The 71,273-nt window shown below is 49.9% G+C and overlaps 2 protein-coding genes and 1 pseudogene across 4 annotated transcripts in view; 2 read left to right on the top strand and 1 right to left on the bottom strand.

Moving 5' to 3' along the window:
* The window catches only part of Per (period circadian regulator), a gene marked incomplete in the record, with an annotated part of 38,024 nt that extends 26,569 nt beyond the window's left edge, over positions 1-11,455 (top strand). The window contains 7 exon segments of the mRNA XM_077676186.1: positions 687-919; positions 1,997-2,330; positions 3,174-3,362; positions 4,744-4,970; positions 8,505-8,849; positions 9,725-10,135; positions 10,722-11,455. Of these exon segments, the coding sequence (XP_077532312.1) occupies positions 687-919; positions 1,997-2,330; positions 3,174-3,362; positions 4,744-4,970; positions 8,505-8,849; positions 9,725-10,135; positions 10,722-10,775 (1,793 nt within the window).
* A 15,279-nt stretch (positions 11,456-26,734) lies between these two features.
* On the bottom strand, positions 26,735-27,301 carry LOC144145137 (uncharacterized; annotated as a pseudogene).
* A 21,120-nt stretch (positions 27,302-48,421) lies between these two features.
* On the top strand, positions 48,422-58,529 carry LOC144144656 (uncharacterized). Of its 3 annotated transcripts, none has more exons than XM_077676184.1 (3): positions 48,422-48,613; positions 54,027-54,156; positions 57,066-58,529. In XM_077676184.1, exons 1-3 carry the CDS (start codon positions 48,503-48,505, stop codon positions 57,635-57,637), a joined length of 813 nt encoding a protein of 270 aa, XP_077532310.1. In that variant the 5' UTR covers positions 48,422-48,502; the 3' UTR covers positions 57,638-58,529. The 3 variants fall into 3 exon arrangements, with proteins under 3 accessions (XP_077532310.1, XP_077532308.1, XP_077532309.1); XM_077676182.1 differs by lacking the exon at positions 48,422-48,613 and adding an exon at positions 51,891-52,502; XM_077676183.1 differs by lacking the exon at positions 48,422-48,613 and adding an exon at positions 53,641-53,860.
* Positions 58,530-71,273: the final 12,744 nt, after the last annotated feature.

Raw genomic sequence — 71,273 nt, 5'->3', positions numbered from 1 at the left:
TCCTTCGTCTTCTGCGCTGCAGTTTGAAAGTTATGAACCAACAAGGCTAAATTTAAAAAAAAAGTTTTTATGCCATTCTACAATAAGCTGTTCAACCTTTCCAAAGTTCTGGCTTATAGCCAACACCGAGCCAGCAAAGGCGTTCATTTCTGGCTCATAAGATGTTCTTAGATTCCAGCCAAATTGTGGGCTCTTATTAGTTTTGAAACGGCGCTCACTCTTTTGCAGTTATGCTCTTTAGAGTCCAGGAACATCCTTAGTTTCTATTACTTTTTATTCGTTTTTTATTGTGCAATCTTTTCACGTCGCCCATTTGTATTTTATGTTGTGTCTTGTATCGTGCGTACTTTGCGCCCCGTCGCTGCTTCTACATGAATTCACTCTGTGCCGTTCCTTACAGTTACCGTTCACACTCATACAATTTGTCCCTTATACCGTTTATACTTGGTACAAGAGAGAAATTGTTTTATCTAGTGTCTTGTGTGCCATTCGGTGTAGTTTGTTATCCTCTCTAAGTCTCTTTATAATCGATTGAACTTTGTAATAAATACAAGAACTTCCCAACGTACGTAAGAAGGAGTAGCCGCGGCTCAAGCATGGCGTCAACCTCTCCTTTTTTATCATGTACTAAATAAAAAGCCCAAATTTCTACGGCACTCACCCACTTGGCTTATTACATTGCGCAGCTTCCCCAGAGTCATCCGAAGGCAAGTCGGCCTCGGACTTCGCGCTCAACGACAGCAACTACGGCAGCAATGGCGGGAGTGGTAGTGGCGGTTGCGGCAGTGGCGGAAGCGGCGGAAGCAAGACCGGAAGCGGTGGCGGAGGCAGTGGCGGCGGGGGTCGGAGCTCAGACTCGAAGCGCAAGCACTCTTCGGTCACGACGGGCGACTCCGGCAACGAGTCCCTGACAGTCAAGGTAAGATAACTCGTTTGCCTCAACGGTAAGCTGTAGGGGCCCAGGCGGTGGCGTCCCTAAACTCGCAGTGACAGGTTCCGTTTCCTGCTGCAGCAACTGCGGAAGTAGCATGTTGACACGTTTGCGGAAGCCCCAGTTTCGAATACATCCGTGCTACCTCCAAATTCCATCTGTCATGCGTTTGTCACCCCGACGCGGCTTTTTTCTTCTTTTTTTTTTTGATGTCATCTCTTTCAGCTGTTTTCGCTGTCGGAACCGTGCAGCTACACTCTTAGCGAAGATGCTAGTAAAAAGGTAGTACCGGGCTAGTGTATACTGTGACAGTGTACATAGGTAGTGTATACTGAGGCAGGTAACTGGTTAGTGTTCTGTTAGTAAGTGCCACGACCTTTTTTTAAGAGTGTAGTGGAAATGCATTCCAGATACCCTGTAGCTCAGAGTGTTTTTCTCACTGCTTCCTAACACTCATTTTTCATCCACCACTCCAAGGTGCATCATATATCCCCGTCGGGACTATAAAGCTGTTTGAGAAAACATCGAACCCGTACGGTCGTACTCTATACAACTCGTTTTTTCATCGCACTGCTGGGGCCTTTTTCGTTTCGTGCACTCTTAACCGGCCCGGCCCGAAATTTCGCGCGGAGACCAGCGTCTGTTCCTTTTTTCCCATACGCGACCCGTTTGCTGCCATGCAAGTGGGGATTTCTCCCATCCCCTCCAACGTTACTTACGGGCACGTGAACTCCAGCCGGCCACACTAGGCCAACCCTACGCCCCTTACGGTTCTGCATCTGTCCCTGGACAAAAAGCAACGTAAGAACTATGATGACAATGGAGAATTCTGTGTGTTTACCTTGAAAAGTTAAACAGCTAGGTTTATTTCCTACGAATGAAAGCGACAGTTGCCTGCTCCGATAAGAAACGCCTAGAGTGTCCCGCAGAGCACTTTTTTAAACTAGAGAACACACAAGTGAGGCAGTGCTCCTGGAAGGTTTGCCGTCTTCAGCGCCCTAGCGACGCTGCTGCCTGCCACCGTCCCATGGTTTAGCAGAGAGCTCACCTGCCGCTGCCTTGCAGGAGCAGCAGATGCGCGCCAGCAGCAGCGGAAGCAGCCGCAACGGCAGCGCCGGTGGTGGCAGCGCGGACGACAAGTACCCTCCGTGCCAGCCGCTCACCGAAGAAGTCCTGCTGCAGCACAACCGACTGGCCCACAAGCACATGAAGCAGCAACAGCAGCAACAACAGCAGCAGCAGCAGCAGCAGCAGCAACCCGCGGGCAACGCAGGCGCGGACGACTTCAATGGGGCCACCGGTAAAGACGGCCACCGGTTCAAGCGCAGCGGATCACCGCCCGTCAACTCCAACCTGCACAAGCACAACAAGCCCACCCGTGACAGCACGGCAGCCGATGGTCAGTACTATACGCTGTCCGAAAATTGCTTGCGCACCACGTCAGTGCGTGATCAGCGAAATCATTGGGGGTCAGCGGTGGGTCCTGGGTGACAGCCCGCGGGAAGGGAGAACATTCCCAACGGCGTAACCACAAAAAAGGGGTAGCTGCCTTAGCACCGTTTGTTCGGAAGGTGTTTGGGAAAGCAACGCTGAAAGCATTCCGATGAAGGTTTGGGTCGGAAAAATGCTCGTGTTCTGGGAGGCATATTTTAATTTGATATTTTTAAGGCCTTGTGTGCGAACCCACGTGATGATGCCACTCCTTTCCCATTTCACCCCTGCTTTCATTGCGAACTTCATCAGTAGCGCCACGAAACACTGGCCATCACGAACAGAGAAAGCGTGGTAGTGCGAGCTTATTGGTACATACTTCACTATTGAACAACAGCGCTTAAACGGGACAAGAGATTTACCGGAGAGAGCGCCGATCACTCGTTGTTGCTCGGCGCTCTGTCCGGTAAATCTCTTGTCCCGTTTAAGCGCTGTTGTTCAATAATGAGCAGTTTCGTGAACTGCAGAGACGAAGGGTTATACTCAGAATCATTACAGCCTTGAAGGCTACATAAAACCCGTCAGGACAGAGGTGCATAGAGGTACATGGATCTTTTATCGGTAGCTCGGTAGAGCTGCCGGCATTAAAAATAGGACCAACACGATGGGGCTTCGAAATTTTCAAGCTCAGCACTAATCATCTCAACTGCAGTACGTGCTGACGGCGCAAATTGGTCTGTGGAGTGCAGCATCTCGCCGGCAAGCCCATGGTCCATCCGCGACACTTTGCGTGACAGTTTTGTGCGCGCAGGCTCAGCGGCCGGAGGAGGGGCGTCGGCGTCTCCGTTCCCGCCGTTGCTGCACGCGGCCGCCTCGCTGGTCACGTCGCAGCCGGACAACGTGGCCGCCTTCGTGCCCAACCTGGCCATCCCCACCTACACCTACGTGCCCTTCGGGGGTGCGCACTCACCAGCGGGCACCGCGCCCTTCCTCATACCCGGTACGTGCTCACCAAACACGCGTAGGTTGACTGCTTTAACGATGATAGCGAATTCATCTCAAACTTCAAACGATTATTCGATGCGCTGAAGAGAACATGTGAAGCAGTGGCGACTACTCAGTCACTTTGCAGCGATTTCTCTATGACGCCGCAGAATCTTGTTTGTGTACCCGCCGCGGCGGCTAGTGGCCAAGGCGTTGTGCTGCTGAGCACGAGGACGTGGGCTCGATTCCCGGCCGCGGCGGCCGCTTCTCTGATGGAGGCGAAAAGCAAAAGCGCCCGTGTGTTCGAGATTTCGGTGCACGTTAAAGATCCCCAGGTCGTCAAAATTAATCCGGAGCCCTCCACTACGGCGCGCCTCGTTGCCTGTGAAGCGTCGGCGCATTAAACCCCATAATCAATCAAATCAATATTGTTTGTGTGATTGGCGGCCCCCGACCTGAGCCAGCGCCGAGAAACTTGACTGGGTGATTGTATAGTGGGGACTCTAGTTCCGTTTGATCGTATCATTCCTGTGCTAACTTGCCGCAGCACAATGATAGTTACATGTTTTAGTGCTGGTCCATATAACACCTGTCCTTATCATATTGCGCCACTGTAGCGCGAAATTTGAGTTTTTCATTATTTTGCGTTTCTTCATTGATTGATTATGAGCTTTAACACTCCCACGCTACACAGGCGGTGAGGCGCGCCGTAGTGGAAGGCTCCGGATTAATTTTGACGACGTGGAGATATTTAACAAAGTGCGCCGAAATCTCGAACCCACGGGTGTGTTCTCGCTTTTCGCCTCCATCAGAAAACCGGCAGCCGCGGCCGGGAATCGAAACCGCGTCCTTGGGCTCATTTTGCGTTTTCCCGGTTGCTGGTATGGAGCTGAGTGACTTACAAAGGGTAGTTCGTTCAGACAGAATGAAGTTGTGTTCGCCTTCATGGCCCACTTTAAGCATGTATGTGCTAAAATCGACTAGGCTCTATTTCTTCCCGCGCTTTCAACCCTGTACGCTTGATGCCCACGGAGACGGTGTGTGGCCGCGATTTATAGCTGCGGGATGGTCGTAGGAACCGAACGTGAACGTTTAGCTAAACAAATGAAATTACCACTAGATCGCACAATACGCGCTCTACTCAGAATGCCTCGTAGGACGATAATGACGGTGAGCACAGACAAAAAACACGGCACAGTCAGAGAGGGGACGACATGACACGAGCGCTGTGTCGTCCTCTCGCTTCCAGTGCCGTGCTTTTTTTTTTTGTCTGCGCTGACCGTGATGAGTATCTTCCAACTAGCCCAATACTTCGGTACCCTATCGTAACAGAGTGTAGCATGGCATTCTCCCGAGCCCTTCCTGTCACGAGTTGACGGCCACAGTTTCCTGCGCAGTGATGTACGTGGGCGGCGTGCCCCTCTACCCGTCACTACCCACGGGAGACGGTCCCCAGTCCAAGGGCATGTGGCAGTGCGGCGCCCTGCCGCTCATGCCGCTCTGGCAGCAGCCCCCGGTCGGCGGGGGAGGCGGCGGCCAGGAGGCCTCCAAGGCGGACACCAAGACTCCCGGAGCACCCACGGGGGCCGCCACCGACAACATCGCCGACGACACGTCCAGGAAGGTACGCGTGCTAGCTCTCTGCTTATTTGCATCCTCGATCCTTGGGCTGTGTGTAAAGTACGCTTGACATGAAGTGAATGCTACTTAAGCACGATATTTCGTGGATGGCGCCGCCAAACCATCTTTAAATTTCTGCCGACGCACCGTTGCTTCAAAAAAAAAAAAACTCCCACCTCCCCGCGCGGGAACCCTTGTGTAGATGTGACGCATAGGCGGAGCGCAGAAGGGACCGCGTTTTATAGCGGGCATAACGTTGAGGGGACTGCGTAAGCCGGTCCCAGTCGATGACGACGTTGGCGTACTTTTAAAGCGGCGTGGACTCTAGGTGTTTGAGCCAAGCGTGGATGTTGCTTCGCCGGAGAACGGCACACCGGTTATATGCGCAGCGCGCCCGAAGGAGAGGAAACCGCGGAAGAGAGAGTACTGCACATGCGCCGGCCCCAGCGCGTCTGCCGCGTCTATGACGCAACACAATCCAACACAATCCACTTTAATTCAATCCAAGCCAATCCAATCCAATCCAATCCAATGCCCCTCGCGAGAGAGTGTTCGCTATCGGAGAGGAGAGGGGGTGAGCGGCGGAGAGCGCAGCTGGCTCGGCGAGGAGAATGGGGGAGGGGTGGACAACGCCGACGACAACGACGACGACGCCGGAGGGACAAGGCGAGTGAATCAGATGCTCTGCATCTAAAATGCGTGCGGCAGCTGAGGCCACACGTTAGAAGAGTTTGCACGTGATTTCGAAATTTACCCTCTCCGCCTTTTTCCATAAAGACATTAGCTGTTGCAAATAACGGCTAGTTATTAGGTGCTCTTAATTGCAGGGCAAATATTTTTCCAGCTACTCTTTAACTTGGAGATGTTAAACTTGGCTTCGAGCTCGACCGGCTTTATAGATAGCGACCTGCCCATGCGCGCCGATTCCGCGTGCCGTATTCAGTATTGCTTTTTTTTTAGTTCTTTCCGACGCCATTGCACCAGATGGCGCTGCATTTATTGCCTATTTCTCCGTTGTATTCACATTTGCTCGGCCTGTCACGGCTGTTATTTCGTCTTTCTCCCGGTCCGTTTCGCTCAGCCTTTGTCGATTCACCCTGAAGTGCAAACCTACTCTGGGCTCCACTGTGTGCCCAAATAAGAGTTTTTTTTCGGAGCGAAATTGTTACTTAGCTGGGCCGGTGAAAGCGCGCACCCGGCCAGCGTCCACAGAACGCGCACTCACCCAGATATCGCGCGAAAAAAATTGTCCACAGCTGCTAACCCTTTGCTGACGCGTTCCGTGACATTCCAGGCGTTTTATAGCACGCTTACTTCCGAAAGGACAAAACAAAATATATTAAGCGCTTTTTATTTATAGCATGGAACAGAAAAAATGAACAGCAAGGAAGCACTTGTCGCTCACTATTTCATATAGTGCATAGAAATACAAATGGAAAACAGGAAAAAAAAAACACTCAGCGCATGGTCAATTCCCATTGGCTTACGATGCATAACACGGGTTTACCAAAAAAAAAAAAAAAAAGGGCGTGCGTCAGAACTTCCCCGCGCAGTCTTGTGTATGACCTTCAGCTTATGTGGAGGCAGTGCACATGCCGCAGCAGCATGGATTGTTATTCTTGAAAAAGTACCTGCAGTGGGTCTGATGCCGACGTTGCAGTTTCTAGTCGCTTAGGCAGGAGGCTCGGCGAAAAACCTAGCCAAAAGAAACGCTCCTGCACTATTTTTGCATTCTACGATCACTGAACGTATACCGTACGCGGTGGTTATTTGTTGTGTCCAACTGAGCCATCCCGGCAGGCGCACGGCAGAGGCCATTTGTTTTCACCAGGTTTCATTCGCTTCGGCCCAGGAGCAGTGGCTCAGAAAGATATATCCCGAACACAACTGCGGTTCTCACCGCAAGCATTGAGCGGAGAACCCAACCTCCCCATTCGTTGGGCTTTTCAGCCACCCCGACGGAGCTCCTACAAACGTGGCGGTCCAGTTATGCTGAAAACGCCGCATCCGCCGAAAAGATTGCCGTCGATTAGCGCTCGTTTCGCTGGAAAAACATTATGTTTTCCTGCAAAAATGACGGCGCTTCCGCGCACAGAAGGGTCCTGTTCGGGTGCTTATATAAACTAGGGCCCTCCCCGTGAATTTTTGCACGTGCATAGACGAGCTTCACGTCAAAAAAAAGCTCCTCAGCGTAAAACAAAAGTCGATAAAGTTTCTGCACGTTTAAATGAACGAAAATTCGCGAAAATAAGGAATGCTAGTCGAGCGGGCGGATATGGTAGCAGTACATGTGGTTTACTTGTGCTGGTGGACGTTTGCATAGCTAAGAAATGGTTCTAGGCTTTACCGTGAATTCTTGTTGTTGGCCGGTATTATAGGCAGTGATTGGTAGAATCAGCATTGAATGGTAAGATCGCTACTTTATATGCGAGCAGTCGCAGGCCCCACTGCGTGCGGAGTGAAGCTGGCGAGTTTGGGGATTAAACTTAGCCCCACCTGACGGAGCGTGCCGTCCCCATCCCTATTTTTTGGCATGCTGGCTCCCATTGTCGCCGGCTGCAATGGGCAGGTCGCTATCTATAAAGCCGGTGGAGGTTTCGAAAAGGTCGACGCTAGTAAAAAAACCTGGTGTGTTTGCCAGATTGTATGCATGTCGACTCGAATGCATGTCGACCCCCTGCATTGCACCTTCAAAAGAATAAAGACAACATACGAGTGCATTCCACGACTAAAATATATTGGTAGCGTGACCTACAGCTCGCCCTCGCTGTTGTTTTCACTAGTGCTGCTGCTGCCGTCACAGCTGCTGCGGTTCCACAGCACGTGGTCGTCCAGTGTGAGCCCAGTAATAGCAGCAAAAAAAGTATTGCGAACGAGCGTTCGGGATAAATACTGCACGCATTAGGTAGAGTCGGAAAGCAAGCGCACAGTTGAAACTACGCCGTTGCGTCCCCGATTTCTCGTTTGGCTTGTCATTGCCGGCGGTACAAGTTTAAGTTTAGAATCTAGGTCGACCCCCCAACTTCAGATATTCCAATTCGAAGAAATGGGTCTACCTACCATCGTGTCAATACGGTATCTGCACCACATCCGTCTCTCTCTGTAAGGAAATATGAAAACACTTGCGCAAAGTACTACATTTCTGCTAGTTAAACTCTCGGCTTTCTATAGGGATGATACTGGTATAGAATCAGCACTGCACAATGTCATTACAAGGAATCGAGAAAGAAATCTCGAAGCACCAGGTAGCTCATATTGTTACGCGGTGGCTGAACAAGTGAAACGAACCAGGGTTGAAGATGCGCGGTATTTCTACAAGGAGGCCATTGCAGGCCGACTAAGGCTCCTTGCCATGCACTACTTGCTCTTCCTCTTCGAAAGGGAAGTCCATAGCTATGCACGGTCCCTTCATCGTTTACTCCTAGCTATACAAATATGGTTCAGTGCGGCATTGCGCATTCATATATCACTCGTAGTTGAGTCACCGTGCCTATACACCCGTCTTCCGACAGAGGTGACAGCAAAGCGTCTTTTGCAGCCCCTGCAAGAGTCCGGAGACAAGGCGCAATGCGGAGGGGCCTCTATGTCGGCCCTCAAGGACGGCCCCGGAGGCGTCAGCGGCGGCACGCAAGTGCGCTCCGGGACGGACTCCGACAGCGGCCCTACGCGAGCCTTCAAGCAGTACGCGACCAAGTTCAGCGGTCCGGGCGGGAGCCTGGGGGCGAGTGCGAAACAGGAGTCGGACGCGAACGACCGACGACATAGCCAAAGCACCGACAAGGACACGAATCAGGACGACTCTGTGTCGCTCTCGTTCGAGTCATCCTTCTTCGAGAAGTCCGAGAACTCGGAAAGCCAGTTCTCCTCCGAGAAGTCCTCAGAGGTACGTGCTGCGGCTGCATACATTGGGGTTCTGCAGCTGCGTGTGCCGCAGCAGCTTTCTTTGGTAGCTTTGTTACGAGTTTACTCAAGCTTACTGATTAAAAAATATGTTTACCGATATCGTAAAAAAAAGCTATACCAAGAACTTGACCGGTCTCTTCTTACTGAATCCATACCCTATAGCTATATTACGTGGCGAGTTTACTCGACCATCTCTATGAATTTCTCGATGCCCTCAACGTTATGGGCTTGTGAACGAATCAACATGGACCGTGCAGAGAATAAGAACGCCTGTCAGGGTGCTAGCGTACTCTAGCTTGTATCATCACATCGCACGAGTAGACAGACTACGTTCAATTTCTGTGTAGCCTTATCTGTGCTAAGCCTTATCTGTACTCGATCCATGTCTGCGCCTTTAAAGACTATGAGCTCCTAAAGAATCGCATGCCTCCGCTAAGAAGTGTCTCGCTTGCTTCACGCCCTTTGTGTAGCCTTAGATGGCGACAGCGAACATCCCATGAAACAAACTTAGCTTACTTTTGTTCACAACCCTGCTTCCGTTTTGTCGAACATATCGGGCACAAAACGCACCTAAGAGCGGAAGTCGTGGGCGAGAACGTGGTATCAAACCACGAAAATCACAAGGTCATCTTTCATGTTCGTTTCACGTACGAAGTACAACCATAACAGGCAAAAAAAAAAAAACAGCTATGAAGGCTCTTAGCAAGCCCGGACGGTGTTGCTGATACTGTGCTGTCCCCTAAACCGTGTTGAACGCTGAACTTATATCGCAGATTACGAATCACAAAGCATGCTTTGTTTCTACAGCATTCCCGCCGGCTAAAAGTTGACGTCGTGGCTCCTGTATCCCTGCAGGACACCGACTCCGAGATGAAGGAGCGTCGCCGCAAGCACCCCGTGCGGGCTGCTCTGCGGGAGCCTCACTGGACCGAGGGCGTGTCGCTGACAGCCGACCTCGTGTACCGGTACCAGCTGCGCACCCAGGACGTGGAGGACGTGCTGCGCAGCGACCGGGACAAGCTGCAGCGGCTCCAGCAGCCGCGGCTCGTCAACGAGCAACTCTCGGTCCTGCAGCTAGAGCTCGAGGACCACGACCCCCTGGACGAGCCAGGCGACGATGAGCTCATGGCCACGGGCCGCGCCAACAAGCCGAGCTCGTCGGACGCCGCCGTGGTGCCCGGCTCTCCTGCCGCGGCGCCTCGCCTGCTCTCGGGGGACGCGCCCGGTTGCGCCATGTACGCCATGGAGGAAGACGACCTCACGCAGGTATTGTGCCTGTATTTTGCGCCTTCGTTGCATGCTTGTGGGTCGAGACAGCCGCGACGGAAAACAAGTCTGGGACTTGATTGCAGTAGATTGTAAACATGAATTGTAAACATTTCTTTTTCCAAGCTGCAAGCACATACAAGCTTCCAGAAAATCAGCTTGCCACGCGAATCCCAGAGACCACATGGCTTCGACGCCGTACAGCGTGAAAGTGGTCGGACAGATCCCAAGAGAAAATGTAGCTGGTCCCAGCTGGTTTCTGGTTAAACACCCAGCTGGTCCCAACTGGGACCAACTACGACCACTTGAGCCCATCTGGGAATTTAGCCGTAAACCAGCCGGGACCAGCTACTACTTTACCTTTGGATGCCAACCGTCCACAAACTGACCGAAGATGGTCAACGCCTAAGCAAAAACTCCCTTGCGAAAAGTTGTTGCTGAGACATGGATCGGAGAAGGTTTAGATGTTTTGTGAGAAGCGTATTTTAAATCGCAAGTTTTCGCAAGAGCAAAGCTTTTCACGTTGTCTCTTGCGATTGCTACGATGTCGGGTGGTGTCTTACGACTACTGTGCTTCCATCCGCAGGAGATGGAGGAGAAAGAGGGACGCATGCTGCTCTCCATTGATTCGGACTTCTGATTTGGCCAGCGTCGTCGATCGTTCCATCACGGCCGCTCAAACAACACCGTGAGCGCAAGAAACGAGGGACGAAGCTTGCCACCCAAAGTTCGGTGGTCACGTGATCACGCGGGAGCGGATCAGAAGACGTGGTGGTTCGCAAACAGCCCTCTTCGTCTCCACTTCTGCCTACTCTCTGTTCATCATTTGTGTACGTTTGTCCGCGTCCTTCCAGTGAATAGTTACGACCCTCCAAACGGGTCGCCAGCGCCCCCATCACTTGGGTGGCGGTAGCTGGAAACACGTTGCGGGTGTTATTCGAAAAAGCGGGGGAATCTGAGGATACGTGTTTGAAATACAGGTTGAATGGTGAGCGAAAGATTTAACGAGTAGAGGGAGTACTCTAGTGATTGCGAGTTAACCAGAGTGTGAGAGGATGAATGAGTGAGTGAAGAATGAGGGAATGACCAGTTTAATGAGCAAATACCTGAGACAACCAGCGATTGGGCAACATTTAATGGTTGCAATGTGGAAGAGAAAAGGGCGTGCTAATAATGCAGCGCATTCAGCAGGCGGGGACGGTTACTCCGAAGGCTTCTGAAAAGAAACGGTTCGAATCAACCACCTATACTTGTATGTGCTAATCTGCAAAGTGTCTGTACTTCTGACGACAGTGCTAATAAAATATATCAAATAAGCGAGCTGATGTCTTGTCTGTTTGCTTGAGTAATTTAAAATGTGTTGTAATTCACCTCTATTACCGGCAGTCTTTCGCCCTCGATATGATGATGATAAATTCTTTTATTAGGAAGGGGAAGACCGAAGGTCGCTGGAGGAGGAAGAGGGGGAGTAGGGAGGGAGGTAGACGCCCACTACATCACGCTCGCCAGGCCACTGGCAACGCCAAACTCTGCTGAGGTCACCAGGTGTTAAAGATGTTCAAGGATGTCCCTATGCAATGCTTCTATATCTAAATTTTGAAAAACACTATGGTTCAGTCTCAGCGCGCAGATGACTCAGCGCGAAATGGAACAGAAGATGATAGGTGTAACATTAAGGGACAAGAAGAGAGCGGAGTGGGTCAGGGAACAAACACGTGTTAAGGACATATTAGTAGAAATTAAGAAGACGAAATGGACGTGGGCAGGGCATGTAATGCGAAGGCAAGATAACCGCTGGTCATTAAGGGTAACAGAGTGGATCCCTAGAGAAGGCAAGCGGTGCAGGGGGCGGCAGAGGGTTAGATGGGCAGATCAGATCAAGAAGTTTGCGGGGATAAATTGGTCGCAGTTAGCACAGGACCGGGGTAATTGGAGAATAATGGGAGAGGCCTTAGCCCTGCCGTGGGCGTAGATAGGCTGGTGATGATGATGATGGTTCAGTCTATGAAGATCAAAAGAGGAGCAGTGCAGAACAAGATGGTCCATGTTTGCTTCACGCACAGTGTGACAGAAGGTACATGTGCAGGGGGCAGAGGTGCCAATGCCCTTCTTCCGGTCAGCCATTTATGGATGATATGAGGTGTAGTGGACGTGTTGGCAAGGACTTTGTTGATAAATATTTCCTGCGATCGGCTGAGGGGTAAATGCTTAAAGATTTGTGGAGGGGTAATGCTTTTTAATCTCTCGTGGTGAAGAAACCGGGGGTAGCGTCGTACTCGCGCCAGGCACTAAAGTCGCCTGGCAATTCACAAAACTGTATCGCCAGGCGGCCCTCGATATAGTTTTGTGAATTGCCAGGCGACTGTAGTGCCAGTCAGCAATGGTGGCCACTATATCTCCCGGTAACAGGGCTCCCCTGTACATACATACATCTCGCTGGAGCGGGCTCGTCCCGGTATTTGTGAACAGCGTCATCATATTTTAATAGAGCAGCACGTTGCACGGCGTCTTGCATGCGCATGCGCTGGGATGGCAGTTACCGCGCTGCATTTTCTCACTCTGTCTTTGCGATTCTTTGCTGTGAGGTGAGGTCGCATTGTCAGTTACGCTACTTTCGCCTCAAATAAACGTACGGCGGATAACGCTCATTTTATGGTGTAATGTTGCTTGCACAAATATTTCATTCAAATACGCAGAAAGTGATAGTATCTATACTTTATAATGGCAGCTTCAGTGCGTTGCAATATAATGTAATAATGTAATAGCGTTCGTAATGTAATAGCAGATGATTGACCCTAGAAGTTTATGGGACACGCGGGCGGTGATTTGAGGAACATTTCTCTTGCCGTCTTTATTGGGTGCTTGAGCGCTTCACCACTTCAGAGTAAACGCCAAGCACACGCAGAGCGGACAGTGCACTGCGACGGCCACAACTGATTAAAGGGACACTGAAGTGAATTTGTCAAGCTCCCGTTTTTGCATGCACTGCGTAGACTGGCTCAAATTAACACACTTTTCATCGTTTATCCGGATGGTAAGCCAGTAATTATTTTATAAAATGGGAAAGAAGAAAATTACCCCGCATTTCCCCGAGGGGGAGAATGTGAAAGTGCGAATGCACGGTTGTCGGCCCGCTTGCGGCGCTTGCGCTCGGCCCCCGCAGCCCACCGCCTCGCCGCCTTCTCTTCCATCTTTCCATCGGGTTTGTAGTATCACGTGTACACCACGCAGTTATCAAGCCGCTATAACGCCGCTGAGTCGCCAACGCACGCCGCTGACGACGTAGTTTGAATGCGTTAAAGATATAAAGCGCGTCTAACACTGATATCACCGTCGCGTCCGTAGCTTGGTCGGTAGAGCGTCGCGCTGCGGCCGCAAAGTCCTCGGATCGAAACCTGGCGCCTGATGCTGTTTCTTTTTCAAATACAGAGGAGCACTGCGGACGCCAACGCCGCCGCCGGCGGTGGATGGTTTGGGGTCGCTTATAAAGTGTATTCACACTTAAAAACTACCATGCGCGGTCTGCGGCAGCCGCACCAACTAAAGGCTGTGCCGACGGAGGAGATGCACCGTGATTGGATGATGCCCACGATTAGCATTCAAACAAGTATCGGTTTCGGTTCTGTAAGACAACATGCTTGACATCAGGCGTTATCGTTGGATGGGCATTCTCGATATCTCAGTAATCGTCATAGCGCGCTTCTGCCATGTTGTCGGCTGTAAAATGCCTAAGATAAGCCTCCCAGGACGGCTTGGAATCGTAGCAATCACTAGCCGAGGCCTACGCAGTGTATGAACGCCCTGCGCGCCACCGCAGACGCTCAAATGCCATACGCTTTTCCCCCATATTTGCAGCTTGTCTCACTCATGCCTGTATCGTAAAAAACGTGTTCGCACGCCAACGGTCTGCTGATTCTGGCCTGTGCCCAATGCCCGCAAGCAGTCGGTGCTTATATAAAAAACACACCAACGAGAACTCTCTAGCGCGTCATTGTCAGTCTGCGCGCGTTCTGCGAACTCGCTCGTGGAGCAGTGAACGTTACGGCCCAAAAATGGTGAACTCAGTATGGAAACATCCGCCGAAAACGAACAAAAAAAATTTCGCCATCTTCGTGTAAGCGCAAAATGAACAAGGACGAACGAAGTGAACGGGACACGGCGTATGATCCGCGTAGCCAGAAACCGATTCTGCCTTTTCAGTCGGCGCACTCAAAGCTGACCAAACGTGGGATCGCTAGGCATTGTTTTACCAACGCGCTGATGAAATCCTGTTCCCATGTCGTTTCACCAACATAGACAATTGTTGTGCAAAGTGTAGGCTGCCCGGAGTACTTGGAAACTGATTAGATTTTGTTTTGTTTTTTCTGGCAGCGCTGTTACCACTAGTCGCTGCGAGCTGATATGTGGTTTTATAATAAATTCTCTTCTCGCGTGGAAGATAGTTTCAGAAAACAGACAATACGTCTAACGTCTGCCGGGTACCCTCCATTTCTTCTGGTGTCGATCGCCGATAAGATGCTTATAAAGGCTTAGGAACAAGCAAGACGTGGAACCCAGGGAGAAAGAAAGAGAAAAGTTGAAGTGCACTGTCGTGCCGTACCTACATGGTATTTCGCACAATCTCAAAAAAAAAAAAAATAGGAAAGCGCGTCAACGTTAACGTTGTCTTCTCTGCTCCCAACAAATTGTCGGAGCTAATGAACAGAGTCAATGGAAAAGAAAAAAAGAAAAGCAAGTGCGCAATGCAGCATCGCGTCCGGTTCGTGAATTGCTCAGAAGGCACAGTTTATTCCATTCCTCACCGTGTGACAGGCAGTACGTCGGACAGTCAGGTCGTTGCTTAAACGATCGGCTTAGAGAACATAGGAATAATGTAGATAAGACGATTAAAGGACATCTGGGCATACACTGCAGAGACTGCAGAGATTGTGAGTGTAGGCCACTTTTTGATAAGACTAGGATTGTAGCTCGACACGAGGATCAGTTGACACGAGAGATCATCGAGGCCTACAAGATAGTTTCCTTAATTTAAAAGACAACTGCGTTAGCACAGCTTCTTTAGCATTGACAAAGAAAGAACTGCAATTCTTATCCAATCATTAGATTTTACCGCACAAAAGTGCCTTTGTAACGCGACCATTTGAAATGTCATCCTTCACTTTTTTGTTTTTTTGTACTTGCTTGTGCTCCTCCCCCTTTCCTCCTTTCTTTCATTAGCTGTGTATCTTCCCGTATAAAATCGGACATCACAGTGAAAATAAAACGAGTTGATAGTAGCGCCGTGTCCCGTTCACTTCGTTCGTCCTTGTTCATTTTGCGCTTACTTACATGATGAATGACCAACTCGCCCAAGAAACCACTCACCATCTTCCCGTAGGGGAACCCTGAGTAGTATGCGAAGCAGCCATGGGGTCGACTCAAGCATTAGTTTTCAATTCGTCGTTTCCGTTAAGTTGAGGTTGTAGCTACCGTTATATTTACCGTTTGGTTTCCATGGTAACCACCAAACTTTTCACTTACCGGAACTACGAAATGGGAACTTGCGTTGACCCCGTGGCTGCTTCGCATACTACTCAGGGTTCCCCTACGGGAAGATGATCTGCTTGCTGGCGTTGACGTGCGGCTTCAGCGCGTCAACGGCTTCAGCGCGGCGCGTCAAGCCCACCCGCTACGTCAGCGGGACGGCGGTACGTAGATTACAGCCACATAAAGCCCACCCCGCCGGTACCCACGCTAAGCCTAGCGTTCCTAGTTCTAGCTAAGCCAACGCCGTCAGGGCTTCGGCCCGGCTCCAACTCCATCGCCATGGCATCGACGCAAGACCCCAACGCTACCATGGACTCCGATCCCAACAGCGGCAGAGCCATCCCAGCTCCAGGACCATGGCAGCAAATACTACGAGACCGCCATGCCCGCAAGCAGCCGCCAACAATGCCGGCAGCCGCACGTCGGACACCCCCGCGTAGCGTCCCACGACCACAGCTCCCGGACTCCGACTACAAGATAATCTACAGACCGCAAGCCGGGTTTCGCGTAGCTTCGTGGAGCGATCACCAAGTTTCCCAGGGCATCCAGCAGGCAAGCAACATACCCGAAGCTGCATTCTACGCTCGTGTCACTATCCAAACCAAAGCTGCCCAAAACCTAATCATTGCGAGCACCCCCGACGAAGCCTCCGCCCTTGCACTGAACGAGATTACCTCTATACAACTTGGGGCAACAACACAAGAAGTACTGCCGTACCTGAAACCACTACCCGGCACGTCTCGAGGGGTAATAACGGGGCTCGATCCCAACACCACCAACGAGCAGCTCCCCTACATCCTATCAGCAAATGGCCCACGTATACTCCACGCCCGAATGCTCGGAACATCCACGTCAGCTCTAGTCACATTTGAGGGCGTTCACGTCCCATTCTACATCAAGGCGTATGGCCTATTAACCCGTTGTCGCCCTTACCGCCAGACCATACAGTGCTGTACACTCTGCGGTGAACTTGGACACCGACGAGATGTCTGCCCCAATCCCGACGTCGCCATCTGCCAGCGATGCCACGCGCCTGACCCCCAACCAGACCATGACTGCAAACCCATGTGTCAGCTCTGCGGACTAGATCACCTCACGGCCAGCAGAGAGTGCAAAAAGAAACTACGACCGCCGCCACCCACCGCCCAACTACGGCACAAATTCCCCAACCAGAACAGCCATCGACCTGCACCTACTTACGATGCCAGCCAGCACCAAAGGCAGACTGCCAACCAAACGAACACCACTCCCCAAGTAAGCTGGTCGGCCATTGTTGCACCACCACTCACTGCTCGTGCATCTTTCCCCCCCTCCCCACACCCGCTGCGCCTGCCGCACCCACTATCACACCACCTCCCGACACCCTTATCAAGACGCTTCAAGCAGAAAATGCACTGCTGAAACAACAGCTCGAACAGACAGCACAACGCACCGCAACCCTTGAAAACCGCATCGAGCAGCTCCTAGCTCAAATGCAACAAATCACTCGGCAGCAATCACTAAGCACCCCAACTCCCCCAGCCGACACAAACCCAGAAACAGGATCCTTGACCTCAGGCGCCTTAGTCGCTAGCACAAGCTTAGAGCCCTTGTCCGCCATCCCCCACGCTGCTGCACCCGCATCAGTCGATCTCAGCCACTTAGAGCGCCTCATACGCGGCATTGGCGAACGCCTCGACGAACGCCTTAATAACCTGGATCACAGGCTAGACTTGCTGGAGGAAACTAAGAAGGCCAAAAAAGCACGCAAGAAGCCCATGAGGCGGCATTTACCCCCCGAACTGGGCGACACATCATCGACCCTCCAATCCGACCATGACATGTAACAGAAAAGGCAAACCCCCATCCACGATCACCCTGTGGCAATGGAACTGTCGGTCCTACCGCAACAAGCAGTCTACACTTACCCACTACACGCAACAGCACAAACCCGACGTCATCGCATTGCAAGAAACAGATTCTGACACTGTTACTCTGCGCGGCTACAACACTGAGAACCAGTTGGGCTTGTTGGTACATAGTTAAAATGGTTTCAGCGCAGAAATGACGACGGACGAGTAAGGAACAGACGGGACGAGCTGTTCCTTACTCGTCCGAGCTGTTCCTTACTCGTCTGTTCCTTACTCGTCCGTCGTCATTTCTGCGCTGAAACCATTTTAATCGGCTACAACACACATGTCACCGGCCTTGGCTCACGCACCGCTATCCTGGTACATGCAGTCAACCCAAACGGCCCAATCTCACACTTTGCCAACTGAGATCGACTATGCATTTGTAGAAATTATTCCACGCAAGAAAAGTCAAGCCAGTCTATTTTTACTTAACGTATACAGCCCCCCAAACAAACCCCTTACCGGCATCGACAAACTCTTTAAAACCGTCCGGCAGCGCACGCGCGGACAAAAATTAATCGTCCTTGGCGACTTCAATGCCCAACATACGGCGTGGGGATACCTAAAAGATACCAAGAAAGGCAAAACACTATATGATGCAACACTTCAGAACCTTCTGCATCTGTGCAACACTCCAGATCTCCCGACAAGAATTGGCAACAGCATCTCCCGAGACACCACCCCTGACCTCACCTTCACATATAATATCAAGAGCGCCACGTGGACGCGACTTGACGAAACACTCGGCAGCGATCACCATATTATAAAACTGGAAATTGCGCACGCAAGACCCGCTAATCAACGCATCGGCACCGCCAGACTCACTAACTGGAAATACTTTCGAGACGACACCCCTGCGGACTCCATCACTAATCTAGATGACTGGGTCCAACGGTTACTTGATACGGCCAAGAAGCACACAAAAGAAATTGCTCTAACCGAAGAAACCCCAGCCACTGACGCACACCTGCTCCATCTTTGGGATGCCCGACAAGGCCTGCTTCGAAGGTGGAAAAGGAACAGAACAAATAAGAAACTTCGCATCCGCATCGCTCAAATCACAGCAGAGGCAGATGCGTACGCTAAACAACTTAGCCAACAAAACTGGGCTGAGTTCTGCAACCAACTTCAAGGCACGCTCGGCACCCGCCGCACCTGGCACTTACTCCGATCTTTATTAGGCAGCAAGGAATCCAAATCCACCACCCAACATCATCTGAAGCGCCTGATACATAATTACCAGGGTACAGAATCCGATTTATTGCGAGAGCTTGAGCAACCGCTTCAAGCACCCATTACCGCTACTACTCTGACACTTCCGTCATACACGGGAAAACCCAATCCAGATATGGACGCACCTTTTACTACGGCGGAAATTGAAGCAGCCATTCACCATCTAACCCGCAACACAGCCTCAGGAAAAGACCGGATTCCTAACAAGCTCCTCCGCAACCTTGATTACATTGCCCTTGAAAAGCTTTTGGACTTTATCAACTCCCATTGGCAGGCTTGAACCCTCCCCCCACAGTGGAAGCACGCCGAAATCACCCTCATACCCAAGCCCAACAAACCACTCATTACAAAGAACCTCCGTCCCATCTCTCTCACTTCATGTGTCGGAAAACTGTTTGAGCACATGGTGCACAACAGACTATCACCCCACATCGAAGAGAACGGGTACTTCCCACATACAATGTACGGCTTCCGCCCCCACTTATCGGCCCAGGACATCCTACTTCAAATTAAAGACGACGTTCTAGACACCCTGAACAATCAGAGCAAAAAATCAATCCTAGCCCTAGATATCAAAGGGGCATTTGATAACGTAACGCATCATGCTATCTTGCAAGGTCTTGCCTCGACCAACTGCGGCGAACGTACATTTTCCTACATCGCTTGCTTTCTGACCAACCGCACGGCAACGATAGGCATTGGGCATCTCCGTTCCGACCCATTTGCAATGGCGCCCAAGGGAACCCCACAAGGATCCGTCGTTTCACCATTGCTATTCAACTTAGCTATGAAAGATTTGCCGCCGCTCCTCGCAGCAATCCCCAATTTACGCGATGCACTTTACGCTGACGACCTCACCTTGTGGGTTCCCGCCGGCTGCACCGGCGCCCAACAAGACGCACTTCAGGAAGCAATACACGTCACTCAAACATACCTCCGAGCTCGTGGACTGGAATGCGCCCCAGAGAAGTCCGCCCTCCTCACGCTCTGTGCCCGCACTTACAAAAAACGAACGGACCCAATCCCCGATCCGGAATTAACGATCAACAACCTCGCAGTACCTACAGTTCCCCACCTTCGCATACTCGGTCTCAACATACCCAAAAACGGAAGCGGCTCTCAAACCTTACCTGCATTAAAACGCACCCTCACACAACTAACGCACCTCGTACGACGCATCGCCCACCGCCGCTACGGCCTTCAGGAGAAGGACACTCTGAGAATAACTCAAGCAATATTGATCAGTCGTCTGAATTACGGCACACCATACCTGGCTCTCAAATCCGTCGAAAAAGAAAAACTCAACACTTTTATCCGCCAAGCCTACAAACTCGCCCTTGGCCTGCCCCCCTCAACATCCACGCGAAAGTTGCTCCAACTAGGGGTACACAACACTTTGGAAGAATTGCACGAGGCTCATCGCTGTTCCCAAATCACCCGTCTCAAGCTGACACCTACCGGAAGAGACACCCTTACACGCCTTGGATACCCGGTACCGCCCAAAGAAGACCAGCCCCAACGTGTCCCCCTCCACATCCGTCAACACATTCGTGTAGCTCCCGTGCCGCGAAATATGCACCCCCTTTACAACAAAGCACGCCGCAAAGCACGGGTCGATGCAGTTACGAAGAAGCACGCCGGGAACCCTACTACACGCTACACGGACGCTGCACGCTACACCCGCAAACCCCCACACGCAGTCACGGTTATAGACCACCAGGGAACCGAGGTAACAGCCGCCACAATATCCACCACCTCTACAAACGCCGCTGAGGAAATCGCCATCGCCCTAGCAGCCACAACACATAGCGAATACGTTACAGTCATTACGGACTCGCAAGTAGCATGCCGCAACTACCAGCTCGGCCGCATATCACCCTTCGCCCTCAAGATCCTGAATGCCATCCCGCAGCTACCCGACATTCATATCGTTTGGGCCCCTGGACACGAGTCTCTTGACGGAAATGAGGCGGCACACGCCGCTGCCCGCGTACACACCCTCCGGGCCATTTCCGAAGAGAGCCAAGACACGGAGAAGGCCCCCCACACACTGAATGGCTACGCGGACATTCTCGCTCACTTCAGACACGAGCGCCAGCAGTTCCCTCCACCCAACTCCCACCTTTCCAGAGCCGAAGCGACCACACTCCGCCGGCTACAGACCAACTCCTACCCGCACTGTACCCTCCTCCACCATATCTACCCCACCCAGTATTATAGTACCTGCAACTTTTGCCCCCAACCAGGCACCCTGTACCATCTGGTCTGGGAGTGCCAACAATCCCCATCCCTCACACCCAATCCCCGTCCCACGTACGAGCAGTGGGTGGACCGGCTGTCCAGCTCGGACCTCTCGACCCAGCGCATGCTGATAGAGAGGGCACGAGCAGCCAGCAAGGACCAGGGCATCCCGGACTAGCGGACGCCCCCCACCGGTGATGCTCTCACCATCCTGCACCATTAAGCTCCAAATTAAAGATGTTTATCCTCTCTCTCTCTCTCTCTCTCTCTCTCTCTCTCTCTCTCTCTCTCTCTCTCTCTCTCTCTCTCTCTCTCTCTCTCTCTCTCTCTCTTTGGTTGGCCAATCCCTAGGGGCATCCTGCCACAATCATCATCAGCGGTGCCTGGCCAGGCATGCGCAGTGGGAGAGTGTACGCCGCACAGTGGCGCCCACATAACGGCGGGGGGAACAGGCGCGACCATAAGCTGCTTCGCATCTAAAAAAAATGTACCCTAGGGGATTCGAACTTGTCACTTGCACAATTATAAACCTAGCGCTCCAGAACACTCGGCCACAGGCCAGCTTTGCCAGCGTTGGAAATATAAGCTATATTATTTATTATTTTTTTTATTTATTCAATACTGCAGGCCTGACAGCCCAAGCAGGAGTGGACAAGAAACGTACAAAATACAAGAATACTTGAGTCACAATTGTACGGAACAATAGAAGGTATAAAGATAAAACAAATGCATTTAACAAGGTTGACGCATCAGCTCAGCGCAGTGGCATTTGGGCTAAAATAAGCTTCGAGGGATTCAACAGTAGAAAGTGCAGAAACGGGTAACGAATTCCATTCTTCAATAGTTCGGGGGAAAAATGAAAATTTGAAAATGTTAGTCCTAGCAAAAAATGGGGTTAGAGATTTGTCATCGGTGTGACGGGATCTGGTTGAGAGAGGATTCACATACAAACTACTATCTAATCCCAGCTTTTTATTATCCAGTTGGTGCAGAAACTTCAAGCGAACAAATTTGCGCCTTAGTTCAAGAGTTTGGATGTTATTTGTGTTCATTAGTTGAGATACGGAATCAAGGCGGCTATATTTGGAATAGATGAAACGTACAGCTCTTCTTCGGATTTTCTCGAGATTTTTATTGTCGAGGGCGGCGGAGTTCTAGTTCATAGCGCCTGCAGCTCGTGCTGAGAACAAAGTTTACATGTTCCAAGAGTTTTTCACAAATACAATTATTAATTGATAAGGGTTAGAGAAGGGAATGCCTTGGTTCTCTCTTATGCTTCCTAGGAAAGAAGAAATCTCAAGATTGGATGGAATTCGAAAACGTTTATTAAGAAATCTCAAGAAATATAATTATTATAGCTGGCTGACCAACGAAAAATGTATTTTATGAAAGCGGCAACTATTATGGGCAGACGGGGTGGTTGTTAAGACGTATTTAATTGTGGCGCATGCAGACACTTTATATGCAGATGTCAGTAAAATGATATCCATTGAAGTATAAAGCTGAAATGTTGTCTTGAACGGAATGGTTCGCACGCACTTTTTGTCCGGGAATTAAGAACATCCCGAGCTTTATTCTTTGTGTTCATAGAGTTCCATACTGAAATACGTATATTAGTACCAAACTATATATTGGTGTACACGCTCTACAGAAGATACATAGGTGGGCACGCGGTAAGTGGTAAAGCACAAAATAACCTTTATATTAAAGTACATAGGGGATCATTTGATTTGTTTCTCTACTTGTCGGCAAGCCTGATGCGCATGTCTCGAGGAAGCTGCTACAAGGCTGTCTGCCCCGGCTGGTGCTAACACGCTGCGACAGGGGATGAAGAAACGTCGGGGGCGCTGCCGCCCCTCACTGTTGTACGGAACGGCGTTCAGTTCCTTTTGGGAAGAACGGAGGTACGCTACCGTTCCACTAAGGGCCGGTGGGACAGTAATGGTAACTCGTTAGGCTTACGAAGCAACAGCGAGGGAACAACGGCGTTCCTTCTGTAAACGTACCATACCTATAGGATTTGGCTGCTTTTGACGCCAAGGCTTTAGGGTGCTGAAGCTAGTACAAAAAGCCGCAGACCGCTGCTGTGTTTCTCTTCCTACAGGCTGCCAAATTTTTCCGCCCTTCCGCGGAACGCGCTTCTTCAAAGGTCAGAGGCAGAAGAATAACACCAGCGGGCCGCACCTGTCGGCAGGCTGCACCTGGTGCGACCGGCCTTGTCGCAACGGCGGGTGGAGACGCCAATGAGACACGCGCGTTGGTGCACCTTTAAATCGCGCCATAGGAATCTATGTGAAAAACTAATGCCGGATAGCGGCTAGGAAAGACTGCGGTGAGTTCAGGACTGCCTGCGGTCTTGGCAATCGAAGGTTAGTTACCTAGAAAATGACCTGGGCAGAAACAGTTAAAAAAGGTCGCTATTGCATCCAGTGCATATTGAGCAATTGAGTATGTTGTGTTTTGCGAAATCAAATCGAATCAATATGAAAGGCCCGGATGTCCTCCTCTGTCATTATTTACTTAAAGGGACACTGAAGTGAATTTGTCAAGCTCCCGTTTTTGCTTGCACTGCGTAGACTGGCTCAAATTAGCACACTTTTCATCGCTTTTACGATTGACAAATCGGTAATTATTTTACAAAGCGCGAAAGAAGAAAAACTACCATGCGCGGTTTGCGGCGGCCACACCAACTAAAGCTGTGACGTTAGGAGGAGCGGGCACCGTGATTGGACGACGCCAAAGGTGAGCAACCAAACAAGTTTCGGTTTCGGTTTCGGTTCTGTAAAACACAACCGTTGGCGTTGTTGAATGGGCATTCTCAATAACTCAGTAATCATCGTACCGCGCTTCTGCCATGTTTTCAGCTGTAAAAATGCATAAAGATAAGCCTCCTAGGACGGCTTGGAATCGTAGCATTCACTAGCCGAAACCTACGCAGTGCATGAACGCCCTCCGCGTACCCGCAGACGCCCAAATGTCATGCGCTTTTCCCCCATATTTGGAGCTTGCCTCCCTCATGCCTGTATCGTAAGAAGCGTGTCCGCACCAGGCCAAGGGTCTGTTCATTCTGGCCTGTGCCCACTGCCTGCAAGCAGTGGGTGCTTATGGCAACAGCACGCCAACGAGAACTCGCTAGCGCGCCAGTGCCAGCCTGCGCGCGTTTTGTGAACTAGTTCGTGGAGCCATGAACGTTGCGGCCCAAAAAAAGGTGAACTCAATATAGAAAACATCGGCGGAAAACGAAAAAGTTAACTTACAGAAAAAAAAAGCACGTAACCGCGGGGATTCGAACTCCTGACTTGCAAAATACTTGCGGTGCATATCTAGCGCCCCAAACCACTCGGCCACGGAGTGGGTTCCGCTGGCCGTGGTAATATAGGGTATATATTGTACAACCAGTTTACACTTTTATTTAGTTTTGGCATTTCAAGCCGCTTAGGTGACTATTTGTTGTATTGCGCTCGTGCAGTAAGCGTCGCCCGAGTTTCCACAATAGCTCACGTCTAGCAATTGCATTTCGTAGACGGAAAAGCGTTCGCAGATGCGTAGTCGTGCTGCTGACAGCTGTGCTTGTTCGCCTAGCGCAAAAAAGTGCTTCCCGCACCCTAGTTTTACGCTATACGGTAAAAATATCAGTTGATTTTATTTACTTAGTACCTATATTGACTTCGCTGACTCTTCTCCCGCCTTCAAGAGGCCTTATATTTTCCTACTGGCGTACCAGTCAGCGAAGCGTCGCATGTGCGCTTGTGCAGCGCTTGTTAGAAGCGACCTTGACTTGGAGCTAGATACAGTGTACAAACTAACCAAGTAAAGAAAGGCAGATTCTACCATTCACAAACGTGTCCTGGCTTCGTTTCAACTGAGCGAACGAATTGCGACGACCCGTCGGCGGCCGGCGGACGAAACGCTGGGACGACTGACTGTCTGAAGGCAGGGGAGCCGTGCAGTAGCGCAGCCAATTGCGAGCTCGGCTCCTCTCGACGTCACACGAAAACGCCGCAGAAAATGGGCGAGCGTAAAGAGAGGAGGACAGCATTTTCGAATTAATTTTTCTACTAAATAAAATCGCGTAAACGCGTCCGGGGTGGTCGAAACATGGTCTGGGGACTCCGGACTACAATTTGCGCAAGTAATCCCGCAATGTTTACATATCACTTCAGTGTCCCTTTAAGAACGCGTCGGCACGCGACACTTTATTGCCAAGGCGCGGTGCGAAAGTATTGGACAGGTGCGTACGACCACTTCGTCGGCATGTTCATCTGCGCGTCTCGGATTTACAAGCCGCGAAGCGCGCGCCGCACACGGCATTGAAGGGGCACGCACGTAGTACGCAGCGCGTAATATACAGTTAGGATTGGCGACCACTTGAGGCGCACAAAACTACTACCGCTTTCCTGTCACCTGACTATAGTGCGTTTTTTTTTTCGTGAGTTCTCTGTTATATTTTTTATGACTAGGCGACACAGCAGGGAGCTGGGTAGGCTTCAAGCTTGTCCAAAGACGGTCCCTCCTGTAGTTTCCTTCCCCCATTCCCCCATGCCGGCTTGCCGCATAGGAAGTTGCACTTAGACATGTCTGGAGTATGTCGGGTGCTCCCTCAAAAAATTCGTGTGGGAGCGTTGATTTTAGTTCTTTTGATCGCCAGATAATCTGCTTCCGGCGGTGTTCATATTAGTATAATATACGTAGTTAGATGTGAGTTTTGAATTGCTCACTTTATTTCGCCGCGGGATTATCCCGCACTATATTTTAATAAAGAAAATTCAAATGTACCGTTAATGAAGCGACGAGTTTCAATGTTGGAAGTATAACTGGAACGCGTTCCTTTCGCAATGAGCTTGCAACGGGAACTCGTTTCTAACTGTGGAAGGAACGAGGAACGAGCTTTCGTTCCTGTTTGAGAGGAAGGTGTACGACCATTACGGTCTGGGAGGTAATGGTACGACACTGCCGCCCCTCCCCTTTTATCGGGCGCCGACTGGCAGGTGCGGCGTCCTTTGCTCCTTTGTTACATTCCGGGTCGCCTATGTAGTGTTCCGTACGGCCGATGTTCTCGTTTTAATTTGTATTTCGCACTATAATTTTTTACTGTGAAATGCCTGGCTAGGCTGGACGTAGCTCAAATCATTCGGTTGAAGTTACGTCGAATGTGACATGTGACTTTAATTGGCAATTTTGGGTTCCGTCGAACGTAACTGTAGACACTGTCTAGAAGTTCCTTAGGAAAAAACTTTCGTTGTCAATTTCGGGATCCCTCGGAGGTAATTCCAGACACTGCGTAGAAAAAAAGTGAAAGAACAAATAGAGCTTGCTCGTCAGCTGTTGTGGCCTCGCAAGACACGAATAAGGCGACGCTCATAAATTATCTACAAACACACAGAAGAAAACGACCAAGTACGCATGTACACAGTTGTTATCGTTTCTCGTTGCCTTACCGTTAAACGAATTGCTCAGAATATTTAATCATACTTCAAATCTGCATAGTATGCCCACATTTTGTTATCAATGCTAATGATGCATTCAAAAACTCGTTCCTGCAATCACCGTTGTCTCCTGGTGGCATATAATTGCCTCTTGTGGCGCCAGTGCTGATGTTCATCGTGAGCAAGTTGTCGAGAAACGCATTCTTTGAGTTTGAAACGCTTTAATTAGATCAGTTGGTTATTAATAACACAAATATGAAAAATACTATACACTACGGCACTCAGAGCACTTTTCCTTCTTTCGAAAAAGAAAACTGTTATATAATGTCATCAAAGTTTGTTTTTACAGTTTCTTCTTTTTCCACACTCAGCAGAGCAACATAAGAAAGTCTGTCGTGGGCCCTTGTGGCCCGCAAATAGGAAAGAATTAGTTTTAGCTTACTGAAAGACTTTTCACAGCCAGTGATATGGAAACGGCTATGGCTAATTTTATCTGAATCGCGACGCGAACGTTGGGAAATACGTTGTCTTCCCCATACTGTATGATAAATTTCAGATATTCTTCAGGTTTTGACAATCTCCGGTCAACACGCCGTGAAAACAGTAGTGGGCAATCTAAAGTCTCTTCATAGAGGTCCTGCGCGCTACCGTCGGAACGATAAAACTCTTAAAGGGTGTAACAATGTTCTTAGTTCGTTCTCGTCGTCACCGTAGCACAGCTTGTTTGTGTCCAGGAGAAAGCCAAACTTGGCATCGGTATCCTGCAGGCGAGTAAACCTCTCGTCCATTTCAGAATGAAGACGGTCGAATGCGGATTTCACGACCCTTTGCATTTTCTGCTTAGCAGTTTACGCCTCTCCTTTCCACTTTTTACCAGCCATCTGTTTTTTTTTTTTCTCGTCTGGAACGCCTTTCAACATTGACATCTCACGACTCACAGACACCAAGCCCTTCATCGAGTGACTCACTCACCAGCGTTTCCCTTTCGTCACGAAACTGTTCTCGAAAAGCGTTCATATCTAAAGCAGCCTCGTAAAAGTTCATTGTTGAGTCTTGCAGCCTTTAAACACGACCTATTCGAACCAGTATCTTGTTCCAAAAGCCTATCAAAATAAGAACATCATAACTCAACGTCCGCTGGTGTAATAGCTGGTGTGCGATCACTTCTCGTTTCACTCGTGTCGTTATTTGCCATAACTTGGAAAACTTCAAGTATGTCTTCAAGGTACCTACTGACTGGCTTTACCGCTTTGACCCTTGCACTCCGTCTCCGACTCATACTTGACAACAATAGGCACCGCGACTTTTAAATACCAGGATCTCTACAATTCCCTAAACTTTGTTCACCTCGCCTTGTAAGAATACCTGCAAAGGGCTAATCGAAATATGAGGGCGCAAATTTTAAGCACCCCCTCGCCCCTCCTCTCGCCGCTGCTGGAATACAAACGAGAACACGTGAAAACACATGCGAACAGCACGCACGCAAGCACACTGGATATCGTCCCGTGTTGCCTCTCGAACTCCCTCATCCTCATCCGGGCGTGGCGTACCTAAGTATTCATACATGTGTGCGGCGCTTCCCGACAAGGAGAACAGTTTAACTGCTTGAACAGCGGCATTGTAACACAAGGGTAGCTCTGCGGAAGGTGAGGACGAAGAGACAGGCACACTCCCGGGGCGCTTTGCGGGGGGCGCTAGCGCCTCGTGTGCGTCCCTTCTCATCGTCCTCGTCTTCCGCAGGGCTATCCTTGTGTTACGATGCCGTACCAATACCCCAAGCAAGAATTCTTTCCAACAGTTACTTCTGCAACTGCACCGCCCTGCTATTGAAAGATAGCCCCGCTGCCATTTTCCCCCCTCAGCCACAAGTTGGGCAGACTCGGCTCGGCGCCCCCTCCCAAGTGGCGCCCAGGGCACTTGTACCCCCCTCCCCCCCCCCTTAGTTACGCCACTGCCTCAAAGTGAATTCGTGTAAAAGGCCCAATTATAAAAAGAAACTGGGAACTTGATCGAGTCTTTGAACTGGAGCTGAAATGCGAATATATGCATTAGCGTGAACTGTCCCCTATGACAATAAAGCGCCCCGCGGCTTAAAGGCTCGAAGAGTGCTCGAGCCAAGTCTAATACCCCGGCTACACTAGGGTCCGAATGTCATTTGAACCAAATGTAATTTGACTCAAATGGGGTGCTTTGAATGGCATTCAGAATCCGCCGTGCTACACTAAAATTTCGATGGCATTTGAAATCTTTCACGATTGTTCGCCGTGCTGTAGTGGCCCTGTTGTCTCCCCACTCCGTTTTCGTTCAATAATACAGCAATCAAATTTAGGAACCGTCTAAGGCAGTAAAATGATATCAAATTAGAAGAGATACAAGTTTTGACTCTAATTTGGTTGCTGTTTGCATAGTTTTACTTTTTTTTTTTTTGCAACTGACCCACTGGTTTTAAGAGTATGAAAATAAATATGTTGATTTCATATTTTAAGTAAATGGACAGTGAACGAAGTTCCACAATCAAAAATATTTTGTTTGTTTTACGTACGGAAGTATTATATTTTTTATTGACGATCGAAGACGCTGCGCGCGAGAGTGCTAGAAATGGCATTTGAAATCCCAAATGTCTCTCTCGGTGCTAATTTCGCTCGAATGTCATTTGAGCCGAATGGCATTTCAAAACACAACTTGGCATTTGAGTCAAATGAAATTTGGTTCAAATGACATTCGGACGGTAGTGTAGCAGGCATATAAGCCGCAAAATTTGCTCTGGCTACTTTGCTGGAATAGTTGTCAATGTTAATGGCTTTGAGTACTTGATTTTCAGAATCAGTAATCATTTTCTTTTAATGGCCATGCGAGACGCTCGACACTTTGGTTTAGTGAATTTAGTTGCGTAAGTGACTTCTTAGGGTAAGGAAATATTTCAGAATACCAGAAAAAGTTGTCGCAAGGGATAACTTCTAATTTTTTCTACCCAGTCTGTTCTTTTATGTTTCATTATAAAGACGTTGCTCATAAACGTTGCGCGCAGCAGGTCGTTTCCTGTTTCGCTGTTCCAGTGACCGCAAAGAGCATTTATCTTGCATTCGAGAACGCTGAAGGCAGCGCACATGACAGGCACGAGCTCGGCACGTGCTAGTAGAAAAACGCTGGAGCTGCTGGCGCGCGGAAAGGTTAGCCGTGTATCATTAGCCGTTTCCTAACACAGGCGCGCGAGCACACGTAATGACCGGGAAATGGAATACAACACGCAAACATGCGGATAACTGACTGGGCGGCAAGTAGGCTTCCGTATGCATCATTACCAAGGCCGCTATCATGTGACACTTCGCCGACTGGGTGATTGACAGTGAGCTTGCGTTCCAAGAAAATTATCCCCCCTTTTCTCGTTATCTCTGTAAGTCCACTAATACCAACTATAATAGTGTCACTGGCTAAGCTATAAGGGTATCGCCACTCGTGCACGCTAGTCAGCAACGGCGGCTTTTCGAGTGTTTATCAGTGTTGCCAGATCACCGCATCTACTTCCTCGCCGCTAATTGCGACCAGGGCGCTTGTTGACAACACTACCGAAGATGCCACCGCAGAGCCGGGAGGTCAAGCTAAGAGTGCCATAGTTGATCGACTAAAACGCACAAACAACAAAATGGCGGCGCCCATGTACCATCGCCGTGTAAGCAAATGTCACGTGATGCCAACTGGCCAATGAGCTTGGCGGCTGAACGGAACAACGGAACAATAGAATAAAAGAGTGCCGATACTCTGCAACCTTATCTAGTGACACTAATACCAACGTAAGATCGTTGGTATCTTTTTCACGTGTGTCTGATTTGCAGACTAAATTCCTTATTCTGCAATAACCCATCGCGGAAAACTAAAGCTCTGCTACGCTTCTTACGAGACTCTGAACTGGAATAATCTATTTAGATCGTAATCAGTGCAAATGTCTCCAAATATGTGCTCTTTCGCGCTGTGGTGCTCATCTATTTCTTTCTCTTGGGTTTGTGTTCTTCCTATTCTTTGCACCGTTTACTTTGTATTTTGATTGAGAGTTCGCCTTAACGACTTAATTTTCCAATTTAATTTTTCTCTGAACTTTGCTGGCAGCATTTCGTTGATTCTTGTTTTTAACGTTTCTTGTTTGCCTTCTCATCACCCATAAGAGTAATCATCCCCCACCTGGAGTATCAAGCCCTATCACTGGAAGGGTTGACTTCACCAGTTCCCATTAAAGAGCCCTCCCTCCCTCCCTCCCTCCCTCCCTCCCTCCCTCCCTATCTATCTATCTATCTATCTATCTATCTATCTATCTATCTATCTATCTATCTATCTATCTATCTATCTATCTATCTATCTATCTATCTATCTATCTATCTATCTATCTATCTATCTATCTGTCTGTCTGTCTGTCTGTCTGTCTGTCTGTCTGTCTGTCTGTCTGTCTGTCTGTCTACCTATCTCTGTCCAAGAGTTGCAAAGCCAGCAGTGTCGATCGTGATCGTGACCCTTGAGCAGCCGCCGGCGATGTACTATGGGGAGCATAGGCTCCAAAAAACGTGCGACTGCCGTTCAGAAGACGGGCTGGGCGCCGTGCCGATCGAAGGCAACACAGTTCCCGGAAGCCAGGAGAAATCTCCGTCAGCCAAGCATCATGTTTAGGGCACGCACGAACGTGCCGTCTGCAAGCGCGGTGCAGGCGTTCCTCACGCACGAGTGGGCCCGGTGCGCTTGGCGACGTAGCCGATACGCGGGAAGCGGCGAATCTTGAAGGGCCACTCTCGGCAGCAACCGATCGAGCATAGCACGCACTGAGAAGACACCAACCGCGCTTGCTTTCGGCCGGTCGGAATCGGCTTCAGCCCTCGTGGGAACGCTGCGAGGCAATCAAGTACGCCATGCGACTTGGCGCGGCCTCGTGTCGTGGCGAAGGACGTGCGCCCCAGGCTCCGGCACCGAAAGGAACGGATGCGTGTGACGTGGCGGTGGCGCCGACATGGCGTTGCAAAGGCGTACGAACACACCCTTACAGCAAATAAAACTCCGATATCAGCTGGTATTGCCGCATGTCCAAAAGGTCAATGTCGAGCTCCGTGTCTGCAGGACGCGAAACATGTGGTGACGTCTGTCGGTGCCAGCTAGAATGTCATGCCCCTATTAGGTAAAATCTATTCTTGACCTTCTTACTTTTCACGAAAACAAGCACTTACTATAAGAGGCAGTGTAATTCAGGCGCATCGGCATATCCCAGCCAATATTAGTGAGTTGCTCGTCTCCGTCTGCGTACCTTAGTGAGTCCCGGTAGGTTTGCTTGTTTCGATTTCCTGACGTCACTTTCTTGAAGCCGATATCAATGCACCGTAGACATAGTTGTAAAAAACACCTCCACAACAGACCAATGAACAACCAGCACACAGATTTCCTCGTTATATGGCTAAGAGGTCCATGCTTGTCAATATGTTATGACGCCAAGAAAACCTTGGACGCATTTGAGACAAAGCTTAATAATGCCTAAGAAATGTTATCAGAGTTGTGTTTCTTAAAAAAACTACAGATTGCATTTGCAAAGCAACTATTATTCACACAAAAAATTCAACGCTGCAGTTTCAGCACCGACTTTCAAGGAGGGCGTTCCAAACGGCGCCACTCGAGAAGATGCCAACTAACTTGGTCATACACTCGTTCCCTTCGTTGGCTTCACTTTTAAAGCCAGGCACAGAGAACCGTATACATTTACGTGCAAGCCGGAAGGAGTAAATATAGCGAATGGCGCTGAAGTGCCGGCGGCCTTGCAGCTGTAAAAATAATAGCGTCGCTATCCAGTTGCGAAGGGCGGCTGTAACTCCCGTTTTCATGCGTCTGTTCTAAAACATGTTGCTTCCCGCTGGTTGTCGTCAGAAATGTTCCGGAAACGTGCGTAAGCACTCTTCCACTACTTGTCCCCGAAATCAATCAATCAATCAATCAATCAATCAATCAATCAATCAATCAATCAATCAATCAGCCTGCCTGCCTGTCTCTGTCCGTCCGTCCGTTCTTAACGCATGACACGGTGGGCTTCATAGATATACATGGGCCATATGCGTTATTAGAAGGAAATACTTTAATAAAAAATGGCCCTAAATTTATTTTATCTTAAAATTATTTTATTTTATATTTTAAAATTTATGAGTTTTACAAAACGATGACATCCGAATTTGAATTATTTTTTCAAGCCCTTTAGAAAATACCGGCAATATTGACACGGGCCGATAGTTTGGCACACATCTCCTGTTTTGAAGAGGGCGGACACTTTTGCCTTTTGCATTTCGGTGGGAAAAACACCTGAATTAAGGCAGAGGTTAAAGATGTCTGTAAGTATTGGGGTTAATATATCAAGGACGTATTTTACCGGCTTTATCTGGACGTCACCTGCATCGTGGCTTTGAGAATTTTTCATGTCCATTAAAGCAGAATAAACTTCAAAGCATGTCACTGGGTTCATAAACATGCAATTACTGTTATAAAAATATGAATTTTCATTTGGCGGTGTAGCACATTCAGTCCTTCGGCTAACAAGATAATCACTAAAGGCATCACACATGTATTTGCCTGCCCGCGATGCTAGCTCCATCAACAGCTAATCTCAACGGGAGCTATGACATTGTTCGAATGCCGCCGTATTTATTTTGTTCGATACAGTAGCATTGTTCGAATGCTACTGTATTTATTTGTGTCCATATTTTTTCACGTCATCATGAAATGATTCAAGCAGTGCGTAATAGTACGCATCTCTTGCCTGTTTTAATTCTTTGTTGAGTTTATTTTTCTATAGTTTTACTATATAAAAACTGTGAAAATAGTTCTAGATTACACTGTTCAACAAATTTCTTGTACATTTGATTTTTCTACCGAATTTTTTTCAGTGAGCTCGATGTAATCCACCCTTTTTTTGCTTTTTTAGCTGGGAAACAAGCGCGGGTTGGAAAATAAGTATTGTAGATTTCTGCAAATTTTCCAAAAAAAAAAACACAGTTTATATGTTAAGCTGAACAGCACACATTATTTTTATTCGTTTCCCAATTTAAATCTTCTGGATTATGAACCCCCCATACATGAAGGGATTTACACGTTTTAAACGACTCCCGTAGAGGTAATAATGTATTGCGAAGGCATTCTTAGTTTTGTGTGTTATCCTTGTGAATATTGCGTTATAACAGTTAATTGTAGCGCAGAAGTTGCGTATTGTTTGCAATGCAGAATTCAAAGTAATTTTATCATTCCCAGGGGGTATTTCAGGATAAATTAAGGTTAATCAAATAGATCAACCCAAACAGGCAAACCATGAGATTTTTTGTCAATATTATCTGCAAGATCAATGACATAGTTCCAATATAAAACAGTACCAGAAACGCTACCTTGACGCACTTAGTAATTACCCCCAACTTAACCTCCAAATTTCTAGACTTCACCTCCTTAACCCAAGTCCATTTCTTTTTCTTAACCCGAACTATGATATCATATATCCGAGTTTGTTCCCTAATCCAGGTAGCTCGTTTTCTGTCTTTAAGCGTTACTCCTAACATTATTCTCTCCACGGCACGTTGAGCGGACCTAAGCTTGCTTTCTAATTGTTTAGTAAGTCGCCATATTTCCGCTCCTTGTGTCATCACCGGCAGGACGCATTGTTTGAGTACCTTTCCTTTTAGGGATAGAGGCACCTTACTTTTCATTATTTGCGAGTGCTTGCCGAATGCACCCCATCCCAGTCCTATTCTGCGCCTGATTTCTTTCTCGAGGTTTGAGTCCGCACTGACCATCTGGCCAAGCCATGTGGTACGACGAACGGACAGCAGGTGGACCACAAGGACAACAGAGTGGACACCGAGAGATGTTGGTAGAAGAAGAGGAAGGCCATTAACTCGATGGAGAGACGAAACAAGAAAATTCGGAGGCGAGGAATGGACTCGGGCAGCAGAGGGCCGAAACGGGGGGAGGTCAGTGGGGGAGGCCTTCGTCCTGCAGTGGACACAAATAGGCTGTTGATGATGATGATGATGACTTCCTTAACCCCTCCACATATTGTGAACTGCGCATGAAGTAGCATTGGATCTAGTTAACAAGGTTCACATTAACTCCCAAGTGGGCAAGTTTCACTAGACGTTCGGTGCCAAGGGCGAGATCAAATGTGTTTGATCAATCGAGGCAACCTGCGTCTTCTTGACCTGATTAATTTTGCGCTAGCAAAATTATGGATAGTCTCGAATAGCTTTGTTATTGTTGATTACAATCAAGTTCTTTTATGCCCAGGAAGCTTCCACTGAAATACGCCACACATAAAAAACAGGAATTTTCACGCTTTCTAGCTGTTCCTCCCTCGTTGTCACTCATGGCACATCCACGTGACAGCCACATGGTTTTTGAGGAGAGCAAATTATTGCACAAGTGTTTGGGGTTACCTAAAATGATTTAGCCTTTAGCCTAAAATGCTTTAGCCTAAAATGCGAAGCCTTTTGTGACCTAAGTGGAGCAAGCAGTGTTGCACAGTGCACGATAACGCGACGCTATGGTGGCACGGGTTTGCGGTGCTTTCAAGTCATTGATATTACGATATTACTAAAGTTTACCGTAACTGGGCTCTTGGAGGTAAGTTCAACATGCCACTCCCTTACACGGCATGAGCAGCGGTTTACTTGGGGGATTAATTTGAATGGGCTGCTATATTTCGCCACTTTGTTCAGAAGCATGCGCACGATTGCTTCCTCTCGCAGATGACTTCAACATAGAATTACCACTTCCAGCCACCTGCACTTTTTCCGGTCGCACATCACTCCAGTTAGAGGTAGCTCCACGAGACCGCAGCCATTGTCTGCCACGACAGACAGGATGTCACGACGGAACGGAAAAGCCATCCGAGATGTCAGCTTCCATTGCGGGCCCATAGAACAGGCACTATTCTCGGCAAGATGTCACCTTCGCGTTATTAACAAGCCACTATGCTGCGTCGTCATTGGCAGCTCTGTAAGTAATTTTGACCGAAAGATCTATTTTTTAGGATATCAGTGCTTCAGCCGTTTATTGAATAATTCAATCGGGATACTGCGGTTGAAATACTTAAGGGCACGGTAGCCAAGAGGGTCAGTCGCTTGCCGGGAAAGCCAGCGGGCAAAGAAAGAACGCCAAGGGCCTCGTTGACGATCCGAGGTGATTGACGGGGGCGTCGTATGCACATGACGACTCAGCGGCTCAGTGCCAGAGAGTCACACGGCGTCCTTCGTACCTCGGTTCGTCTTGCATCGACCGGTTCCCACATGCGTCTCGTGCATTGTGTCTTCACAGAAGCCGACGGGCAGCCGTCTTCTGTTACGCCGATCACGCGCTGTGAGGGATATTTATGCGCAGCCGGTATACGGGCCGACCGTATGGAGTGGCAGGTTGCTTTGGCGGGCAAACTTACGAAAGTGCCGTTTATGACAACATAAGTGCAGGCCAAACAGCTCTCAAATGTGACGCAACCGTAGCCCCTTAGTGAGGTAGAGGTTCCTTCCGGCCTCCCCAAAACTGATAAAAGGCGGTTAGGTGAGCCGCGAAAGGGAAATTTCGCAGTTTATTGACTCAAATTATTATTATTTCTCACCGTCCATACCACCACTTCGCAATTCCTGTAATACTGCGTTGAAAGAAGCCTTATCTTCTCCCTTTCATCTCTTTTTTTAAGGCGAAGTTTTAGTGTTCTCACCGACGGCGTATGTAATGAGAAAACGCCGCGGGGTGAAGCTTGGGTTATGACTCCGGCGTCTATGGACCTCTCCCGGGGTACGTCACGCGGCGGCCGTGACGTCACGGAAATCGCACGTGCTGGGTGTGGCCGGGAGGGTGGTTGGCAAAACATTCGGACCGGCGCGCGGCGCGTATGCAGTGAGGCTGCATTAGGCGCGCGCAAAAGTGGAATTTTAAAGACGATAGTCTTTCTTGGGCTCCTTAAACCCAGAAATTTTGGTCTGTCTGTATGTCTGTATGTCTGTCCGTCTGTCTGTCTGTGACTCGATTCAGCCACCCGGCCAAAGCAAAACAATGCCTGCCCATTAGTCTTATATAGTCACAGCTAAATCTACCCGTCTATGTCCGGTGTAAGGTTCATACTTGTCGACATTGTTGAAGAAGAACAAGACATTACGCAAATACGAGACAGCAAATCAATACAGAAGTGATATTTGCAGTGTTCCTTTATAAAAAAATCAAACATGCTTGCTTTTGCGAAATTAAATACTTCATCAACTGCAGAAAAAGAATTCACTTCGCCGTCGCCTACTGTCGCCCGCGCCACTATAGCTTCTTGCGCCATTTTAAGAAATCAACCGGCAACAGTTACGCAAGGTTCCACTAGATAGGTTCCACGTTCTGCTTGCAACGCACGTGGAGTAGGGAAACGCGGTTCTATAAACGTTGAAGTAGGGAGCCTCGATTAACGCGCGTCTCCGCCGTACAGCAGCGTTCGCATTGAGACACCCGGTTTGGAGCAGTGGAACGCGGGAAATTTAAAATGATTTAAGCAAACCTTTGGCGTCTTTGCCTTGGGAGGAGCGCGACGCAAGAGGAACAACATGAGAGGTGAGCGGCAAAGCGAAGGGAGGTATTTACTTCGCAATAGCCGATAAAGACTATCGTCTTTTGACGACATTTGCAACGAAAGGAGCAGATACGCGGCCAATTTTTTTGTTTACGTGTTGGCTTTTCTGATGCCGGTGGGCTGCTGTGCTCTCGGCTACCCAAATTTTGCGAGCAAAATCAGCGGCATCAGACTTTTCGGAGTCCCCACAGCGGTAAATTCGGCGTGTATTGTGGATGCGCGCAATGTGCCGAAGAAGCTGGCAGCCAAAGCAGCGACATAGTCTGCTCTTACTCGAAGCAACATTTCGCATTCTCGAACTTCAGCTGTTCTCCAAAGCGCAGTCATACCGTCTACATTGTCAGTCCGCGCTGATTCGTGCAATGAAATGATACTGTTTATCAACCATCTGCTATCATGCAGCACCAGCAGAAATTTGCCCAAGTGAAATAGGGGGAGGGGGGGAGCGGGAGGAGGGGGCAGACGAAAATTTTCTTGCTGCGAAATATTGTCATGTTTTGAGGAGGTAGAGCACTGTATTAAAAACACAATGAATGCCTAACCTGCTTAGGCGACGCGAAATAAATGTTTCGACGAGGCGATAGCCGCCAGCTGCCTGATCGACAACGACAAGTTTGGTCTTTCGTTATGGGGGGATCTGTTCAAGACGAACGAAATTCATTGCTTCTAAGTACAATAAATTTTTACCTTGATCAATTATATTCTGCCTTGAGGATGCCGGAAAACTGAGATGTTTGCCGTGCTCATGTAGCATCGTGCCTTCGGGGCGAGATGGGCCACTCACGCGACTCGAAAAATGTGTTTGCCTTAAGCGAACAGACTCAGTGAATGTATTCATTTGTTGCGGCCTCCCGACGCTGGCGTATGCAGCGGGCGTACATGGACACTAACTTTAACTATCATGAAATAATGACTACCGAAAATATTTCAGTGCACTGTCGCAAGGTATACGCACTAACCATATGTGGCTGCTATGTTACTCTCATAATGACGATGAACCATTGCGAGATTTCACTGGGGTAAAGGTAAGAAAACAATCGGTCAATCTCGTAGAGAACGACATCATCGCGATATTTTTAATGGAATAATTTTTGCCTTTTGCTCTTCATATTTTTGTTTCGTTGCTGCTTATTTTACTATTTAATCCTTTCATGCTTTACCTTTCCTTTTCCCCCCGTGAAATCGTGTGTACGCCACTGAATCCGGGCGACGCAAAGGGACCAAGAACATGGAGCGTTTAGCTGCCTGAGGCCCCGCGCTTAGCTTAAGCGGACCTCGAAAGCAACAATAAATTAGTTTTCCTTGGTATGTGTCCGAACACAAAGAATCTTAAAAAAAACATTTTGGGATGCGTCGCAACAGCACCAACCATTAAGAATGACTCGTTTAGGCTGTTCTGCCGCGCACTGATTATCCGAAAGCGTCGCCGTTCAGTTGACCGTACGGTAAACGAAAGTGTTCATTTCATTTCATTTATTGTACCTTCAAGGCCCGAAGGCGTTACAGAAGGGAGTGGAGTTGATACATAATGCAAACACAGGAAAGGGTATCAAAAACAGGAAAAATCGAAGAAAAAGAAAACAACAAAAACGCGGATTAGCTAAAGTGTTTTTCTATAGCATTTTTAAATGCAGACAAATCGGTTATGCTAGCAATTGAGCCGGGGAGGTGGTTCCATGCAGTGGTGGTTTTTGGGATAAATGAGTAGAAAAATAAATTAGAGCGGAGGTTGTAGATGCGGAAAGCTACATGGAGGTGCGACGGCCACAGCTAGGATAGCTAGACCCCCACCTGCAATGTGGGAAGCCAGTGACGGCCCGAACCAACGGCACATCGTTCCTTTCGGGCGACACGCGGCCAGGCCGTGCCGTCGGCGCAGGCGCTTCCTGCCAACCGCCACCTCACTTCGCGGCCGCCAGCAGGCGCCACCCGTCGCGCACGTGTGCTTAGTGACGTCACGTTGTTTACATACAGGGAGAGGTCCATCCGATTGCTCCATTTCGAAATTTTAGCTGTGAAGTTGTTTAGAAAATCCCAATTTTTTCTGTCCGCAGTTAAAAATACCAATAAATTGCCGAGCGCGCGCCCGTGAGCGCGGCCCTCGCGGCGACCGCCTATAGCGTCCCCTGCGCGCGTATGTCAAGCCACGCACACCCACTTAGGGAGATTACCCAAGATTGGCCAAAAAAATCCGGCATTCACCGTAATCGTGGCAACACTTGCTCGGAAAGAGAGAAACACGTCATACCGTACGCCCATCCAAGGTGATGTCCAATGATTATCACTTAAAAAAATGAAGGAAGCTCACACTTATAGCAACAATGACAGAGTAAAGGTCGTTGCGGCAGCGAAGAAGCAAATCGGCTGAAATCACGGACTTAAACCTTCGTGATGGTCTTGAAGGTTGCAGCGTACAGCTTCGCCAGCTTCAAGACTTACGCGTTATTGTGATCTCCCTCCATTCTTTTATTGCATGGGAGAATACGCTCAGGTGTGATAGTACGAGGACACTACATAATCAAGCAAACAAAAGAATAGACTAAAGTTAGGCAAGTACAAATACATCCAAATTTTGAAAAACACACACAAGCGTTCAAAAGAGGCAACCAGTCAGGTGGTTGGTCAAACAAATTATACACGCTATGTGTACAAACGCCACAGTTTATCGGCAATATGACTTTGTTAATCTTCGTGGCTGAGCACGCCTATCACATAAGCGGCATCGCCACAGGTTCTACAAACCAATCAGAACAAACATGTGAAAGGGTGGCTCACCAGGATATTGAAAAAATAGGATTCAGAAAGGCATGATATCCGTACATTTTCTGAGTGTTCATTGCAAAATATCAAAAAATTACACCATCTTCCCACGTGGGAACCCTGAGGAGATGCAAAGCCGTGCAAACTCGAGATGCTTTGTATGTCCTCAGGGTTCCCACGTGGGAAGATGGTGTAATTTTTTTTGCTTTTCGCATTCATCAGAAAAGCGGCCGCCGCGGCCGGGAATGGAACCCGCGACCTTGTGCTCAGCAGCTCAAAACCTTAGCCACTGCGCCACCACGGCGGGTCACTGCCAGAATAGTTGGCGTACATTGTCAGCTCATCGGACGGCGCTGACCGAAGCAGCAACTGAAAGGAGTAACGGCGCGGACCTGGTTTAACTGAAGTGGCGAGGAGGAGAGGAGAGGAGGAGGAGCGCGCACAGCTGTTGGGGTGAGGAGAGAGTGACGTTATATAGAGCAGATGGGGTGGAGAGGGGGAGAGGAGGAGCAGCGCGCGCGCTATTGTACAGCTGGTTGGGAGAGGGGGAGAGGTGCGGACAACGGACGGACGCAGGACATAGCCCCGAGCAAGAGATGCTTTGCATCTAAAAAAAAATGTCAGCATTTCTGCAATCTACAAAACAGTGATCAATTCCCTCTGACCGAGAACAGAGGCGGCAATCTGTCGACCAAGCTATAAACAGACGCCAGTCTTTCATGAAAGTTTTAAATGGGAGCGTGTCAGTGTGTAATTTAAAGAAAAATGTTTTAACACCTGGCGGAACACACATTTTACACACTCTGTTGGGGACGTCCTGGCATGGACACTGGAGGTGCGGAACACGAATAATGGCATGAAAATAGCCCAGAAACCAGGGCATCGGAAATAGACTCGCGCGAAGCAATAAATATGTACTCAAGGCTAAACCGAGCCTGTCAGAAGCGAAACGTGTCAACCACTCCTTTGAGAAAAGCCCGCGGACTTCGGACTACTTCCGCAGGCACCGAATACAACAATATCAGGGAGAAAATGTGCAAGGCGTGTTTTCAGCATAGGTTTAAACGGGTGCTGAACATCTCGAAAGTACAATAAGCGAAGAACAAGCCGTCAAACAAAAAGATGAACAAGCCTAAGTCCCCTTCTCACCACCGGAAAAAAAAGGTTATCGCGGCGCATTGAATCACTACGCGAACACCAAATGAAGGCTGCGAAAATCCGGTGAACAGCCTGTATCTTGAGAGAGAGAATAAACGTTTATTTAAATCAACAGGGGGGGATTGTACTGAAGCTTGAAGGAGGCGTCCTCAGTCCAGGATGCCTTGAGCGCGGGCAGCATCGACAGCCCTTTGAGCCAGCCGAAGCTGGTCGTCCAGGCTGGTGCTCGCCAAGGCGCTCTCCCAAAGCTCGACAGTGGAAAGTTGCAGGTTGGGAGGAATCAGTGGAGATTGGTCACATCCTCCGACCATATGGCGTAGCGTTCCGGGTTCTCCGCAAAATCGGCAAAGCGGGGACTTCTGTCGGTCGAAAAGGTGAAGCCGGATAGGATGGGGGAATGTATTAGTCTGGAGAGCACGTAAATGACGTTCGTGCTCTCGGGGTAGAGATTTATGTGGGGGAGCGAGTGTCTGACGCGACAGCCTGTAGTGCTGCGTGATCTCTGCGTAAGATGTCAAGGGCTGCATGCGCTCGGGTTCGGCAACGCTGCTCTCGGCGCCCGCTCGGTGGGTCAATTCTCGAGCGATGGCGTCCGCCGCCTCGTTTCCAGGGATGCCGTGATGTGCGGGAGCCCATACAATCCTGATTAGCCTCTTCAGGGGCTGCTGCTGAATGATGCGCAGAGTTGTTGTGTGAAGGCGTCCCCTAGCGAAATTCCGACAAGCCTGCTGCGAGTCGGTGACAATGACCGCTGCATTAGTTTGTACGACGGCGAGGGCGATTGCTACTTCCTCTGCTTGTATAGTATTGTCGCCGGCAAGCGAGAGGCTGCTACGGGGCTTGTTTTCGACGACTACGGTGGAAACCGCGGCGGACCTACCCGGATAAGACGCCGCGTCCGTATACGCTGTTGTTGGTTGATTGCCATAGATCTTGTATATGGCTTTTGCTCTGGCTTCCCTCCTGGCGACGTGGTACACGGGGTGCATATTACGGGGCAGGGGGTTTACCGTGATGTTCTTACGGACTTCGTGCGGTAGGTTTCCCGTGAGTGCAGGCGGGTGGTCGAGTGGAGCCGAGAGCCTCAGGCGTGAGAGGATCGCCCTCCCCGTTTCCGTAACCCCCAGCCTCGCTCTTTGGTTGGTTAGATGAGCCTCAATTAGCTCCTCGGCAGTGTTGTGAATGCCGAGCCGAAGAAGTCTTTCGGTGGAGGTGGAGACCGGAAGTCCTAGTGCTTGTTTATAGGCCTTGCGGATCATCGTGTTGACCTTCTGTGTCTCGGTGATGTTGAGCAGAGCGTATGGCAACACGTATATCATCCTCGACACGACAAAGGCCTGGACGAGCCGAAGCAGGTCCACCTCTCCCATGCCACGGGTTTTCGTGGCAATCCGGCGTATCATGTGAGTCACCTGATCGGTCATTGTCTTGAGTTTGGCAATGAGTAATGAGTTGGTCTTGTTTGCTTGAAAGGTCATTCCGAGAATCTTTATATGCTGAGATGGAGTGATGGTGTGGCCATCCAACTTGAGGCAGATGGTGGGTGTGCCTGGGACATGTTTCTGGCGTGGCGAAACGACTAGCAACTCCGATTTTTGCGGAGCGCAGCAGAGGCCGCAAGACTTCGCATATTCGCTTACCACATCCGCTGCTTCTTGCAAGCGATCCTGCATTGCCCCAATTGACCCCGTGGACGTCCAGATGGTAATGTCATCCGCGTATAGGCCATGCCTGATCCCCGGGATGTTGTTGAGGAGAGGCGGAAGCCCAACGAGGGCAACGTTAAACAGCAGGGGAGAGAGCACTGCTCCCTGAGGCGTACCGCGACCTCCCAGGAGGAATGGTTTTGTGGAGGTATCACCAATTTTTATGATAGCTTTCCTGCCGGAAAGGAAGTCCCTCACGTATCTGTATGTGCGCCCGCCGCATCCAAGTGCGTTGAGGTTCTGCAGGATCTTTGTGTGCCGCACATTGTCGAAAGCACCCTTGAGGTCAAGTCCCAGGATGGCCGTTGGGGCATTGCGGGTAGCTGGTATCATGACTTCTTCCTTAAGCTGGAGGAGGATATCTTGGGCTGAGAGGTGAGGACGGAACCCCACCATCGTTGTTGGTAATAGGCCCGAGTCCTCAAGATAGGGTTGCAAGCGGTTAAGAATTACATGCTCGAGTACCTTGCCGACGCACGACGTGAGGGATATCGGCCTTAAATTCTCAGTAGATAGTTGTTTCCCCGGTTTTGGTATAAAGCGAACCTCCGCAGTTTTCCATTCCTCTGGTAGTATACCTTCCCGCCACACGTTGTTGAGGTATGCTGTAAGTTCAATTATTGAATTGTCATCGAGGTTAATGAGCGCCTTGTTGGTAACCTGGTCAATGCCAGGGGCAGTGTGGCGCCTCAGAGCGTGAATGGCCGCGGTTACCTCGTGAATATGGATGTCTTGATCTAGCAACTCGTTGGGTTCGCCGGTGTAAGGTGGAAGTGCTTCGTTGGGTTGATCGGGGAAATACCGGGTCTTTAAGGCAGCAAGGAGTTGCTTGTCTCCACCGGGGAATGTGTAAATTATTCTAGCCATGTTCTTGAGGGACTCCGTCTTACAGGCCACCGGATTAATGAGGTATCGAAGCAATTTCCATGTCTTGGAAGTGCTGAGCGTGCCCCTTAACCCGTCGCAAAGCGTTAGCCAGTTCTCGCGACTTAACTTGCTGGCGTATTCAGCAGCTTGTTTTGTGAGCTCTGCTATGCGTTTCTTGAGTTTCTTATTGAGACGTTGGCGCTTCCATCGTTTCAAGAGGCTTCGCCGGGCTTCCCACATGTGCAGGAGGCGCGCGTCCACGCTGGGAGTCGAGGAAGTGGTACGAATGTTTTGGGTGTGTAATTTAACGTCCTGGTTCAGTTGCTGGGTCCATTCTTGCACTGTCAAAATGGTATTCTCAGATCTCTGTCGGCGTTCTTCTCGAAATTTGGACCAATCCGTGAGCTTTGCAGCGCCAGTAGTAGTTTTGTAATCTGTGCCTTCGATGGTGGTTGCCAGGATTGCGTGGTCACTTCCGTGATGTTCCTGTAAGTTGGTCCAGGAGGCCAGTGGGATATTTCTGGTAAAGGTGAGGTCAGGGTTGGTATCCCTCGCGGTGCTCGTACCCAATCTGGTAGAGCCTCTGGGGTTCGTGAGGATCGTAAGCTCGAGGTCCTCTATGAGTTTATACAGCGCGTTGCCTCGAGGATTGGAGTAGACGTAGCCCCACAGCTGATGGGCCGCGTTGAAGTCACCGGTGATGAGAAGAGGGTTAGCAGCCGCTTTTGAGGCAACCTGCTCCATAACCTGTTTGAGGGTTGCTTGAGGACATCTTGGCCGGCAGTAGATATTCAGATGAAATAGAGGTCGTTGTCTTTTCCGCTTGGGGCCTCTTGGTATGATTTCAAGCAGAATACCAATCGGTTCTGCTTGTTGGAGAGGGTGCTGTATGGCAGTAAGTTTTTTGTCTACGAGAGTATGGAGGCTCATGCCCACGTCAGTGCTGTAGGTGGTGTAACCTGGGAGGTGCGCCCTTGTGTTTGTTTCTTGCATTGCTACAATGTCAGGTGGGTCGGTGGATGAGGCAATACTTTGTGCAAGGGAACCGTACTTGAGTTTGAACCCACGACAATTCCATTGCCAAATTGTGATCGTCGGGTTGTCCGGGTGGCGAGTGTTACAATGCTGAAGTTGGAAAGCCATCTTGGTTACCGTCATTGTAAGGAGGTAGATCTTGCAACACGTAGGGCACTGGATCCTCGGTGTGGACGACTGCTGTCGTCTTGGTGCTTTTGCGCTGCTTAGCCTCGAGCGCAGTTAGTCTTGCCTCTATTTTAACCCATTGATCGGCAAAATTCGCCGAAAACTGATGCTGCTGACTATTAGCCTGTGTAGAAAACTGCCCTTGCTCGAGCGCAGTTAGCCTTGCCTCTAGTGTAACGCAGTGATCTGCAAACTGCTGATGTTGACTATTAGCTTGTGCAGCAAACTGCCCTTGCTGGGATTCTATACGGGCAACGAATTGCTCGAATTGCCGCTGCACTTGGGCTTGCATGGCCTCAAATTGTTGCTGCATAGACTGTTGGAGCGTTTGAATTGCGGTCTTGAAAGTGTCTTCTACCTGTTGCATGGTAGCGTACTGCGTGGGGTGAGCGCTTTGTTCGGATTTAGATATGGTTGTTGCAGCCGCGCCATTCAGTGCAGGGTCAGTCGTGGATGCATCTGGTCTTTTCCTTTTGATCACAGGTGGCGTTTCTGCGCTTGTATTAGGTGTCTGTCCTGCTTTTCGCACTTCTTCTTTGAATGATGTGAGGTCAGCCCTAATGCGAGTAATTTCTGCCATGAGAGAGGCATTTTCCCCTCTAATCGCGGCCAGTTCGTTCTCGGCGCGTAACCTAAGCGCACGCTCTTGTGCTAATTGAGGGGATACGGGGGGGTTCCGAGCTCCGGGAGAGACCACCTCGGCCCAGCGCACCTGCGGAGTTCCATCCTTGATGCCGCGCCTGGCTGCTGGGGATCGCGCTCTGACTGGTGTACCGCTTCGCGAGGTCGAACTCCGACGCCTGGACCCAGACCGGTTTCTGGAACTGCTCCGGCCTCTGGACAAGCTTCTCTTCCTCTCCGACGACCGTGATTGGTGGCCATCTGAGTGCTGTCCACGTGAACCGGAAAGTTGGGACCTGGCTGTTCCAGTCGAATCAGCAGTTAGTGACTGCTTGCGTCGGTTGACAGGCGGCAGAAATCTCTTAGGGCACGGCTTAGCGGCCGTTGGGTGCTCGCCAGCGCAGAGCGCGCAGCGTGGCCTACATTCGTGCTCTTCCGATGTTAGAGAAACGCCGCATGCCCGGCACTTGGGTGTGTCTGGAGGTTGGGGACATACATCCTCCCTGTGCCCCGTCTGGTTACACTTTCGGCAGTGCGGTACGGTACGTTTGTAGAGGTAGCATCGAAGAGTCTGCCCGTATGCATTGACGAAGAATGGGACACGCTTGCCGCAAAAGGTGATCACCATTGCTTGTGATTCTCCAAGGCGCCTGCAAGCCAAGACCTCGTAGCCCGGGGCTACAATTTCATTCAGAAGCTCTTCTGGAGTGGTGTCATGTCCTATTCCATAGAGTACCCCTTTGCATGAATTATCGGGTGCGACCCCGTATGATGCGATGCCATAAGCTGTTGCATTTAGTGTAATTTTGGACATCTTGCTGTCGAGAGCTATGTAACACCTGTAGGACATAAAGAAGGACGGTCACAAGAAACGTGTCACACGCCCGAGCAACGATAAAAGGTGGACAGCTGCCGTCCACGCCAATCGTTCACTTGGCGCTGCACCTTCACAGCCTGCTCCGACCAATGAGAGGTCAGCACTGCGAAACTGTGAGACGGGGAGTTCTAAATACGTTAGGTCAGCTATTCAAATTAATTTTGGTGAAGCGATCGGATGTCGTCCCCATTCTCCCAACCAAGCAAAAGCCACAGCTTTTTTCGAAGTTCAGGGCATCACCTGAAGCCTTTTACACGCCTTCGTGTATTTCCCATACGAGCTCTTGAGGGCGCGCACAATAGATCTCTCCGTTTTCGCTGCGCTGCATGGACGGGATGATATTGCAGCGGCTTCTTCAGCGTTTTTTTTTTTTTTAAGTGCAGCGCACTTTATGGGCTCGCCTTGTCGTCGTAGTTCGCAAACGGTCGATGTCAAACGACTGCCGGAATCAGGCGGCGCAGCGAGATAACGGACCTAAGTAAAGCCTGGTGTACCGTGTACCAGGAAGTCACGCTGAGGCTTCGAAAACCACGCGGTTTAAATAGTCATAACCGCTCGAACCTTGTGAACCGCTGGCTCTTGTCATACATCTCCCCGTTGTTCGGCGCAAAGAAAACTGTAGGTACATTTCAGGCCAAATCTGTGTATATAACAGGCAGCCCCCGAGTTCATTCAGTTAGGAACGCTCGTTGGGAACAAGAAGCACGTGGCGGAGATCAAGTGAAGCCTAACGATCACGCGCCGAGATAAACAGCGCGGGGTGCCACAGTTGGAACGCAATGGCAACGCAGGTGTCGTTAAATTTGTCAGCTAGGCGTGGCCGCATTGGCCTACTTTCTTTGGGACGGGAGGGTATCGGAGAGGCTCTAATGCTGCGTCCCTTGCACAAATGAGACGCGCCCCACGTGAAAGTCATCAAAAGTCATGTGCTCCTGGTGAACCTCTTCACAGACTCCTTTATCGCATAAAGAAGCACTACGCAGAAAAATTCAACAGAAGCGTTTGGGTCAGCGTTTGCGGCATCCCCGGCACACTTCTTATCGCGCGCGGGAAGACCCCCTTCGCGCGCACTTAAAGGCGGTGACGTCGAGCGCCCTATCGTGACTTCTGGGCATTCGCTGGCGGCTCGTCCGGACGCAATAACAGAGCCCTCTTGACGGAAAAAAACACGGGCGTTTGACGCCGAGACGGAGCAAGCCACGAGGTAATTTGTCGAGTCATTCAGCCAGAGAGGGCGAGGCGCTGATAAGCGCCTGATAGCGGGTCTGCCCGCTATACGCGTCGCGTGCCCTTTGAGGTCAGACCAACCGCTGACGGGTACCGCATCCTCTATATACGTGAGTGATAAGAACGCCTCGCGTTCTCCTCAACTTCCCCGTTTCGAAATGCAAAGCAATGTCGCTCAGTGGCGAAGCGACAGGGGATAGTCTTCCACCAACACCAACTAGGTGAGAAGGCCCTAGCAGACGGTTGCTATGCTCAGGCGATTCTGTCGATGTGTGTGATAAAGTTTGAAAAAACATCAGCTTTCACGGCCGAAATGAAGCATTTCTGTGCCATCCCTTGTCGGCGATAGGGTAGTCGCAGGTAGCGTATATGGTTGGTGTTGTCATCAAGCCAGACTACTTATCTCTCGCCCCCTTCACTACAAAAGAGGTTGGAATAACGCTAGCTAGAAAAAGCACCACCCCTCACATTGCTTTTCTTGGTAGTAATACAATTACCTACAGTCCGGCCAGGGCTAATTGTACGAATTAATCTAGCCAGTATACTCGCTTTAGAAGTCTAAGGGGGCGGGTGTTTTATCAAGAGGGTGTTGATACACGTCACGGACTCCTACGCGCAAGCGACCGCACGAGATAATGACTACGAGTCAAGAGAATTCGCTTCGTCACTGAGAGAGAGAGCTTGATATCACCGAACTCTTCTCGAGGTTGAGATTTTAGACGTAAGCTCTTCTCCCTCTCACAAATTTTTCGACCTTTTTTTTTTTTCTTTAACACGCTGCCTTCAGGCTTGGGCAGAAGGTAGACACTGCGGCGCATCTCACTGAGTGGAGAGGGGTGTGCGTTCAGCCTGTGAATCGCCAATCAGGTGCCTTGAACGCCGTTCTACTGGGCGGGTATCTCGGACTGTTCTGTTTACACACGCGCGCCGTATAAAAAGTCCAGCCGTCTGGAGACTTAGCGTTTGTTGAACATCCTTGACACAGTGCACGTGCGGAAGTTCACACGGCGATCTAGAGTACCTCACGATGCCCCAACATGAGTCGAACGAGTTAAGAGACAACTGGCTACGCGGGTGCTTGTCCAACTCTTCCTCCGAGACACTCGGCTGTTGCGAGGATTTATGCGACGACACTGAGGTATTCACCAAACTCCCTCCTTTGTTATTTCGGTGCAGGTTACTGTGCGCATTAAAAAAAGAAACCTGAAATGATTTGTTCTGTATGGGGCATCATACCTCAGCTTCTCGATTTCGTCAAGTGAAAACGGTGTGTTGAGGTAAACTGTGGCTGCTTGCTTTCTCTTTCACTTGCGCTATCCATGACAACAGCGGTGTAATTGAGCACATTTATTCACATTTACTAGTTTTTTCTAATCCCTGGCTCCGTCACTTAGAATCCGCTCCATTAATGCCAGTTCGAATGCGTTTCAACTGCGAACACTTTTCCTGTTTTTAAAATCTATCTTGGTGTTGATGTTGCTGGTGTTACTGGAAATAATTTTATAAGTGCGAATGCCCTACAGAAACTCTACTCCTCTTATCTTTCAACATTTTGATGCCGTCCCCAAGACAACGTCAGGATATCCATCTTAACTCCTTATCGTCTAGCGTCTTTTTCTATTAGAAATATTAGCAAAAACATGTAGAAGCATATACGTTTTATAGAGGGACAAAACAGTTTCGGAAGAACCCAGACGAATAACGCGGGTGGGCGTATGCGCTCATTCTGTCTCCTTCGTGTCTTCGTCCTCGTTTTTCACGCTGTTTTATTTTTTAGTCAGCTTATGCATAGTTTTATCAGGCAAAAACATGAACAAGCGGTTATTGTTTATACCTGTGCACACGTAACCGCTTTGGAATGGGAACAAGGAATGCCAGGTGGCACCGTCGAGTACTGATTAACCGACATCTATCCCAACGGCAGTGTAATTCACAGTGACTCTAACCGCATGGAAGCGTTTAGATTTATTTGGAAGGCTGCTGCGACTGTGTGTAATTGTTTTTACGGACCAGGTTTGCTCGAAATACATCCATAAAGGTGTTCGCAGGTAAACTATTTTTTAGCCGCTGACATGGTGCCCAAACGAGGCGACAACGATGTTCTGACTGAGCATAGAAAGTTGGGGACCACACCCGGGCTCGTTTTGCTCCTTCACGCGTAACTACTGTGTCTGCGTTCCTGTCATGAAGCGACCTGTGCCGTTAAGACTACGCAAGACCCACTTATCGAGAGGCTTGCGTTCGGGCTAGTTGGTATTCCATAACGTCCATCTTAAGCGCACAAAAAAACACATGGACACAGAAGACAAGGACAAGTGCTTGTCCTTGTCTTCTGTATCCGTGTTTTTTTTTTTTTTGTGCGCTTAAGATGAACGTTATGAACCCCTCTTATCGTTTTTCTTCTCTCGTTTAAATGGAGGGTGTACGTCAGTCTTCGTTTCCTGCAAAATATTAACAAGTGGTAGTAGCTTTATGCGGTTTTCGGGCGTGCCAAGGTCAACGAAAAGGTCCGCCGCTATTGAAACTGACGTGGCGTATAAGCGCGATGAAGCGTTGGAGCAAATTTCCTACGCGTGCTTTGGGAATGCTTCGTTATAACCGGTGAAACGCGAATCCGGCATTCGATATTCTTCTGCTACACTGTCCACAATCTCGTAGCAAGGGCGCACGCATACGGGAAGCCTGTTCCCGATGGCTCTTCATATCGGACGCTGCAGGGCTAGGTACTTTTGAAACAGCAAGAACACGGATACGCTCAAATGCTGGCGTGTACACTCGGAACGCTCCCCGGTGCTACTGTATACGGTGCTACACCACCACCTGAGCCGCGTATATACGGTATAGTACTTCCGTATAATTCATACATTATCGTGTGTACGAATGGGTAAAAAATGTGACCATTTCTGACTCAACGACAACCACTTTCATGTAGCCTTAAGCGGTTAATTATTACCTGCCTATCCTCCGTTTGACAACCTTTCGAGCTAACTAATCAATTATCTAAATAATTACTAAATACATGCAAAGTCGCCGCTCTTCGGCAAGGATCAAGGCGGTCGTATCAATATTAAAAATGCCACCCTTTTTCACTTCTCTACGCATGCTAAACCACCTTGATATTCAAAGTATTAAGGGAAGATGAAAAAGTAATCGTCTCCAGTTTTCCGAACACGAAATTTACGAGCGCACGCACGCACGCGCGCGCACACACCCACCCACGCACGCATAAAAATCAAAGCAAACGTCAACAAACATACAGAGCAGCAAAACAGCCATGATTTTTGAAGGTTTCGTGTTCTGCTGGTTAAGGCCGCGGCAGATACACAAATGCCATAGCCGAAACAGCTGCGATCAAAGCGCCTGGTTTTTTTCCTCCAGCTGTTGTAGACTGCCTCAAGAGAAATTTCTGCAAAGCATCTCTCTTGGATGCGTTCAATGCACTAACGGCTTATGAGGTTGGGACAAAGGTGCCTCAGGCTTTTGCTGCAATGAGCAGCCTGTTATGCTCACAGGGTAACCCGTTGAAACCACACCGCTGTAGTACGCATGAAATACCCGGGCTTGGAGCTTCAAGGAGGGATAATGATTTACGGCCGGCACCCGCGGGCCATTTCAATATAACCCTTAGTTCAGCAGTTCCAGTAGCTTGGATATATGGATCTTATTATTGTTTTTGTCCAGTAATGGCAGCGACACGTGCACTCAGATTCCACGCGACTAAGTGCCGCAGCAGTTCAACGGAAGTACGAATCTATACTGTCATTTATGCACGCTGCACGCTTTCCCACAATAAGTTAGCGTTGATGCTCACTCACTGCTCAGAATTACCTGGCGTTTTGCAGCGCTGGCGGCCGGCACAACGCGTTAGCCACGTGGCGAAGCGCAACAAAAGTACCGTGTAGCCGCGAAGGGAAATTACGGTGTTCTTTGAAAGGAAAACGCAGTGTTGCTCGAAAGTATGTAGCGTTTTCTTTTTCTCGTTTTTTGAACCTGTCAACAATTGCGTCTTCGAACGCAGCAGTGCGTATCCGTAGAAATTTCTGAAGCGTGTACAAACGCGCACTCCCGTTTGGTGACGCCACGCGGGCGGAATGCATGCACTTCCCTCGCATGCCCTCTCCGGAACCGTCTGGCCGCAGCCCTTCGCATAACCGCTCCGAGGAGGTGCGCAATCCGAGCGAGAGGGGGCAGAGAGAGCGAGGCAGGGAAGAGAGAGAGTTCTGCAGCAGATAGATGATCTAGTTGTTCTCTTTTTGTTCCTCCTCCCGTCCAATCAGCCTGGAGCGTCTCGTCGGGCCTCCGCGCCTCCATTGGTCGGAGCGGCAAAGTGTTCACGTGAAACAGCCGTGCTAGCGGCGTGCTACGCCGCGTCACCCGTCGACGAGGAACAGAGGTTATAAAAAGGCCGACGCGCGACGTCCACGTCGCAGTTTAGTCGCTTCGGCAGGGAGGAACGCCACGATATCGCCCGAATTTTTTTTCCTCCACTTTCCCCGACTTCTCCGACTTCTTAGACAAATACCAACTCCGACGCGCCGCACAGAAATAGCGCGCACCTTTCAGCCCCCGAACAAATTTTTTTCCTCCCCTCTTTTACAAGCACCCTCGTTCTACCCGAGGACAGCGCCAACCTCGATCGCCTAGGGACGCCAGGAGCGGCAACCGTGCTCCGGATTTGTCCTGCTCCTCCGTGTGGCACCGAGTCGCTACAGCGCCGCCGACTTCACCGCAAATCAGCCCGGCGTTCGATGGAAACAGGAGTGTACCGCTACAGCAGCGTGTCGGCATGCGACGGACCCAACATAGCTCTGCGCTTTCTCGGTAACGACGCCGCCGACCCACCGATCAGCTGCGACGCCGACGACGCGCACGAGGACTGCTGGCAGCAACTCGAGGCCTTCTGGGGAGCCGAGAAGCACCGCTGCGCCCACGAGTCGCCGGCCTTCGAGAGCAGCACCGAGAGCCAGCTCGAGAGCAGGGACTTCCTCAGCGAGCCGCCCAAGCTACCCGAAGAGCAGCCGGCTAGGGTTGGTAGCACTCTGCTGCCTCCTGGGATCGGGGAGAATTTCAGCGAATCGGCGCCGTCGGTTCGCCTGGATCATCAACCCGACCTTTGCTTCTCTGCACCTTCACCCCCCCCCCCCCCCACCTCCTTTAACTAACACCTCAACTCCCACCTGTCCCCCTCCTCCTCCTCCTTACCGAATCATTTTTTTTTAGCCTGAGATGAGGTTGCACACGGACCAGAATGCGGCGGAGTTCATGGCAAGGCGACGCCATGCCCTCACGTATACACGACCACGTGGCTTTTAAAAAACCCTTGGTGGGGCTTTGCGTTCTGTTCATAAATTGAACGAACCTACGTCAGTAAACTACTATGTGTAAGTTCGATACGGCAAAGCGCTTGGAAGTTTTTTTTTTTCTTTTGTGTATTTTCCGCGCCACATGCTAGGCTCGTACGGTCCCAACAAGTCGCTCGTTACACTCGAGCGCTCCTGAAGAGAAGGAAAAGCGCGTAGTTGACGTAAATTAGGAAGGCTGCTGCCTTTAGTCAAACAGCATACGATTAAATGACGGCGCAGTCACCCTCTTGTCGGAGCGTCCGGTCCCCAAACATTATCCAAACGGGAGTTCTTGAGTCGTTCGTACAGGACAGCCCCTTTGCATTAGGCCCATACAGCTGCGCTGCAAACTTCGTGGAGAGCCACGCCTTAGGTGGAGGCCGGCGAGCCACCTAACACTTGCACATTGCGGAGATCGGTGCGGCAGTTCGCATGAGTCAACGGCGCGCGTTGCGCAGCTGCCCCGTTCCACAGCTGCGGTTAAGGCGAAGGGCGGCGCTTTTCTCCTGCTTTTCTTTTTCGGTTATTTGTGGAGCAGCAACGTTCCGTTATTTTTACACAAAAGGCGCAGCCGCTCTCTCCGTGACTCCTCTCCTCTCTTTTTTTTTTTTTTAAGTGGGAGAGAGAGCGGTGTTTCTAAAGATGGCTTCTGGCAGTTCCGCTCTTCCTTTTCCCGGTCGGGCTAGAGCAAAAGGGTTGAGGTGGGCGGGTTCCATCGTGTTTAGATTAACAGCTATCTATTTTTACTGTCCCTATACTACTCTCTGCCAACTTAGAGCTGGCCTCTGCCAAGCAGCTTTTGCTACAAGGTAAGCCGGGCACGTTAGAAACACAAAACAAGTGCAGAGGCAGTGCGGGGTGGCAAATGCGCACCAGGGTAACGACGCAGCAGCGCTCCTGGACATCCCTCGTGAGCGCGTATGGCCGTTATCCCGGGCTTTCCTGCAACTCAAACGCGACGGAATCGCAAGGCGGTTGAACCGCGTCCGCTTCCCTTCAACTGCCGAGCTGACACGACTTTCGAAAGCACTCTTCCGCTAGCCGTAAGAGTTAACGTGGTATTTTGTGTATTGTAGTTGGGTATGGCGTTTAACCACAGTTCATTTCTATTTGGTGGAAACCGTTTCCGAAATTATGCTTTTTTTTTTTCTCGCGTGCAATTTGTTTGGGAGTACGCTCAAGGTTGCGTATCATTTTTTCTCTCTGCAGAAGGCGACCAAGCCAAGCCCGGCGTCTCCGGCGAACGACTTCCTGTACATCGTCCGCGGCGAGGACGTCAACGATGTGCCGACCAGTTACGTGGTTAATGGCATCAAGCCGCACGAATTCCCCGTCATCGGTGAGTTGTAACTTCCTGGAGCGCGAAAAATAGATGCGTGTTCCGGTCATGTGGCGCGCGAATTTATAAAACCTCTCGGAGTGATAGCAAGGGTACGCGGCCGACCTTGGGATATTAAGAGGCTTTATATTGTTCGGCGGGAACAGTGAGTGAGTGGTCAGTCAAATTGAGAATCACGCGATCGGACTGCACCTACTTCGCGCCATGGGCTGGGAATAACAACGTTGGTCAGTGAACAAAAAAAAATTCATCAGTAAAGTTGCTTACGCCCACCGCTAGCTAAACTGTTTGTAAACGACACTGTCGCTTTCTTGGTGTCTCATGTGCGCCGGCGAACTGAGAAATAACACTTGCGTAAGCGCGCGCGCGTTCTGTGATACTGGTTACTAAGTCTGAGTGCAGTTATTCGTGTCGACGACCTCGACACCCGTTCAGTTAGTAGAAATGACAGTTAGGTTAGTCGGTTCTTGTGCATCGTTAAACAGCGCTTGAAGATGAGGACGACAGAAGAGGGAATCGAAGTAGCGCCGACGTTTGGCCCCCCTTCGACGGCCCTCGTCTTTAAGCGCTGTTTAATCGATGTGCTCGTCCCATTCCCCACTTCGATCAGCTTCTACATAAGCACCTTGAGCATATATTGTCGGTAACATTGGCATGCGAAACCGCCCTGGCTGTGCTTGCGGTAAAATATATATATTGAAAGGCGGCAATCAAGACACCGTAAGCGTGGGTTCAATGCATTTTATTAGTGTAGAGTGAAATCCAGCTCTTTTCATGTTTACAGCCCTTTTTGTTCCCGCCAGAAATGTTTCGTCCGGTGTGTTGTATACATCTTGAAATCTTAAACTGCGTTTTTTATTCACATTCGTTGCGTTAAGCCCTTTTCCCTTTTGCGTGTTTCATTAGCTTGTTTTTTTTTTGTTTTACATATATACGCTTTAGTTTTGTTTGGGTCGCCGAATATATATGAGCACCCCCCCCCCCCCCCCTTTTCCCCGTTCGACTCCGAAGTAAGCGCCTGTAATAGAAACACGATGCCTGCACCGCGCCCTTGCGATACAACACTCGGCAACTCGCTGGCGTGGCGAGAAAGCTCGCAGAGGCACAAAGGATGAAAGGCAGGATGGGTGCCCAGTTAGTCAGAGTAATGAGTCTCCTCAGTGAGCAGTGTCATACGTCAGCTCTCGCGGTGTGTTGCACACAAGTCAAGGCCATAGGTTCGTCAGCATCCCCTTCTTCCAGCGGTAGTTCTGTTCTTTCTTGGTCTACGCCTGAGCAAATTCTTTCCTCGCCTGTCTCTCATTCTTACTTGTTTCCCTTATTTTCCTACATTTTCTTCCCCCCTCACGCTATTTTTAGTGTTTTCTTTACATGCTTACAGTTTCCTGATACTTCCATTTTTGTTTTGCGTGAGTGTATACTCCCTTTTCTGCTGCCATGCAACTTGTTTTTCGAAAGTGCGGGGAAGTGCCGCTCTTGCAAGCAACTGAGGCATATGTGACGGTCGTGTAACCACTGCGCATATCCCTAGGTGGCAGCAGTTACGCACTTAAGACGGGGTTGCGCAATGGGCCAGAAAGAACTTGTAGGTTAAAGATATGCGACTTTGGTGTAAACGCATTCATTCATTCTGAATTAACGGAGCAGATTCGGCAATGGAACTGCCTTATCATGGTTATGTACAGTGGCCGCGACAATCTTGTATGTATCTAAGATTGCCTGCGAGATCAGCTTTTCCCTTCGTGTGCGAAAGAAAAAATCTTGACGGGGGAAAAAAAAGAGTGCAAACACTCACAGAAGTGAAAAAGAAAGCAACCAGGGGTTCTAACAATGTGACAAAAACGGTGACATAAAGCGCGACAAAGGAAAGAAAATGTACCAAACTAACTGAAACGGTAAAAGAAGTGAAACCGGCAAAACAGGTATTTGCTCAACTGCGTAGACCAAGGGGAAACAGAAACACGGCCGCAATGGAGGACCTGACCGTATACAGTCTCGGCTTTCAAATTTCTGTTGGCACTTTATGCTTCGAAGATATTCACCGCCTATCTTTGCATTCTAGCGCTTACTGCGACAAAGAGCGCCCAAATTGCGACACATAAATGGCAACCGAACGAGTGACTAGGCAGAAGCCAGATTGCTGGTTTTGAATCATATCCGCCTCTGCCTCCCATTACCGAATGTAAACGTGTGCCCTGAAACACTTCAGTACATACTAATCAGGAAATAGTAGCTCCTCATTTATTCCAAGCTCTTGGCACAGATTGGCCACTTTGGCGGAGGTAAAGTCGCTACTGTCTGGTTGAAAGCTCACGAAAACAGCACTTAATTTTATAAAACTGGAGGGAAGCGGAAGGGTAGCCCTCTGTGTTGATAACATGTTCTGTGTGTGTGTCCCCGTTATGACACCCCGCGGCTAACCTGGAAGACAACTTTGGGACTGCGTGCTGATGCACCATTGAAGCTTTGTGACGCCATTGGTCCTTGGCACTCAACTGCCGCGGCAGCACGGAGTACACGGGCTTTGGTGTCATTTCTCCGTGACTCCGGCCTGAACGAAACTCTGTGAATGTGTGCCTTAACTTCACTTCTGTTTGTGCGCCGTGTGCGTGATCCTGCATTTGTCAGTTTGTGTGCTTATTTGCTTTTCTAGTGTCTGTGTGAGTTTTTGTGTTTTCGTTTCCCTTCACTTTCGCACATCTCACGTTCATGTGGAGTAGCAAGCCAAGCTCGCTGCCAGGCTGACTTCTCTTCATTCATTAAAGGCATTCCTCCTCCTCCTCCGTTGTCTTTCTGCACGCGTAATCCTGCCGGAGGCGTATAGGCTACGTCTGGATAGACGAAACTACGCGGTTTACAAAGGTTAACGTTTATGCGTTGCTAACTGATGCTGTTCCCCTGTTGCGCAGGTACCTACGTGGACAAGCGGGTCGTGCCGGGCTTCCGGTACGTGGTGCGCGTGAACCGCACCACGCGCTTCCTGTTCGGGGGCCGCGCACTGCGCCTGGACAGCGTGGGCCGCGGCTACGGCAAGCGCATCACCTTCGAGGCGCCGCCCGGAGGCCTGAACGAGAACGACAACTACTTCTACTCGGACACCATCGCCCAGGGGTACGGCTTCGCGCCCATCGCCGTCCAGGTCGGGGACCGCTTCAGGGTCGAGGACTCCCAGGGCGACGTCTGCGGAGACCTGCTCCTCGACGAGCTCATCGGCGAGCAGAGCGAACTCTCCGGCGGCGTCGCGGAGGACGGCGCAGTCGTCAAGGAAATCGCGGTCGACTTCTACGCGAGGTTCCTGTGCGTGAACAACAAGCTTCTGGACCGCCAGCTGGTTTGGAACAGGGTCAGGCTGTCGGCTGTGGCGTCGCTGGTGAAGCCACGGCGAGCAGCCGAGGCACGCCTGGAGAAGCTTCGCCTGCAGGACTGTCCGCTCGCTGGTTACGAGCTGGTGCCGTTCTCGAGGAAGGCGGCCGAAGAGTAGCCTTGCCGGAGGTCGAGGCGGGTGTGCAGCGCTGGCCCACGGAGTGACTCGCCGGGCTCGTGACCGGTGCGCCGCAAGCAAAGTGAAAACGAACGAGCGTTGAGAAGGTTCGCGGTGACGGACTGACTGCAGTCGTTGAGAAGGCGACGCGGGACCGATTTTGGCCTGTCTGCTGGGCTGCATAGACGGCGGTGCAAGATTAAACTGCCACCTTCGTTCTAGCGTAGACGTCAGTGGACTTTCATTGAGATTTTTCCAGATCGCAAAGCGAAAGAACAAAACGCAAGGAAGCCACCGGCTAGAAGGCTACGGAGAGAAAAGAGACGGTTTTTGTAATTTGTGCATGGTATGAAGAAGGGTGCATTTTTCGGTGCAGTTGGACTCGGCTATTACCGTGCCCCGGTAGAGTGTTAAGGCGTGGTTATTGAAGGAGGTGAACGGAAGAGTGCAACGCCCCGGTCAGCTGGCTGGCCGCGCCCTGGGGTGATGTCTGCTCTGTGAACTGCCCCCGTTCTCGCTTCCCTAAGTCTTTCAAGGAGCCCTGCGTGTTAGCCTTTCTCCCCACGCCTCCTAAGAATTTTGTGGAGGAGGTGTTTGAGGAGGTGGTTCCATACACCACCACCTCCGTCTGTACACGCTGGCGCCGCAAAGAAACTTTTGTTCATTGCTAATCTCCCTTGTGAAAGCGCGTGTATATTTTTATAGTATACCGTCATTTTTTTTACTCCTGTTGTTACCCCCGTGCCGACGTTTTTAGCACCCCGCCAAGTGGTGCAAACTGTGCGCATTTATTTAAGCTAACTGCCTTCTGTATAAGGAATGCACCCAGACTCCATGCTGCATTTGTTTCGCGCAGTTTCTGTATTATCAAATAAAGTATTGCGAAAATTTATGCCAGTGTCGTTGCGATATATTTTTACTAAATGACAAAAAAGGAGTGATTGGCGCCATGTATATTATTACTTGTTTCCGTGTCAATTACGAAGGCGGTGAGTACTTAACAATTACACATAAAATACAGTGATGTACACAAAAACTATAAACAAAGCTAACTTCCTTCAGAGTTTACACAGGCTCAGCCTTACGGTTACGTAACGGTAACCTTGATATAGGCCTCGCAGAGGCCATCGGCCAAGTCTCTAATGGCTAAAGAGAAGAAAACGAACAGCAAAAGGAAAAGGACACATTCGGGCTCTAATATTTGTGTTCTCTATGTACAAGGAGTGCATCATCATCAACAACAACAACAGCCTGCTTATACCCACTGCAGGGCGAAGGCCCATTGACTTCCAATCGCTCCTGTCTTGCGCCGCTCGAGTCCATGGTTGGCCACCGAATTTTCCGATTTCATCCATCCATTGCTTTATTGGCCACTCCCTTCTTCTAGACCAGTTTCTTGGCATCTACTGTTACCCTAATTGCCCACCGGTAGTCGGTTCCTCTCTCTCTACATGGCCAGCCCAAGTACATCTCTTTTTCTTTATTTGAACTATGATATCTTCAACTCTAGTTTGTTCTCTGTTCCAGGCAGCTCATTTCTTGTCCCTAAGTGTTATACCTAACATTCAGAACGAACTATACCTAACGTTCAGAAGCATGAATTCGTTTCGAAGAGTTTTTTTTTTTAAATTCTTGCGATCTGGCTCTGACTGACTCCATGCGGGGCTTAGTTATCAAGAGTTTCGTTCTTTCTCATTTGAGATTCAGCCTTAGCTTGCATCTAACCATGCTATGATCGCTGCTCCGAATCTTGCCTAGCACCTCCACGTCCTGCACAATACCTTGGTTGTCACTTAAAATGAAGTCAATTTTGTTTTTTGTAGTACCATCGGGTCTTTTACACGTACATTTCCTATTCTTTATTTTGCAAAGGAATGGGTTCATCAACCTCAGTTTATTTCTTTCCGCATTTTCTACCGGTGTATCTCCTCGGCTGTTGCGATTGTCTATTCCCAAGTTTCCCACTGACCTTGCTCCCATTTGCTTCTTACGTAATCAACCTTTGCGTTATAAGCCTCCCATCAGAATAGTGAAGTGTGTTGAAGCAGGCAGTAGGCACCACTACCTTCACTAGTGAAGTCCTAGCGATAACACCCTTCTGAGATACATGTGTTTACTAACTGACCATGCATAACATAGTCATCAGCACGACCTTAATCTAGTGTGTGCTACTCCTTACACCCCGTTAATTTCCTAACCATGTAGGGAGAAACTCTTTATTAAAGAGGAAAATGCAGAGAGGTTTCCCAACCTCAGTTCGCCGGCATGCTATTCTGCAGGGAAAGGAGGAGAGGGAAAAACGTAGTAGGTGTAGTGAAGGAGAGGAGAGTAGTAATAAGGGAAAAAAAATAAAATACGGCCCTTCTCTAGGGTATTGAGTCAAAGTTTCTTGAAATTAAGGGGCGTCTAGAATTCTTTTGACAAACCAGTGTCCTGCAGTGATTCGAATAGCGCGGACAGGGTTTTGCACTGAGCGGAGGGGGAGTGCCATGGTCCAAGTACCAACCTCAGTGCCAATGGTCCAGGGTAAATGCAATCAATTTTATGTTGTAAACGGCACCTTGAGTCGGCATAGCCAGAACACTCCAGTAATATATGTTCAACAGTTTCACCACAAATATCGCAATATGGGCTTGATGTCTTGCCGATCCGATGTAGATGGGAATTTGTAAGTGCTGCATTAAGACGAAGCCTATGGAACAACGTCTCCAAGTGGCGGGGTAGACGTACTGGCAGCCGCATTCTGACATATGGGTCTATGGAATAAAAAAACCGTAATGATACTGCGGCAAGGACCATAAACGGTTCCTTTCCGACAGAGCTAGTGCCTTTGTCATTGTGGCGGCATTATGATTCGTTAAGAAAATCTTTCTTTCTTCTTATTTGTAGGCCCCTGGGGGCAGCCTCGTCCGCTTTCTCGTTTCCCATGATGCCGCTGTGGCCTGGAAGCCACATGAAGGTAACGCGATGTCCAGCGACGTCTGTGAGATGGTGCAAATACTTTACGTCGCGCTGAACATGTTCGTGAAAGGTGAAACAGCTAGCGCGTTGTCAACATTGAAGTGCTGCCCTTGAATCAGAGAAAACGGTCCAACATGTCGGCGGCTGGCGTAGAATCCACCTACCCCGTATAGCTCTGCCGACGCAGGCGAAGTCGGTCAGGTCACTCAAGTCGATATGACAATGCTTTTTCACTTGATGGAATAAATATTCCCGAGGAGCTGCATTCAGGTGTTGCCGATCCATCGGTATAAATGTGAGTATTTTGCAGAGTAAAATCTGTTAATACGTGCAAGCGTCATCTGCAGCAGGCCAATTTGAGGTATGTGTTTGTTTTAAATCAATTCCAGGTATGAATGATTTTATCCGGAGAGGCGTCAGATTCCAGGGCGGAAAGTTCCGTGGCATGGTCGGCGGTGCTTGAGTTGAGTTGGAATTGAGGCATTAATACTTTTTATTGTCTGTCTAAAGCTAAAATTCGGATTTTGAACAGCAATACGGGACAGGAAATGGGTTTTTGCATGTAGCGCATACCTCAAATGAACACGGAGCGTTTCTTGGAGCCGTAGCACGTCCAAGGGGAGGCAACCGGCTTCAGCAGTTGTCCCAGAACACGACGAGCCTTTAGGGAGTCCGAGGCATTTTCTGAGGCAGTTATTAGATGCGACGCTCAGAGCATCTCTTGTCGGCGGCCCTGTCCTTCCTGCTTGCGTCCGAGAGCCACTCTCCCGCTCTCCTCTCCGATAGCGAACACTCGCTCGCGAGGGGCATTGGATTGGATTGGATTGGCTTGGCTTGGATTGAATTGGATTTGGATTGGATTGGATTAAAGTGGATTGTGTTGGATTGTGTTGCGTCATAGCCGTGTCAGACGCACTGGCGCCGGCGCGTGCCCAGGTGAGAGCGTGTGCGGCCCAGCGCGCTCTCACTCCGCCGGTGGGCGGCGCTGCGCGCGGTGCTGCGCATGTGCAGTACTCTCTCCGCGGTTTCCTCTCCTTCGGGCGCGCTGCGCATATATAGTGCCTAGAATATAACCGGTGTGCCGCTGTCCGGCGGCCTTTCGGTCGACGGTTGCTCTCCGCTTGCGCTTGAACCCCCTCAGCGTCGCATCACACCAGGGTTCCCGCGAGGGGAGGTGGGCGTAATTTTTTCCTCGCCGCTTCCAGCTGTCTTTTGCTTGTAGGTGTCAGTTGCTGCAGGACGGGAAGACTACAGCGCAGCACGCCATCCACGTACGCCTTGAACAGCAAAACCATGGAGCGGCAATCGCTGCCCCAGTGGCTGCCAGCGAGATACCCAATAATTTGCGATGCTGTTGAGATTTACTTCCGTAGCCTCTGCACTTCAGGGTCCCAGGAGAGGTTTCTGTCTAAGAGAATACCAAGATATGTTTGGGGCCTTCCGCAATCCAGAGGCCGGCCGCTCAGGATTACAGGATATCTTTCCATGCATTTGCGAGTGAATGCCATGACGACGCCTTTTTCTGAGGAAAGAATGTAGTACTTCTACAGACGATACAAGGGCAATGATGTTGTCAATAGCCGATCTGTTTTGCGGAAATCCGTTTATTTGAGGTGCATAAAGTTTTTTGGATTTCATACCAAGTGACCCTGTTAAAAATCATCTTTTCCATTAATTTCCCAACGCAACTGAGCAAGGCTATCGGTCGAAAGGAGTTGTAGCTTGTCGGTGGTTTTCCAGGTATTAAGACAGCGGTGATTTTCGCCAGTTTCCAACCAGGGGAGACGATGCCATGTAGACATGCTCTATTATAATATTCTAGAAGACGTAGACGGGAGTGCTGAGATAGATGAGAATTTGCGTCGTAGGTAATTTCGTCATAACCAGGAGAGGAGCATTTTCTGACATCGGAAATCGCTGCGTTGAGTTCCTCTATTGTAATGGAAGATCCAAGGCGGGTGCAGCAGCTGGCGGAGGAACGATATCGTTGAACTGTGAGCCCATCTGCGTCGACGAGCTTGCTGACAGGAGCTTGCGGTACTGTTCAGTTGCTTCCATCTGGGAAATGTTTTCGTGCAGCGATAGCGCACTGAATGGGTGTAGCTGCGAGATATTGTTGCCCATGCCCTTTACAACGCGCCAGATGTGCGACTAAGGTTTGCGAATATCTGGTTTTGCGGCTTCTACTTCCGGAATACGTTCGTAGGAGGGGTTGGCACGCAGCAGAGCCCTTATGGCCGCAAAAAGCACGGGGATCAAGATGCCAGTCATGTCGGCCTGTGTGTCCTGACGTGCCATCCGCCCACATTCCGTGCGGGAACGTCGACTTGCTGGTGGGAAACTTGCACCCTGTGAGAGCACGTCACGTGTGACCTGAGTATACTCTGGACAACGTTGTCTGGGGCGCGATCGCGGTGGTTTAGCACAAACCTTCTCATTCTATTTTGCATGTAAATAAACAACGCACGCTGCGGATGTGCACCTTCTTGCACGCAGCCATAACGAGCAGCCAATTTGTTAAGGAAATGTACGCCATACAGCCTGAAGAAAATATCCACGCGATCTTTGTAAGCCTCCCAAACATCCCCAAACCTATAGACGTTTGTGAAGGTGAAAAAGAAAGTGTGCGTTGGGCACAGAAAATAAAGCATTAATCTGATACAAGTTAACAACGAAAGAAATAGAAGACAGCCGCATTATTTTCTGCCGAGCGATGCGCGTGTATGGTCCCACTGCTTGGTACGTAGCATTAGACGTGCATTAGACTGTTGAGTCTTCGTAAGAGCATCTCAAAAATACCGCATACAGCCCACGCATTTTGAGTACTTATCGAGGAGCTCTGAGCGCTTAATCTCGCAAATAAGCTAGAAAAGGCGAGTTACACACGATCTTCTGACCGATGCTCTGAACAAAGTTGTTCTCTCTCTCTCTCCTCATGTGTTGCAAACTTGGAGATACAGCTTTAAATTATTCGGATGTGTCAGAAGCTGGCAAAAATAACTAAATGACTAAAATGCGCTTGTTAATGCACTAAAGCATCAAAGCGGGTAATTTCTAGCACAGGCACTGCTGCCCCTCAAGCGCAGTGTAGCAGACGACAGCGGCGCGAGTCCCTAAGCTGACGTCAGAGCCAGGGTCCGCCACTCAAGCATCTCCCCGCCAATAGGTCCAATCAACGAAGCTACGACTGGACGCTTTCATTTCCCTTACCTCCGAGGCTCAATATTCTGGCCGCCTTTGCCGTATTTTCAGTGTTCCCTTTATATGTTTGGCTGCGCTAAGGTACAGCGCTAGCTTCCATGTGCGCATGTCGTGCGATTCCAACGGGTGTAAACAGTTGGCAGCGTGTCAGGCGAGCCGCGTAGCGCGGCATAAACTGTGTAAGGGTGGCACGGATGCGAAGCTGGGACGGAGAGGCAAAGGAATGCTAGTGAAGGGGGTGAGGTAATCACTAATCACACAACGTACTATGCAAGCGAACCGCACACAATATCTCGAATAATTAGTCACTTGGAATCAAACGCAATAAAATGCGTGGAGACGGTAAAGTGTAGCCTCTTCTTATATTGGCGCAATTCCAGCACGCATTGTTTGGGCACAGCCACTAAGCAAATATGCCTGACATCGTGCCGTCCAGCAGCTGCTCTCAATAGATGCGTTCGCAGTGAGTACTACATGCAAGTCGATACCAATCTGGCGCTCTGGCAAGCGAAACCGTTCATAGCACATTGTAGAGAAGTAACGGGGGTTTAGACCGAAGAACATCAAAGGAAAAATATGAAGAAACCAAGCACCGTACAGCAACCAGTCCACACTCTAGGTCGGGAATGCCTACACGTACACTGTTGTTTGCCCGACCGAACATGGCTCGGCAGGCGCTACGGGGTCACCTCAATCCGTCCTCTATTTCTATGATTCGTGTAAGCTGTACGTTCGGAACGGTGCAACCTAACAGGGCCGCCTCCGCGTCGAAATCCAAGTCGTACACAGCGGCGCACCTTGAGTCGGGATAAGTGGACGTGGCGGCGTACTGCGCCTGAATTGAGGCCGCCGACAAGAATCCGTAGTAGTCGGCTACTTCCGTTAAGGCGGGCACGACTACGCCGCTGGGAAGCGTCGTCTCGTCGATGGTCGTATTTACAATCCGCTTCTCGATGCCGCTACAGCTGGACGGGTTGGAGTACGCACTCCACTGGCCGTACGGTGGCACAGCTGCCTGCGACCGGAGGGAGCAGAACTCGTACACGGCCACCTTCCACGGTAACTGGCTGACGCTCGCCAAGGGCACGAAGTTCGGCACCACGGTGGGAACAGCTCCGACGGAATACGCCCGCGACGTAGGCACACCTGCCGTGAACGATACGCACAGCCTGGTCACGACACCTGGCGCCACCGGGGGGATCGCTGCCATGACTTGGATTAGCGTCACTGACTCGGCCGTGGCTGACATGCACATGCTCACGACGTCTGTCTGGTGCAGCAGATGCGTCTCGTAGATGACGAAGGTAGCTGCGTACCGGACGGCCGCGCGCGTTACTTGGTCGGCAAGCGGTAGGTGGGCAGGCACGATGACGCCTGTGGCGTATTGGCCCTCGTTGATGTTGCGCAGTTTGTTGATGGCCCCCAGCAGGCCCGCCACTGTAGCGACGTCTTTGGGCGAGCCGCAAGCGCCTCCCATGTCCACCCAGTGAATCACGGCGCCCCCGAACTTGTGCTTGGCGCTGAAGCGCATCAGGGTGGCGGCAAACACCGCGAAGAGCTCGCCGTAGCGGGCGAACCTGGAGAAGTGCGCGCTGTCCTCGGCGTGGCCTCCCACGGCGACGAGGAGCTTGGGCAGCGAGCCGCTTTGGGCGAGCAGTGGCACCAGCTTGTGCAGCTGCCAGACCCCGTGGTGCATGTCGAACTCGGGCACCCGGTTGTGGACGCGGCCCTCGGTGAAGGCGACGGACCAGTAGAGCAGGCTGTTGCACAGCGGCAGCGGCATCGTCTGCGGCACGTAGTCGTACTGGGACTGGGCCTTGCGAAAGCGACTGTTGTTGAACAGGCAGATCAGGTCTCCCGGGTGCTGCCTGGGCGGAAGCTGCTGCGACGGACTGCGCACGCGCAGGTGTTTGATGACGTCGTTGAGCTTGACCTCCCGCAGGCACTGCGGTGACACGTTGGTCCAGGGGTAGGGCGTGCTCGGTGGCGTGTATGGCTGAGCGGTGCTAAGCCTCTCGGATGCGGGAATGATAAAAGGCGCGATGACCAGGCCGGCGGGGACGGAGATGGCGGCCAGTGTGAGCAGGCAGATGAACCACATTTGCGCGAAGCTGTCGCGGATGCGGCCGAGCTCTGTGCGCCTCTTGCGGCGCTCGTGGAGCCGCAGGTCGAGAGCGGAGCGGCGCGGAGGAGGCTCGTAGCCCAGGAGGCGGCGCATGTCTTCAATGGGCGCCCGGACAATGGGATAGTCGGCGGGGAAGATCGCCGCGGGGCCCGAAATGGACGAATGCAACAGCGTGCCCGGCCCGATCGACGGCTTCGGTGGGCGGACTTCCCTGACGCGCTCGACCTGCTTTGGGCCTTTGCTGGGCAAGGAGGCAGTCGCAGTGCTGCTTTCGGAAGAGTCCGAGCTGGAGCTCGAACTGCTGCTGGAGTCGGGAGAAGGCGCTCGGACGCGGGCCTTGAACATCGTTAGCGGTGACCTCGGGTCCAGCTCAGGTGCCCAAGTTCTTACCCGGTGGGGGGAGAGGTGCCGGTGGGCGAAGAGCAGCGTGCCGATGCAGGCAAGCACGATCACGTCCTGTTTCTGCTTCTTCTTCTTCTTCTTCTGCGTGTTGTGGCACGTGCCCACGCGTGGCTAATGCAAGGTCTTTCTGATTAATTCGCACCTGCACGCGTGATTGGACCAGATGTATACATTTAAGTAAGCTTCCCAACAGTACATTTAGTTGTAGGCGCCCTCACTTTCGCTTGGATCAGATGAATGCAGTGATTACGGGTAAAAGGAGTAAACTGCATTTGGGCTAAAGGTTAGTTCATTTGTGGACCCATGGCGATGGGAGGTCTTGTTAGTCCAAAAGGCCCTGGGCGGTCGCTGCCTGGCGGGCCTTTTGGACCAGCCGAAGGTGATCGCTGGGGTTTGGGCTGGCTAGCATACCTTCTCAGCACACACAAAAAAAAATCCCATTGTTGTAGATAATGCCTTCCACCCCACCTTTATTAAGGTGGCCTTTATTCCACGGCCACTGCGGTTGCTTAAAATAGCCACAGGAGAAACTTTTCCCCAACCGAGGGAAGATCTGAGTCGCTCCACGCGTGCCCTCGTCGGCCCTCACCCCAGCGCGTGGAACAGACCTCCCCAGTATACAGACTAGCTCGCTGGGAGGAGGTCTTTCTGGGCGGACTTCGTGTTGGAGTGACCCTCCCTACAGCGGTGATTAGGGCGTGGTCCCCGCGCTACCATGCCCTGTTCACCGACACCTGCCCCTTGTGTACAGCTCCTGCCGAAGTAGTTGACATGAACCACTTAGTATTATGGACTTGCCCTTCATTCGAAGCAACCCAAAACCCGACACTTTCGGGACAAGGGCTTCCATCATGGAAGTCCAGCACCTCCATCCATCCATCCATCCATCCATCCATCCATCCATCCATCCATCCATCCATCCATCCATCCATCCATCCATCCATCCGTCCATCCATCCATCCGTCCATCCGTCCGTCCGTCCGTCCGTCCGTGCGACCGTCCATCTGTCTGTCTGTCTGTCTGTCTGTCTGTCTGTCTGTCTGTCTGTCTGTCTGTCTGTCTGTCTGTCTGTCACAGGAGCCACCCAGAAAATAAACTTCCGCAGTTAACTGAAGCAAAACAGCGCGAAAAAACGAAGGACGAGGGAGAACACACACACAGCGCTCGTGTGTGTGTTCTCCCTCGTCCTTCGTTTTTTCGCGCTGTTTTGCTTCAGTTCATAATGAACCAACTGGCCCCACTCCAGACATTAATTCAGTTCCGCAGTTACTGGTAGGTGCACGCCGGTGGATCACTCTAGCAATTGGTGGGTCGCAGGTTGTCCTTCGGTGGCAGCCAACCAGACTCAACGGCCAATTAGAGATGACCAATGGGGGTCCAACGTTTGGTTTATTGGTTACTGAGGTTACCGAGCAGTAGTGAACTACCAATGAGTCACCGGCATTCCACGGGCGGACCACCTACTATAGTAACCCGTGGCCTAAAAACTACTAGTGACTCACCCTAAAGTCACCGGTTGGTAATCGTTGAACGGTTACTCCTTGGTGACTTATGACCCACAAACTGCTAGTAAACTGCATTTCGTCACGCACGGATGGGTCCGCTGCTCCTACTGACCAGGGACCCAGATATTCTAGTGACCCACCCGTGATGCACTAGAGAGAGAGAAGGGTCTGTAATGAAAACTGACGCACTAGTAGTCAGCAAACAGGAAGCCAGACTTCGAACAAGGCACGTGTCAGGGCCGTGCTCCCGGCGACTGCCCACATTTTTCTGCTTGTTGCGCCTGCCGTCTTCGTTCGACCAAATATTTTAGTCAAAATACAAATAAACAGCTTTAGATAGGCGAAGAGATTAACATTCGCACACTCCGAGACAGGCTGCATCTTAGGTGCCTGAACATGAAAGAGAAAATCCAGGCGCGAAGCAGCTTAGATCATCCGCTACTGAGACCTCAGATTGAGAGAGCGAGAAAAAACTTCTTTTTTTCAGCAGAGCATTGTGGGAGTGGAGCTAGAGCCCGGCACTGGCCTGAACTTTAAGGCCCGAGCCCGGCCCAAACCTGCTTTATGAAGCCCGAGCCCGACCCGGGAACGTCGTCTTAAGCCCAGGCCAGATCCGGACCCGGTAATTTATTTTTAAGCTGAGGGAGGGCCCGAGTGTGCGTGACCAGCACCGGGCCTATACACTGAAGGAAATTAGTTTATCATGTTTGGTTGAGTGTCTTCGTAACGGGCACTTATACGAAGCATCTATGCTGTATACTACGTCATGGATTGAAATGCAAAAATTTAGGGTTAAGTATGCACGTAATTAGCTTCCACCATCTTCAGTTCACGTCACATTGGGGTAATCATATCTCGTGTTCTTAAATCAGACACACCATCCCCTTTGATGACCATTTTCTCGACAATGTCATCTGGTTGTATCGGCCAAAAGATGGTATACTGAAATTTATTATTTTTTTATTTATTTCAATACCTTCAATGCCCAGAGGGCATTACAGAGAGGAGTGGTCATTGGCATTAACATCAGAAAAAACAAAAGTGAACAAATCATTGGGAACAACAACAACAAAAACAATAGTGGTCAACAAAAAAATGCGAGTAGCATACATAACAGAGCCAATAGCTTAAATGCAATCATAAGGAACAAAAGTAATTTTCAATGGCAATCTTAAATGAAGGTACATCGATTATACTAGCTATTGCGGGGGGCAGGCGATTCCATTCGTTAGCAGTTTTGGGAATGAAAGAGGCAAAAAATAAGTGAGTGTTGCAGTGGGGAATGCATACCTTATCGCGATGGTCAATACGGGATCATACATATATGACGGCGCAGAAAGAAGTTCAGTCTTGAGGTGTGCGTTTCAATCTGCGTTTCAATGCCCGTGTATGTGCATTCATGGACGAATGAGACGCGAACACGAAAATATGAACCAGAACACACAAAAATTGCCATTTTCTCCCGTGCAAGTGAAATTGCCGCGTGGCTTTATTATAATAACAAAGATTGAAAATGTGTCTTTCCAAATATACCACTAGCGAGCCGTTGTTTTATCTACACTGCCCATATTCCTTGATTGTGCGTGTTCTGGTGCATATTTTCGTGTTCTCATTTCATTTACTCATGACTGAACGTGCACTGAAGTGTTTTACCTGCAGTGGTTGCTCAGCTGTTCTGTTGCCGGCCTACCACACGAGCTCGATTCTGGCTACGGAAGCCGCATTTCGATGGGGGCATCAATCAAGATGCGGCTGGACATGTGAAATGCTGCTTTTAGATGTCGCATGCGACGTAACATACACCTCTACATAGACATAGGCGCAGAGTTCCGGGTTGTACAATTAATCCCTTCCCCGCTACAGCATTCCTTATAATCGTATCTTTGGTATGTCATACACCCAATATAAAATGTTTGTGCAGTACATAAAGCACCATTACAATTACAATACAGTGACTAAAAGACCTCGCAACACACCACTTTACTTACAACAATGCATAGAAATAACGGCAAGAGGCGCCTGAAAATAAACTCGCAATATTCCTTTCAATGCGCTGCTCTACACATCACGTCGGAAAAAGTCTGCCGAAATTCGGATAATTATCTACTAATGCGTAGCAATCTTATGCCGCCTGTCTTGAGTGTGAGTTTTTTTAGCCAAACTTTTGTTTTTTTCTAAATCCTGTCCGACCAATTATCTCCAATTACGCTATTATAACGATCACAGGTCAAACTTTCGCGAAATCTTGAATATTGTGGAAATGCCATGCGTTATACGTTTTGACAGTTTCCGTAATTTTTTATAGTTTTGGTATTTTGTACTTTTTCAGAATTTCGCCCTACCAATTACCTCAATTTACGTTACTTTAAAAATTACATTTGGAACATTCGCGAAATCTGCAATATTGTGGAAATGCAGGGCGTTACACAGTTCGCCATTTCCCGTGATTATTTTATATTTTCCTGATTTTTTAGTTTTTCAAGCTTTTGTTCAACCAATTATCTCCATTTACGCGATTATAACGATTACAGGGAAACGTTAGCGAAATTTGCATTATTGTGGAAATGCCATGCGGTGCACGTTTTGACATTTTCCGTAATTGTTTTTTCAAAATTTCGTTCTACCAATCATCTATATTTACGTTATTCTAACGATTACATTTGGAACTTTCGCGAAATCTGCATTTTTGTGGAAATGCAGGGCGCTACACACTCCTGGCTGTGGGGGTAATCGGAAAAGAATGCTACGCACTAATAGTAACGGCCAGGCCCATTAGTTCAAGCCTGAGCCCGGCCCGGGCCCACCGCTTGGAGAACGAGACCGGCGCAGGCCCGCGGCCCAGGCCAGCCGATAAACCGCTTCGGGCTCGGGCGTTCTGGTGAGTCCGTGCCCGTGCAGTGAGTGAGCCATGTGCCGTCCTGGACGCTACCTTTCTCTCAACCAGCAGAGGCCGATAGCAAAGGAGAGAGCTGGACAGCAGCGTTTCCCAGTGCTCGGGGGAATCGGGACGGCGTGGATGTTAAAAATCGTGGTTCTGGGTGCATTCAGGGATAGCGTGCCGAAGTGTTCCCGGCTGCGTACAGAATTTGCCTTGGGCTTCGTGTTGATTCGGAACATCACGTGCATCCGAGTTGGGTGGGGATACGTGTTGGTTTGCACGAGGGAACGTAGTTTCCTGGGTCTTTGTTAGCTGTGGATGGGGCAACGGAAGTGTTCTGCGACCGAGTCGGCAGTGCTCTGTAATTTCCAGGTAGGTCGTGCGCACAACGTGCCTCGAGTGCATTGCTCGGCGGAGCGAGTTGCCGGTGCAACAACTCACTCTGTGTGTGCAGCGGCGCGTGTGCTCACGTGTCCTGTGTCTGTTTTCGTTCCAACGCCCGCCTGTGAGCTCGTAGAGATGCCTGCTAATGTCCTTGCCACTATGCGTTGTTCGGGAGCGCAA

The sequence above is a fragment of the Haemaphysalis longicornis genome, unplaced genomic scaffold (genome assembly GCF_048455015.1).
Source record: "Haemaphysalis longicornis isolate Haplotype H1 unplaced genomic scaffold, Haemaphysalis longicornis Haplotype H1 scaffold_7, whole genome shotgun sequence".
Taxonomy (NCBI): Eukaryota; Metazoa; Arthropoda; class Arachnida; order Ixodida; family Ixodidae; genus Haemaphysalis; species Haemaphysalis longicornis.
Note: the sequence above shows the minus strand (reverse complement) of the source record. Positions and strands in the feature narration are given on the sequence as shown.

Excerpts from the sequence above, each read along its gene's own strand:
- LOC144144656 (XM_077676182.1), top strand. The coding sequence starts at position 52,224 with ATGGAAACAGGAGTGTACCGCTACAGCAGCGTGTCGGCATGCGACGGA. Across the intron at positions 52,503-54,026 it reads CCGAAGAGCAGCCGGCTAGG|AAGGCGACCAAGCCAAGCCC; the intron begins GTTGGTAGCACT and ends TTCTCTCTGCAG. Across the intron at positions 54,157-57,065 it reads GCACGAATTCCCCGTCATCG|GTACCTACGTGGACAAGCGG; the intron begins GTGAGTTGTAAC and ends CCTGTTGCGCAG.